Genomic DNA, 72,089 nt, shown 5'->3' with positions numbered 1-72,089 from the left:
TAATGGTCTTCGCCCCAACCGTCCTCCATAGACTGTATTGCTTCTTCCGACGGTCACGTTCCTTGAAGTCGTTGTTTTGTTTTGTTTTGTTTTCATCTGATCCCTTTATTTTCATTTCCCGCCACTCATAAATAATAGCCTCTAAGCTGTAAAAGCTGTTGGCTATTCTTCCACAAACATTATAAAGACGCTCACTGTAATTTACGTAAAAATAGACTCAATGACTTAGAGTTGACGGGTTATTGCTCCACTTCCCTAGTTAATTTCAATGCTGTTTATTCGTTCTAAAATGTGTAAAAACTGGCTTGAACACCACGAAGAGTCTTTTACGTAATAATCTTTTGAGCTTTGCTACCCCGGATCCAAGAGCGAAACGTGTGCGATTCAAACGTGAATTTCGTTTATTGTAACATTACTATTGTGTGCTCAAATGGGGACACGTGTCATCGTAATATTACGTAACAAAGCATTGTTGTTTGATAGCTAACAAGTTGTTTGGCCAGCTCCCTGGTTTTAGCTGTTTTATTATTCTTTTGCTACTCCGAACACACGGTCGTCGACACGACACATTTTTCATCTTTGTCATATCACGTGTAACAGGCCAGTTTTCGTTTGGGGCTTTATGTACGTAACATCCTGGATTCGATAGAAAAGCTCAAATCAATGACTCTCGCCATTTACAAATCTATTCGAAAAGTGAGAGTCAACGTGCCCAACATATTTCATACGGTATATATTTTGGCAACGAAGTCTTACGTAAAACACATCATTGTTATTCATTTATGGTTGGCTGGTCGTTGCCTTACTATTCAAAGCTGCTCAGTTCAATCTTTTGCACATGGGGCTGCAAAGTTTCACCCTTTCAGAGGGTGCTCACCTCTTATGAGGTGTTCGACTGGTATTTATCCCTAGGTTAATTTTAATATACCAAGTCGCGTCTCAGTTAGCTGTATCTTAGTTTGTCTCTTTGCTCTTGTTTTCCATGAGGGAAATTACAAAGCAGAGATTGTTGTACTTTCCGAAACGTATGAAATGACTATGGGCTACTGCCGCCCCCCCCCCCCCCCTTGGGATTTCTGTGACGTAGGAGACCGGAGGTGTCTAGTGATTATTGATTCCGAGATAATTATATATGCATATACATGTAAATGTTTGATATGTTTGAAGAATAATTCAGTGATATGGATGATTTCTTTTCCTGCCAAGCAAATGTATATCGGTAAATAGCTGATTGTTTACATTTTTTTCTTGTCAGTGGGAGCTCTGTCCACTTCCACTCTCCACTGCCTAGTACGTGTAGCACACGTCCTTGCTTGTTAAATAAGTTCATGTTAGGCATTGTACACGAGGCCATGGCCTTGTGTACCATCCGCAACGATGTTGATTCTGTGTCGTCTGTGTTCGTGTTCATGTTCGTTTCCCTGTTCTGTGTGTGTTTCATGTTTCTCTGTACGAATTTCGGTTTCCTTTCTTCTTTTAGGTCTGCATACCCCCACGTAGCTGCTGAGCTAGGACCAGACGGGAAGCCAGCTATTAATTCCCGAATGTTTTATATTTTAACCCATGGCTAACGCAACAAATTTTGCTTTTAATTCTTTGAATAGTGATGAATTCTATAACACAGTAAGGCACTCTGAATCTGATCATGTAAATATTATTTCCAGTGTATATGAAGATTACATATCCGATAAATACAATACCTCAACACAAGAATTTGAATATAACTTTGACTCAAATGATCCAGTCCAGAGTCCATCGTGTGTTTATTTGACCGAAAATCAGTATAAAAATCGGATCATGAATACAGTTGGTGAAAAATTTTTGTTAGCTCACTTTAACATACGCAGTATTAACAAAAATTTTGATAAGTTGCGCTTACTCTTAGAAAACCCAGATCATAAATCTTGCTCCATCATAGGGTTAACAGAAACATGGCTGAACTCTAATATCAGTCATTTATTTTCTTTACCCGGATTCGAATTTGTATTTAGAAATAGAAGCGAGAGAGTTGGTGGTGGAGTTGGTTTATACATCTCAAAAAAATTTAAATATATTATACATGAGGAGATTAGTGTTATGAGCGATGTACTTGAATCCCTTTTTATTGAATTGATAAATCCACATGGAAAAAACATTATGATTGGCGTAATTTACAGGCCCCCTCGTTCGAATTTAAATGATTTTTTGACTGTTTTGCAGGATTTAGTACAAAATCCCATGATACTTAATAAAGATACATTTTTGATGGGCGATTTTAATATCGATCTCATGAAATGTAACTCCCAAAACAGTTCAAAAGAATATATAGAAACATTAATGTCTGCTTCGTTTTTACCATTAATCTCCAAGCCTACCCGTGTCGCCAGCCAATCGGCTACCCTCATAGACAACATTTTTTGTAATGTTTTTCCACTTCCTGAGTCTGGTATCGTCCTCTCAGACATCACTGACCATTTTCCTATATTTACTCAGGTACCAATTAAACTGATTAAACAAAATAATTATTATAAGCGTCGTAAGATTACTGCAGATAATCTTATAAGTCTTCAAAACAGTTTAAAAGAAATCGACTGGTCTTCTGTATACAACACTACCGATGTCAACTTGTCTTATGACTATTTCATATCTACTCTTACCTCCGAAATCGATAACCATATTCCCCTGCGTAACATAAAAAATAGATATAAGCAAATTCCAAGACTCCCGTGGATAACCCAGTCTATATTACGATCTATAAACAGGAAAAACAATTTGTTTTATAAATATAGATGTAATCCCACTGAAAAAAATAAGAAAAAATATGTTACATACAAAAACACACTCACCAAATTATTACGTACGCAGAAGAAAATGTTTTATGTGAATCAGATAAGCAAATACAAAAATGATATTAAAAACACTGAAAACATTAAAGAATGCTATGAATACATCTAACAATTCATCTAATATTTCTGAAATTCGGTGGGGCAATGCCTCCAGCAACACTCCCGCTGGCATGGCGGAAATTTTCAATGACTTTTTCTCTTCAATTAGGAAAAATTTTTCTCAAAATATTCCTCTTTCTAGTAAATCTTTTAATGATTTTTTAGATACACCTAACTCCAAAACTATATTTTTTGACCCAACATATAAAGAAGAAATAATAAAGATTGTTGCTAATTTGAAAGAAGGAAAAAGTCCTGGCCATGACGGAATTGACAACTATTTGATAAAAAACATAATTCCTCAAATAGTGGATCCCTTAGTACACATTATCAATTCATCGCTTACAACTGGCCATGTGCCAAATAGCATGAAAATTGCGAAAGTAATTCCTATTTACAAGAAAGGGGAGAAGGATGATGTCAATAACTATAGACCCATATCTCTATTATCTTCTACTTCTAAGATTCTTGAAAGAATAGTTTATATCAGGACAGTACGTTTTCTTAAAACCTGCGACATATTCTCAAACTTTCAATTTGGATTCAGGGAAAATCACAGCACAACACACGCACTACTTGCCCTCATCGACAAAGTCACACACGCACTCGACACACTTTCACACACAATAGGTATCTTCTTGGACTTCTCCAAGGCCTTTGACACGATTAACAACGGAATACTTCTCGCCAAACTGTCTCATTATGGAATACGTGGAAAGGTCTTGGAGTGGTTCACGAGTTACCTATCAGAAAGATCCCAATTTGTACATGTCAACGGCTTTGACTCTCAAAGTAAAACAATTGCATCTGGTGTTCCACAAGGGAGTTTATTAGGCCCATTGTTATTCATTATTTATATTAATGATTTTCATAGATCCTCGGAGAAACTATCATTCATATTATTCGCGGATGACTCTAACCTTTTTTTTTCTCACCCTGACCCAAACATTTTAATAAGAACAGTCAATGAAGAACTGAAAAAGGTTATACAATGGATATACGCAAATAAATTGTCATTAAATATTAAAAAAACAAAAGTTATGCTTTTTAGTAATTCTTTAAATAGCCTCCCAGGCAATATAACATTTGATATTACTCCTTTAGAAGAAGTTTCTTCCTTTAAATTTCTTGGTGTTTGTGTTGATAACAAGCTTTCATGGAGGAATCATATTGATAACATATGTAAAATTATATCACGTAACATTGGTGTAATGAATAGATTAAAATATTATCTTCCTTCATCTGCATTATTAACTCTTTATTCTAGTTTGATACTACCTTATTTAAACTACGGGATTCTTGCTTGGGGTAATACATGTCAGATGTTACTTGATAAACTTCTTTTACTGCAAAAGAAAGCGCTTAGAATTGTTTTTCATTTACATACCCGAGAACATACAGATGCTTTGTTTTCTGACCATAGAATATTAAAAGTAAATGATTTGTATGTGTTTCAACTTGGCCAGTTTATGTTTAATTACAACAGTAACTTTTTACCTAAAATATTCCATGATTCATTTCATCGAAATAGTCATGTTCATAACTATCCCACGCGACGATCCGACGAATTTCATCTTCCATTAATGAGAACCGCACATGCCCAAAATACATTTCTTTATACCGGACCCAGACTTTGGAATAATTTAGATAATAGTTTAAAAGATTCCCCCAAATTTGTTACATTTAAATACAAACTCAGAAAATATTTACTTTCTACTTATAATCTTAGATAATTTAAATTGTTTTGATTTATGCTTGAGCCTTCACTTGTCCTGATGTCGCAGCACTTGGCGTGTTCTGTGTGCAGACTTCTCTTCTTTCTTCTCTCCTCTTTCTTTCCTGTCTCTTGTTCTTCGTAGACTTGTATTGTTACCGTCTTCTCTCCTCTCGGTACTGTCTCACGTCTTACAGTGTATACGTGTGGGTAATTGAATGTGTGTACGAACGTGTTGTCCTTGTCATATTTTCCCGGTACACGTGGTTCAGTGAGCAGTGTCCGGGCACTAGCATTGGTATTCTATATTTTTTCCCAACCGGTGTATCTCAAAATAATTACATGTATATTTAGAATAGAATATAATTTACTCATTATTTGTCTAGCGATCCACGTCCGACAAGCTATGCTTTTTAGTGGATCACTATTTTCCATAATCGAATTTATTTTCCGCTCGCCCACGAAGTATTTATACAGTGTTTTCCTAAATATTGTACATGTTATATGTTGTTCTATAATATGTCTCGTATATATATATTACATGAATCTTATGCAAACGTTTGAACAATATTTCATCACATGTATACTTTGTACTATGTTTTTTGATTTTCGATGATTGGAAATAAACTATGATTGAATTGAATTGAATTGAATTGAATTGAATTTCCAAAATGAAACACCGTGAGTAGTCGTGGCTCTTGATGCATATCAAATTTTATGCTTAACTCATATGAATGACGTTTGATGTTTGGTAAGAATGGGAAATATGAAAAAAAGAAATGAAGCAAATCCCGCTGTATGCAAGATTAAATGTTAACGTAGTAAATAGTTGTTAACTACTTTTTATCAAGTCTTCACATCGCTACATTTACTTTTCCAATATATAATTGATATCTATTATTTATGATATCGGTATTGAAACATTCAATCTGGAGTTACTGGAAATAATTATGTGTAACAACGGTAGCTGCCGCCACGTACAAGAATACAATTTAGTTGTTGACTAAGAAATAGATTTTGTTGTTTACCAGTATGTGTAATTCCGTGTTTACATATATACGTGCTAGTAAAACTAAGCGAACAAAATGGTATACAACCATGAAGTTTCATCAATATTGGGAATTATTTTTTGCAAAGTCATGGAATTTAAAGTTCAAATGTGTTCGCCCGATTGGAAGGTTGGTCTCAACGAGTGACTTAAATATTAGAAAAGGCGATGTTTTCACCTCAAACTGTTCAACTGTTTGGTTTGTGTTTTATTTACACAAATATGTTCTAGCGTTTCCATGTTTGATTTCCCACAAATCAATTACTGCGAACCCTTCTGGCCTTGAAGTCATTGTGGCAAGGTAATTACAAGATTATGATAATTTGATACGAATTTTACATCCAAAGAGAAAATTCAATGAAGATCAATGTATGGATGAATGACAGATTTGTGAGGTAATTAATCATCATTTCTTCCATTATGGTTGATGCTTAGATTATATAGTTTTAGGATTAGGAGTCTGAAGTGAGCTATAATACTTTATATAATCCTGTTTATGATTCGATTTTAATCATTCCTTCTTAGTCTTGTAAATCTGATTTGAGTCAAAATATCAAAGTCAACTAGAAAATGGTAAGGATATATGTTCAAGTTCATTAATCCATGACAATAGTGCAGCTTGATGGGTTCATCTGCTCAAGGACTACAGGTGACGCATTGATACCAAATAGCAAAGTGTGAAAACTGCACATTTTCTAAATGCCTGTTAAAGCGATAAATCATTCAGATATCATTGCTTACATTTGGACAGCAAATGCTTGACTAATGCTTGATGAAGATATCAATTCACATTACCTGTTCCACAGTACGCTCCTGTCCATCCTGCAGTGCAGTTGCATGAAAATCCGTTTACTTGGTCATAACAGGTACCACCATTCAGACACGGGTTCGAGAGACATTCGTTCAGGTCTTAGGAGAGAGGAGAAAATAAAACATACGGATTTAAATTCTACTTGTACATGACTATAGAATCCGTTAATAAAATCTATAAGCGATATTTGAAATGCCAGAATTCTTAATTTCGTACTGATCTCTTTTTACCACTTGACAGTAAAATAGAGTATAATAGAGTAAAACAAGTTGATGTGTGATGATTTGTATGACTGAAGTTAGAAATCTCGTCACTGAAATAAAGCTTAGATAGAGCAATGCAACACAGACAACGATGAAGACAATTCACATTACCTATTTTACAGTACTCCCCTGTCCACCCTGCTGAGCAGTTGCATGAAAATCCGTTAATTAGATCATAACAGGTACCACCATTCAGACACGGGTTCGAGGCACATTCGTTCAGGTCTGAGGGCAGAGAGAGAGAGAACCAAAGCATAAGGATTTAGATTTTGATCCGATGTTTTCTCATTTTGAATGGTTATAGAATGCGCTAATGAAATCTCTGCAATATTCACATCTGAAATGTAAGAATTCGTGCAGATCTGTTTCGAGTACTTGATAGTCATCGGTATTCCCGCACACATTAGAGTAAAATCAGTTGATGTCTGATGAATATTTGTATGACTGAAGTTAGACATCTAGTCAACGAAATACAGCTTAGATAGAACAATTCAACATAGATAACGATACTCAATGAAGACATCGATTCACATTACCTATTTCACAGTTCTCCCCTGTCCACCCTGCTGAGCAGTTGCATGAAAATCCGTTTATTAGATCATTACAGGTACCACCATTCAGACACGGGTTCGAGGCACATTCGTCAATTTCTGCGGTAAGAGTTTGGAGTATCGAGCTTGCATCACAGAGTATTGTCGCAGGATGATTATGCAATTAACTACGATTTCTGATGTCCAATTGTGATGTTTCGTGAACTTCAGATTGAAAAGTACAATCTCTGACATAAGCTGCGATGGCCTGGACTTTTACTTGGTATAATAACAGGAACGCTGGTTGATGTGTAGTTAAAACAAGTATACTGACAAGAGAATTTCCAAAATGAAACACCGTGAGTAGTCGTGGCTCTTGATGCATATCAAATTTTATGCTTAACTCATATGAATGACGTTTGATGTTTGGTAAGAATGGGAGATATGAAAAAAAGAAATGAAGCAAATCCCGCTGTATGCAAGATTAAATGTTAACGTAGTAAATAGTTGTTAACTACTTATTATCAAGTCTTCACATCGCTACATTTACTTTTCCAATATATAATTGATATCTATTATTTATGATATCGGTATTGAAACATTCAATCTGGAGTTACTGGAAATAATTATGTGTAACAACGGTAGCTGCCGCCACGTACAAGAATACAATTTAGTTGTTCAGTAAGAAATAGATTTTGTTGTTTACCAGTATGTGTAATTCTGTGTTTACATATATACGTGCTAGTAAAACTAAGCGAACAAAATGGTATACCACCATGAAGTTTCATCAATATTGGGAATTATTTTTTGCAAAGTCATGGAATTTAAAGTTCAAATGTGTTCGCCCGATTGGAAGGTTGGTCTCAACGAGTGACTTAAATATTAGAAAAGGCGATGTTTTCACCTCAAACTGTTCAACTGTTTGGTTTGTGTTTTATTTACACAAATATGTTCTAGCGTTTCCATGTTTGATTTCCCACAAATCAATTACTGCGAACCCTTCTGGCCTTGAAGTCATTGTGGCAAGGTAATTACAAGATTATGATAATTTGATACGAATTTTACATCCAAAGAGAAAATTCAATGAAGATCAATGTATGGATGAATGACAGATTTGTGAGGTAATTAATCATCATTTCTTCCATTATGGTTGATGCTTAGATTATATAGTTTTAGGATTAGGATTCCGAAGTGAGCTATGATACTGTATAACTTTCTGTTAATGGTTCCATTTTGATCATCCCTTCTTAGTCTTGAAAATCTGATTGAGTCAAAATATCAAAGTCAACTAGAAAATGGTAAGGAAATATGTTCAAGTTCATTTATCCATGACAATATCGTGCAGCTTGATGGGCTCATCTGCTCAAGGACTACAGGTGACGCATTGATACCAAAGAGCAAAGCGTGAAAACTGCACATTTTCCAAATGCCTGTTAAAGTGAGAAATCATTCAGATATCATTGGTTACATTTGGACAGCAAATGCTTGACTAATACTTGATGAAGATATCAATTCACATTACCTGTTCCACAGTACGCTCCTGTCCATCCTCCAGTGCAGTTGCATGAAAATCCGTTTACTTGGTCATAACAGGTACCACCATTCAGACACGGGTTCGAGAGACATTCGTTCAGGTCTTAGGAGAGAGGGAAAAAAGTAAAACATACGGATTTAGATTCTACTTGTACATGACTATAGCATCCGTTAATAAAATCTATACGCGATATTTGAAATGTCAGAATTCTTGATTTCGTACTGATCTCTTATTACCATTTGACAGTAAAATAGAGTATAATAGAGTAAAAATAGTTGATGTGTGATGATTTGTATGACTGAAGTTAGAAATCTCGTCACTGAAATAAAGGTTAGATAGAGCAATGCAACACAGATAACGATGAAGACATTAATTCAAATTACCTATTTCACAGTACTCCCCGGTCCACCCTGCTGAGCAGTTGCATGAAAATCCGTCAATCAGATCATAACAGGTACCATCATTCAGACACGGGTTCGAGGCACATTCGTTCAGGTCTGAGGGCAGAGAGAGAGAGAACCAAAGCATAAGGATTTAGATTTTGATCCGATGTTTTCTCATTTTGAATGGTTATAGAATGCGCTAATGAAATCTCTGCAATATTCACATCTGAAATGTAAGAATTCGTGCAGATCTGTTTCGAGTACTTGATAGTCATCGGTATTCCCGCACACATTAGAGTAAAATCAGTTGATGTCTGATGAATATTTGTATGACTGAAGTTAGACATCTAGTCAACGAAATACAGCTTAGATAGAACAATTCAACATAGATAACGATACTCAATGAAGACATCGATTCACATTACCTATTTCACAGTTCTCCCCTGTCCACCCTGCTGAGCAGTTGCATGAAAATCCGTTTATTAGATCATTACAGGTACCACCATTCAGACACGGGTTCGAGGCACATTCGTCAATTTCTGCGGTAAGAGTTTGGAGTATCGAGCTTGCATCACAGAGTATTGTCGCAGGATGATTATGCAATTAACTACGATTTCTGATGTCCAATTGTGATGTTTCGTGAACTTCAGATTGAAAAGTACAATCTCTGACATAAGCTGCGATGGCCTGGACTTTTACTTGGTATAATAACAGGAACGCTGGTTGATGTGTAGTTAAAACAAGTATACTGACAAGAGAATTTCCAAAATGAAACACCGTGAGTAGTCGTGGCTCTTGATGCATATCAAATTTTATGCTTAACTCATATGAATGACGTTTGATGTTTGGTAAGAATGGGAGATATGAAAAAAAGAAATGAAGCAAATCCCGCTGTATGCAAGATTAAATGTTAACGTAGTAAATAGTTGTTAACTACTTATTATCAAGTCTTCACATCGCTACATTTACTTTTCCAATATATAATTGATATCTATTATTTATGATATCGGTATTGAAACATTCAATCTGGAGTTACTGGAAATAATTATGTGTAACAACGGTAGCTGCCGCCACGTACAAGAATACAATTTAGTTGTTCAGTAAGAAATAGATTTTGTTGTTTACCAGTATGTGTAATTCTGTGTTTACATATATACGTGCTAGTAAAACTAAGCGAACAAAATGGTATACCACCATGAAGTTTCATCAATATTGGGAATTATTTTTTGCAAAGTCATGGAATTTAAAGTTCAAATGTTTTCGCCCGATTGGAAGGTTGGTCTCAACGAGTGACTTAAATATTAGAAAAGGCGATGTTTTCACCTCAAACTGTTCAACTGTTTGGTTTGTGTTTTATTTACACAAATATGTTCTAGCGTTTCCATGTTTGATTTCCCACAAATCAATTACTGCGAACCCTTCTGGCCTTGAAGTCATTGTGGCAAGGTAATTACAAGATTATGATAATTTGATACGAATTTTACATCCAAAGAGAAAATTCAATGAAGATCAATGTATGGATGAATGACAGATTTGTGAGGTAATTAATCATCATTTCTTCCATTATGGTTGATGCTTAGATTATATAGTTTTAGGATTAGGATTCCGAAGTGAGCTATAATACTGTATAACTTTCTGTTAATGGTTCCATTTTGATCATCCCTTCTTAGTCTTGAAAATCTGATTGAGTCAAAATATCAAAGTCAACTAGAAAATGGTAAGGAAATATGTTCAAGTTCATTTATCCATGACAATATCGTGCAGCTTGATGGGCTCATCTGCTCAAGGACTACAGGTGACGCATTGATACCAAAGAGCAAAGCGTGAAAACTGCACATTTTCCAAATGCCTGTTAAAGTGAGAAATCATTCAGATATCATTGGTTACATTTGGACAGCAAATGCTTGACTAATACTTGATGAAGATATCAATTCACATTACCTGTTCCACAGTACGCTCCTGTCCATCCTCCAGTGCAGTTGCATGAAAATCCGTTTACTAGGTCATAACAGGTACCACCATTCAGACACGGGTTCGAGAGACATTCGTTCAGGTCTTAGGAGAGAGGGAAAAAAGTAAAACATACGGATTTAGATTCTACTTGTACATGACTATAGAATCCGTTAATAAAATCTATACGCGATATTTGAAATGTCAGAATTCTTGATTTCGTACTGATCTCTTATTACCATTTGACAGTAAAATAGAGTATAATAGAGTAAAAATAGTTGATGTGTGATGATTTGTATGACTGAAGTTAGAAATCTCGTCACTGAAATAAAGGTTAGATAGAGCAATGCAACACAGATAACGATGAAGACATTAATTCAAATTACCTATTTCACAGTACTCCCCGGTCCACCCTGCTGAGCAGTTGCATGAAAATCCGTCAATCAGATCATAACAGGTACCACCATTTAGACACGGGTTCGAGGCACATTCGTTCAGGTCTGAGGGCAGAGAGAGAGAGAGAGAGAACCAAAGCATAAGGATTTAGACTTTGATCTGATGTTTTCTCATTTTGAATGGTTATAGAATGCGCTAATGAAATCTCTGGAATATTCACATCTGAAATGTAAGAATTCGTGCAGATCTGTTTCGAGTACTTGATAGTCATCCGTATTCCCGCACACATTAGAGTAAAATCAGTTGATGTCTGATGAATATTTGTATGACTGAAGTTAGAAATCTAGTCAACGAAATACAGCTTAGATAGAACAATTCAACATAGATAACGATACTCAATGAAGACATCGATTCACATTACCTATTTCACAGTTCTCCCCTGTCCACCCTGCTGAGCAGTTGCATGAAAATCCGTTTATTAGATCATTACAGGTACCACCATTCAGACACGGGTTCGAGGCACATTCGTCAATTTCTGCGGTAAGAGTTTGGAGTATCGAGCTTGCATCACAGAGTATTGTCGCAGGATGATTATGCAATTAACTACGATTTCTGATGTCCAATTGTGATGTTTCGTGAACTTCAGATTGAAAAGTACAATCTCTGACATAAGCTGCGATGGCCTGGACTTTTACTTGGTATAATAACAGGAACGCTGGTTGATGTGTAGTTAAAACAAGTATACTGACAAGAGAATTTCCAAAATAAAACACCGTGAGTAGTCGTGGCTCTTGATGCATATCAAATTTTATGCTTAACTCATATGAATGACGTTTGATGTTTGGTAAGAATGGGAGATATGAAAAAAAGAAATGAAGCAAATCCCGCTGTATGCAAGATTAAATGTTAACGTAGTAAATAGTTGTTAACTACTTATTATCAAGTCTTCACATCGCTACATTTACTTTTCCAATATATAATTGATATCTATTATTTATGATATCGGTATTGAAACATTCAATCTGGAGTTACTGGAAATAATTATGTGTAACAACGGTAGCTGCCGCCACGTACAAGAATACAATTTAGTTGTTCAGTAAGAAATAGATTTTGTTGTTTACCAGTATGTGTAATTCTGTGTTTACATATATACGTGCTAGTAAAACTAAGCGAACAAAATGGTATACCACCATGAAGTTTCATCAATATTGGGAATTATTTTTTGCAAAGTCATGGAATTTAAAGTTCAAATGTGTTCGCCCGATTGGAAGGTTGGTCTCAACGAGTGACTTAAATATTAGAAAAGGCGATGTTTTCACCTCAAACTGTTCAACTGTTTGGTTTGTGTTTTATTTACACAAATATGTTCTAGCGTTTCCATGTTTGATTTCCCACAAATCAATTACTGCGAACCCTTCTGGCCTTGAAGTCATTGTGGCAAGGTAATTACAAGATTATGATTCTAATAAACGATAAAAAAAAATTCAATGAAGATCAATGTATGGATGAATGACAGATTTGTGAGGTAATTAATCATCATTTCTTCCATTATGGTTGATGCTTGGATTATATAGTTTTAGGATTAGGATTCCGAAGTGAGCTATAATACTGTATAACTTTCTATTAATGGTTCCATTTTGATCATCCCTTCTTAGTCTTGAAAATCTAATTTGAGTCAAAATATCAAAGTCAACTAGAAAATGGTAAGGAAATATGTTCAAGTTCATTTATCCATGACAATATCGTGCAGCTTGATGGGCTCATCTGCTCAAGGACTACAGGTGACGCATTGATACCAAAGAGCAAAGCGTGAAAACTGCACATTTTCCAAATGCCTGTTAAAGTGAGAAATCATTCAGATATCATTGGTTACATTTGGACAGCAAATGCTTGACTAATGCTTGATGAAGATATCAATTCACATTACCTGTTCCACAGTACGCTCCTGTCCATCCTGCAGTGCAGTTGCATGAAAATCCGTTTACTAGGTCATAACAGGTACCACCATTCAGACACGGGTTCGAGAGACATTCGTTCAGGTCTTAGGAGAGAGGGGAAAAAATAAAACATACGGATTTAGATTCTACTTGTACATGACTATAGAATCCGTTAATAAAATCTATACGCGGTATTTGAAATGTCAGAATTCTTGATTTCGTACTGATCTCTTATTACCATTTGACAGTAAAATAGAGTATAATAGAGTAAAAATAGTTGATGTGTGATGATTTGTATGACTGAAGTTAGAAATCTCGTCACTGAAATAAAGCTTAGATAGAGCAATGCAACACAGATAACGATGAAGACATTAATTCAAATTACCTATTTCACAGTACTCCCCGGTCCACCCTGCTGAGCAGTTGCATGAAAATCCGTCAATCAGATCATAACAGGTACCACCATTCAGACACGGGTTCGAGGCACATTCGTTCAGGTCTGAGGGCAGAGAGAGAGAGAGAGAACCAAAGCATACAGATTTAGATTTTGATCTGATGTTTTCTCATTTTGAATGGTTATAGAATGCGCTAATGAAATCTCTGCAATATTCACATCTGAAATGTAAGAATTCGTGCAGATCTGTTTCGAGTACTTGATAGTCATCGGTATTCCCGCACACATTAGAGTAAAATCAGTTGATGTCTGATGAATATTTGTACGACTGAAGTTAGAAATCTAGTCAACGAAATAAAGCTTAGATAGAACAATTCAACATAGATAACGATACTCAAAGAAGACATCGATTCACATTACCTATTTCGCAGTTCTCCCCTGTCCACCCTGCTGAGCAGTTGCATGAAAATCCGTTTATTAGATCATTACAGGTACCACCATTCAGACACGGGTTCGAGGCACATTCGTCAATTTCTGCGATAAGAGTTTGGAGTATCGGGCTTGCATCACAGAGTATTGTCGCAGGATGATTATGCAATTAACTACGATTTCTGATGTCCAATTGTGATGTTTCGTGAACTTCAGATTGAAAAGTACAAACTCTGACATAAGCTGCGATGGCCTGGACTTTTACTTGGTATAATAACAGGAACGCTGGTTGATGTGTAGTTAAAACAAGTCTACTGACAAGAGAATTTCCAAAATGAAACACCGTGAGTAGTCGTGGCTCTTGATGCATATCAAATTTTATGCTTAACTCATATGAATGACGTTTGATGTTTGGTAAGAATGGGAGATATGAAAAAAAGAAATGAAGCAAATCCCGGCCGTATGCAAGATTAAATGTTAACGTAGTAAATAGGTGTTAACTACTTATTATCAAGTCTTTACATCGCTACATTTACTTTTCCAATATATAATTGATATCTATTCTTTATGATATCGGTATTGAAACATTCAATCTGGAGTTACTGATGGAAATAATTATGTGTAACAACGGTAGCTGCCGCCACGTACAAGAATACAATTTAGTTGTTCACTAAGAAATAGATTTTTTTGTTTACCAGTATGTGTAATTCTGTGTTTACATATATACGTGCTAGTAAAACCAAGCGAACAAAATGGTATACCACCATGAAGTTTCATCAAAATTGGGAATTATTTTTTGCAAAGTCATGGAATTTAAAGTTCAAATGTGTTCGCCCGATTGGAAGGTTGGTCTCAACGAGTGACTTAAATATTAGAAAAGGCGATGTTTTCACCTCAAACTGTTCAACTGTTTGGTTTGTGTTTTATTTACACAAATATGTTCTAGCGTTTCCATGTTTGATTTCCCACAAATCAATTACTGCGAACCCTTCTGGCCTTGAAGTCATTGTGTCAAGGTAGTTACAAGATTATGATAATTTGATACGAATTTTACATCCAAAGTGAAGTTCCATGAAGATTAATGTATGGATGAATGACAGATTTGTGAGGTAATTAATCATCATTTCTTCCATTATGGTTGATGCTTAGATTATATAGTTTTAGGATTAGGAGTCTGAAGTGAGCTATAATACTTTATAACTTCCTGTTAATGATTTGATTTTAATCATTCCTTCTTAGTCTTGTAAATCTGATTTGAGTCAAAATATCAAAGTCAACTAGAGAATGGTAAGGATATATGTTCAAGTTCATTAATCCATGACAATAGTGCAGCTTGATGGGTTCATCTGCTCAAGGACTACAGATGACGCATTGATACCAAATAGCAAAGTGTGAAAACTGCACATTTTCTAAATGCCTGTTAAAGCGAGAAATCATTCAGATATCATTGGTTACATTTGGACAGCAAATGGTTGACTAATGCTTGATGAACATATCAATTCACATTACCTGTTCCACAGTACGCTCCTGTCCATCCTGCAGTGCAGTTGCATGAAAATCCGTTAACTAGGTCATAACAGGTACCACCATTCAGACACGGGTTCGAGAGACATTCGTTCAGGTCTTAGGAGAGAGGGGAAAAATAAAACATACGGATTTAGATTCTACTTGTACATGACTATAGAATCCGTTAATAAAATCTGTACGCGATATTTGAAATGCCACAATCCTTAATTTCGTACTGATCTCTTTTTTCAACTTGACAGTAAAATAGAGTATAATAAAGTAAAACTAGTTGATGTGTGATGATTTGTATGACTGAAGTTAGAAATCTCGTCACTGAAATAAAGCTTAGATAGAGCGATGCAACACAGATAACGATGAAGACAATTCACATTACCTATTTCACAGTACTCCCCTGTCCACCCTGCTGAGCAGTTGCATGAAAATCCGTTAATTAGATCATAACAGGTACCACCATTCAGACACGGGTTCGAGACACATTCGTTCAGGTCTGAGGGCAGAGAGAGAGAGAGAGAGAGAGAGAGAGAACCAAAGCATAAGGATTTAGATATTGATCTGATGTTTTCTCATTTTGAATGGTTATAGAATGCGCTAATGAAATCTCTGCAATATTCACATCTGAAATGTAAGAATTCTTGCAGATCTGTTTCGAGTACTTGATAGTCGTCGGTATTCCCGCACACATTAGAGTAAAATCAGTTGATGTCTGACGAATATTTGTATGACTGAAGTTAGAAATCTAGTCAAAGAAATAAAGTTTAGATAGAACAATTCAACATAGATAACGATACTCAATGAAGACATCGATTCACATTACCTATTTCACAGTTCTCCCCTGTCCACCCTGCTGAGCAGTTGCATGAAAATCCGTTTATTAGATCATTACAGGTACCACCATTTAGACACGGGTTCGAGGCACATTCGTCAATTTCTGCGATAAGAGTTTGGAGTACCGAGCTCGTATCACAGAGTATTGTCGCAGGATAATTATGCAATTAACTATGATTTTCTGATGTCCAATTGTGATGTTTCGTGAACTTCAGATTGAAAAGTACAAACTCTGACATAAGCTGCGATGGTCTGGACTTTTACTTGGCATAATAACAGGAACGCTGGTTGATGTGTAGTTAGAACAAGTATACTGACAAGAGAATTTCCACAATGAAACACCGTGAGTAGTCGTGGCTCTTGATGCATATCAAATTTTATGCTTAACTCATATGAATGACGTTAGATGTTTGGTAAGAATGGGAGATATGAAAAAAAGAAATGAAGCAAATCCCGGCTGTATGCACGATTAAATGTTAACGTAGTAAATAGGTGTTTACTACTTATTATCAAGTCTTTACATCGCTACATTTACTTTTCCAATATATAATTGATATCTGCTCTTTATGATATCGGTACAGAAACATTCAATCTGGAGTTACTGGAAATAATTATGTGTAACAACGGTAGCTGCCGCCACGTACAAGAATACAATTTAGTTGTTCACTAAGAAATAGATTTTTTTTCGTTTACCAGTATGTGTAATTCTGTGTTTACATATATACGTGCTAGTAAAACCAAGCGAACAAAATGGTATACCACCATGACGTTTCATCAAAATTGGGAATTATTTTTTGCAAAGTCATGGAATTTAAAGTTCAAATGTGTTCGCCCGATTGTAAGGTTGGTCTCAACGAGTGACTTAAATATTAGAAAAGGCGATGTTTTCACCTCAAACTGTTCAACTGTTTGGTTTGTGTTTTATTTACACAAATATGTTCTAGCGTTTCCATGTTTGATTTCCCACAAATCAATTACTGCGAACCCTTCTGGCCTTGAAGTCATTGTCGCAAGGTAGTTACAAGATTATGATAATTTGATACGAATTTTTACATCCAAAGAGAAAATTCAATGAAGATTAATGTATGGATGAATGACAGATTTGTGAGATAATTAATCATCATTTCTTCCATTATGGTTGATGCTTGGATTATATAGTTTTAGGATTAGGAGTCTGAAGTGAGCTATAATACTTTATAACTTCCTGTTAATGATTCCGTTTTAATCATTCCTTCTTAGTCTTGTAAATCTGATTTGAGTCAAAATATCAAAGTCAACTAGAAAATGGTAAGGAAATATGATCAAGTTCATTTATCCATGACAATAGTACAGCTTGATGGGTTCATCTGCTCAAGGACTACAGGTGACGCATTGATACCAAATAGCAAAGTGTGAAAACTGCACATTTTCTAAATGCCTGTTAAAGTGAGAAATCATTCAGATATCATTGGTTACATTTGGACAGCAAATGGTTGACTAATGCTTGATGAACATATCAATTCACATTACCTGTTCCACAGTACGCTCCTGTCCATCCTGCAGTGCAGTTGCATGAAAATCCGTTTACTAGGTCATAACAGGTACCACCATTCAGACACGGGTTCGAGAGACATTCGTTCAGGTCTTAGGAGAGAGGGAAAAAATAAAACATACGGATTTAAATTCTACTTGTACATGACTATAGAATCCGTTAATAAAATCTATACGCGATATTTGAAATGTCAGAATTCTTAATTTCGTACTGATCTCTTTTTTCCACTTGACAGTAAAATAGAGTATAATAAAGTAAAACTAGTTGATGTGTGATGATTTGTATGACTGAAGTTAGAAATCTCGTCACTGAAATAAAGCTTAGATAGAGCGATGCAACACAGATAACGATGAAGACAATTCACATTACCTATTTCACAGTACTCCCCTGTCCACCCTGCTGAGCAGTTGCATGAAAATCCGTTAATTAGATCATAACAGGTACCACCATTCAGACACGGGTTCGAGGCACATTCGTTCAGGTCTGAGGGCAGAGAGAGAGAGAGAGAACCAAAGCATAAGGATTTAGATTTTGATCTGATGTTTTCTCATTTTGAATGGTTATAGAATGCGCTAATGAAATCTCTGCAATATTCACATCTGAAATGTAAGAATTCGTGCAGATCTGTTTCGAGTACTTGATAGTCATCGGTATTCCCGCACACATTAGAGTAAAATCAGTTGATGTCTGATGAATATTTGTATGACTGAAGTTAGAAATCTAGTCAACGAAATAAAGCTTAGATAGAACAATTCAACATAGATAACGATACTCAATGAAGACATCGATTCACATTACCTATTTCGCAGTTCTCCCCTGTCCACCCTGCTGAGCAGTTGCATGAAAATCCGTTTATTAGATCATTACAGGTACCACCATTCAGACACGGGTTCGAGGCACATTCGTCAATTTCTGCGGTAAGAGTTTGGAGTATCGAGCTTGCATCACAGAGTATTGTCGCAGGATGATTATGCAATTAACTACGATTTCTGATGTCCAATTGTGATGTTTCGTGAACTTCAGATTGAAAAGTACAAACTCTGACATAAGCTGCGATGGCCTGGACTTTTACTTGGTATAATAACAGGAACGCTGGTTGATGTGTAGTTAAAACAAGTCTACTGACAAGAGAATTTCCAAAATGAAACACCGTGAGTAGTCGTGGCTCTTGATGCATATCAAATTTTATGCTTAACTCATATGAATGACGTTTGATGTTTGGTAAGAATGGGAGATATGAAAAAAAGAAATGAAGCAAATCCCGGCCGTATGCAAGATTAAATGTTAACGTAGTAAATAGGTGTTAACTACTTATTATCAAGTCTTTACATCGCTACATTTACTTTTCCAATATATAATTGATATCTATTCTTTATGATATCGGTATTGAAACATTCAATTTGGAGTTACTGATGGAAACAATGATGTGTAACAACGGTAGCTGCCGCCACGTACAAGAATACAATTTAGTTGTTCACTAAGAAATAGATTTTTTTGTTTACCAGTATGTGTAATTCTGTGTTTACATATATACGTGCTAGTAAAACCAAGCGAACAAAATGGTATACCACCATGAAGTTTCATCAAAATTGGGAATTATTTTTTGCAAAGTCATGGAATTTAAAGTTCAAATGTGTTCGCCCGATTGGAAGGTTGGTCTCAACGAGTGACTTAAATATTAGAAAAGGCGATGTTTTCACCTCAAACTGTTCAACTGTTTGGTTTGTGTTTTATTTACACAAATATGTTCTAGCGTTTCCATGTTTGATTTCCCACAAATCAATTACTGCGAACCCTTCTGGCCTTGAAGTCATTGTGTCAAGGTAGTTACAAGATTATGATAATTTGATACGAATTTTACATCCAAAGTGAAGTTCCATGAAGATTAATGTATGAATGAATGACAGATTTGTGAGGTAATTAATCATCATTTCTTCCATTATGGTTGATGCTTAGATTATATAGTTTTAGGATTAGGAGTCTGAAGTGAGCTATAATACTTTATAACTTCCTGTTGATGATTTGATTTTAATAATTCCTTCTTAGTCTTGTAAATCTGATTTGAGTCAAAATATCAAAGTCAACTAGAGAATGGTAAGGATATATGTTCAAGTTCATTAATCCATGACAATAGTGCAGCTTGATGGGTTCATCTGCTCAAGGACTACAGGTGACGCATTGATACCAAATAGCAAAGTGTGAAAACTGCACATTTTCTAAATGCCTGTTAAAGCGAGAAATCATTCAGATATCATTGGTTACATTTGGACAGCAAATGGTTGACTAATGCTTGATGAACATATCAATTCACATTACCTGTTCCACAGTACGCTCCTGTCCATCCTGCAGTGCAGTTGCATGAAAATCCGTTTACTAGGTCATAACAGCTACCACCATTCAGACACGGGTTCGAGAGACATTCGTTCAGGTCTTAGGAGAGAGGGAAAAAATAAAACATACGGATTTAGATTCTACTTGTACATGACTATAGAATCCGTTAATAAAATCTGTACGCGATATTTGAAATGCCACAATCCTTAATTTCGTACTGATCTCTTTTTACAACTTGACAGTAAAATAGAGTATAATAAAGTAAAACTAGTTGATGTGTGATGATTTGTATGACTGAAGTTAGAAATCTCGTCACTGAAATAAAGCTTAGATAGAGCGATGCAACACAGATAACGATGAAGACAATTCACATTACCTATTTCACAATACTCCCCTGTCCACCCTCCTGAGCAGTTGCATGAAAATCCGTTAATTAGATCATAACAGGTACCACCATTCAGACACGGGTTCGAGGCACATTCGTTCAGGTCTGAGGGCAGAGAGAGAGAGAGAGAACCAAAGCATAAGGATTTAGATTTTGATCTGATGTTTTCTCATTTTGAATGGTTATAGAATGCGCTAATGAAATCTCTGCAATATTCACATCTGAAATGTAAGAATTCTTGCAGATCTGTTTCGAGTACTTGATAGTCGTCGGTATTCCCGCACACATTAGAGTAAAATCAGTTGATGTCTGACGAATATTTGTATGACTGAAGTTAGAAATCTAGTCAAAGAAATAAAGTTTAGATAGAACAATTCAACATAGATAACGATACTCAATAAAGACATCGATTCACATTACCTATTTCACAGTTCTCCCCTGTCCACCCTGCTGAGCAGTTGCATGAAAATCCGTTTATTAGATCATTACAGGTACCACCATTCAGACACGGGTTCGAGGCACATTCGTCAATTTCTGCGGTAAGAGTTTGGAGTACCGAGCTCGTATCACAGAGTATTGTCGCAGGATAATTATGCAATTAACTATGATTTTCTGATGTCCAATTGTGATGTTTCGTGAACTTCAGATTGAAAAGTACAAACTCTGACATAAGCTGCGATGGTCTGGACTTTTACTTGGCATGATAACAGGAACGCTGGTTGATGTGTAGTTAGAACAAGTATACTGACAAGAGAATTTCCAAAATGAAACACCGTGAGTAGTCGTGGCTCTTGATGCATATCAAATTTTATGCTTAACTCAAATGAATGACGTTAGATGTTTGGTAAGAATGGGAGATATGAAAAAAAGAAATGAAGCAAATCCCGGCTGTATGCACGATTAAATGTTAACGTAGTAAATAGGTGTTTACTACTTATTATCAAGTCTTTACATCGCTACATGTACTTTTCCAATATATAATTGATATCTGCTCTTTATGATATCGGTACAGAAACATTCAATCTGGAGTTACTGGAAATAATTATGTGTAACAACGGTAGCTGCCGCCACGTACAAGAATACAATTTAGTTGTTCACTAAGAAATAGATTTTTTTTCGTTTACCAGTATGTGTAATTCTGTGTTTACATATATACGTGCTAGTAAAACCAAGCGAACAAAATGGTATACCACCATGACGTTTCATCAAAATTGGGAATTATTTTTTGCAAAGTCATGGAATTTAAAGTTCAAATGTGTTCGCCCGATTGTAAGGTTGGTCTCAACGAGTGACTTAAATATTAGAAAAGGCGATGTTTTCACCTCAAACTGTTCAACTGTTTGGTTTGTGTTTTATTTACACAAATATGTTCTAGCGTTTCCATGTTTGATTTCCCACAAATCAATTACTGCGAACCCCTCTGGCCTTGAAGTCATTGTCGCAAGGTAGTTACAAGATTATGATAATTTGATACGAATTTTTACATCCAAAGAGAAAATTCAATGAAGATTAATGTATGGATGAATGACAGATTTGTGAGATAATTAATCATCATTTCTTCCATTATGGTTGATGCTTAGATTATATAGTTTTAGGATTAGGAGTCTGAAGTGAGCTATAATACTTTATAACTTCCTGTTAATGATTCCGTTTTAATCATTCCTTCTTAGTCTTGTAAATCTGATTTGAGTCAAAATATCAAAGTCAACTAGAAAATGGTAAGGAAATATGATCAAGTTCATTTATCCATGACAATAGTACAGCTTGATGGGTTCATCTGCTCAAGGACTACAGGTGACGCATTGATACCAAATAGCAAAGTGTGAAAACTGCACATTTTCTAAATGCCTGTTAAAGTGAGAAATCATTCAGATATCATTGGTTACATTTGGACAGCAAATGGTTGACTAATGCTTGATGAACATATCAATTCACATTACCTGTTCCACAGTACGCTCCTGTCCATCCTGCAGTGCAGTTGCATGAAAATCCGTTTACTAGGTCATAACAGGTACCACCATTCAGACACGGGTTCGAGAGACATTCGTTCAGGTCTTAGGAGAGAGGGAAAAAATAAAAGATACGGATTTAAATTCTACTTGTACATGACTATAGAATCCGTTAATAAAATCTATACGCGATATTTGAAATGTCAGAATTCTTAATTTCGTACTGATCTCTTTTTTCCACTTGACAGTAAAATAGAGTATAATAAAGTAAAACTAGTTGATGTGTGATGATTTGTATGACTGAAGTTAGAAATCTCGTCACTGAAATAAAGCTTAGATAGAGCGATGCAACACAGATAACGATGAAGACAATTCACATTACCTATTTCACAGTACTCCCTGTCCACCCTGCTGAGCAGTTGCATGAAAATCCGTTAATTAGATCATAACAGGTACCACCATTCAGACACGGGTTCGAGGCACATTCGTTCAGGTCTGAGGGCAGAGAGAGAGAGAGAGAACCAAAGCATAAGGATTTAGATTTTGATCTGATGTTTTCTCATTTTGAATGGTTATAGAATGCGCTAATGAAATCTCTGGAATATTCACATCTGAAATGTAAGAATTCGTGCAGATCTGTTTCGAGTACTTGATAGTCATCGGTATTCCCGCACACATTAGAGTAAAATCAGTTGATGTCTGATGAATATTTGTATGACTGAAGTTAGAAATCTAGTCAACGAAATAAAGCTTAGATAGAACAATTCAACATAGATAACGATACTCAATGAAGACATCGATTCACATTACCTATTTCGCAGTTCTCCCCTGTCCACCCTGCTGAGCAGTTGCATGAAAATCCGTTTATTAGATCATTACAGGTACCACCATTCAGACACGGGTTCGAGGCACATTCGTCAATTTCTGCGGTAAGAGTTTGGAGTATCGAGCTTGCATCACAGAGTATTGTCGCAGGATGATTATGCAATTAACTACGATTTTCTGATGTCCAATTGTGATGTTTCGTGAACTTCAGATTGAAAAGTACAAACTCTGACATAAGCTGCGATGGCCTGGACTTTTACTTGGTATAATAACAGGAACGCTGGTTGATGTGTAGTTAGAACAAGTCTACTGACAAGAGAATTTCCAAAATGAAACACCGTGAGTAGTCGTGGCTCTTGATGCATATCAAATTTTATGCTTAACTCATATGAATGACGTTAGATGTTTGGTAAGAATGGGAGATATGAAAAAAAGAAATGAAGCAAATCCCGGCTGTATGCACGATTAAATGTTAACGTAGTAAATAGGTGTTTACTACTTATTATCAAGTCTTTACATCGCTACATGTACTTTCCAATATATAATTGATATCTGCTCTTTATGATATCGGTACAGAAACATTCAATCTGAGTTACTGGAAATAATTATGTGTAACAACGGTAGCTGCCGCCACGTACAAGAATACAATTTAGTTGTTCACTAAGAAATAGATTTTTTTTCGTTTACCAGTATGTGTAATTCTGTGTTTACATATATACGTGCTAGTAAAACCAAGCGAACAAAATGGTATACCACCATGACGTTTCATCAAAATTGGGAATTATTTTTTGCAAAGTCATGGAATTTAAAGTTCAAATGTGTTCGCCCGATTGTAAGGTTGGTCTCAACGAGTGACTTAAATATTAGAAAAGGCGATGTTTTCACCTCAAACTGTTCAACTGTTTGGTTTGTGTTTTATTTACACAAATATGTTCTAGCGTTTCCATGTTTGATTTCCCACAAATCAATTACTGCGAACCCCTCTGGCCTTGAAGTCATTGTCGCAAGGTAGTTACAAGATTATGATAATTTGATACGAATTTTTACATCCAAAGAGAAAATTCAATGAAGATTAATGTATGGATGAATGACAGATTTGTGAGATAATTAATCATCATTTCTTCCATTATGGTTGATTCTTGGATTATATAGTTTTAGGATTAGGAGTCTGAAGTGAGCTATAATACTTTATAACTTCCTGTTAATGATTCCGTTTTAATCATTCCTTCTTAGTCTTGTAAATCTGATTTGAGTCAAAATATCAAAGTCAACTAGAAAATGGTAAGGAAATATGATCAAGTTCATTTATCCATGACAATAGTACAGCTTGATGGGTTCATCTGCTCAAGGACTACAGGTGACGCATTGATACCAAATAGCAAAGTGTGAAAACTGCACATTTTCTAAATGCCTGTTAAAGCGAGAAATCATTCAGATATCATTGGTTACATTTGGACAGCAAATGGTTGACTAATGCTTGATGAACATATCAATTCACATTACCTGTTCCACAGTACGCTCCTGTCCATCCTGCAGTGCAGTTGCATGAAAATCCGTTTACTAGGTCATAACAGGTACCACCATTCAGACACGGGTTCGAGAGACATTCGTTCAGGTCTTAGGAGAGAGGGAAAAAATAAAACATACGGATTTAAATTCTACTTGTACATGACTATAGAATCCGTTAATAAAATCTATACGCGATATTTGAAATGTCAGAATTCTTAATTTCGTACTGATCTCTTTTTTCCACTTGACAGTAAAATAGAGTATAATAAAGTAAAACTAGTTGATGTGTGATGATTTGTATGACTGAAGTTAGAAATCTCGTCACTGAAATAAAGCTTAGATAGAGCGATGCAACACAGATAACGATGAAGACAATTCACATTACCTATTTCACAGTACTCCCCTGTCCACCCTGCTGAGCAGTTGCATGAAAATCCGTTAATTAGATCATAACAGGTACCACCATTCAGACACGGGTTCGAGGCACATTCGTTCAGGTCTGAGGGCAGAGAGAGAGAGAGAGAACCAAAGCATAAGGATTTAGATTTTGATCTGATGTTTTCTCATTTTGAATGGTTATAGAATGCGCTAATGAAATCTCTGCAATATTCACATCTGAAATGTAAGAATTCGTGCAGATCTGTTTCGAGTACTTGATAGTCATCGGTATTCCCGCACACATTAGAGTAAAATCAGTTGATGTCTGATGAATATTTGTATGACTGAAGTTAGAAATCTAGTCAACGAAATACAGCTTAGATAGAACAATTCAACATAGATAACGATACTCAATGAAGACATCGATTCACATTACCTATTTCGCAGTTCTCCCCTGTCCACCCTGCTGAGCAGTTGCATGAAAATCCGTTTATTAGATCATTACAGGTACCACCATTCAGACACGGGTTCGAGGCACATTCGTCAATTTCTGCGGTAAGAGTTTGGAGTATCGAGCTTGCATCACAGAGTATTGTCGCAGGATGATTATGCAATTAACTACGATTTCTGATGTCCAATTGTGATGTTTCGTGAACTTCAGATTGAAAAGTACAAACTCTGACATAAGCTGCGATGGTCTGGACTTTTACTTGGCATAATAACAGGAACGCTGGTTGATGTGTAGTTAGAACAAGTATACTGACAAGAGAATTTCCAAAATGAAACACCGTGAGTAGTCGTGGCTCTTGATGCATATCAAATTTTATGCTTAACTCATATGAATGACGTTTGATGTTTGGTAAGAATGAGAGATATGAAAAAAAACTGAAGCAAATCCCGGCTGTATGTACGATTAAATGTTAACGTAGTAAATAGGTGTTTACTACTTATTATCAAGTCTTTACATCGCTACATTTACTTTTCCAATATATAATTGATATCTATTCTTTATGATATCGGTACAGAAACATTCAATCTGGAGTTACTGGAAATAATTATGTGTAACAACGGTAGCTGCCGCCACGTACAAGAATACAATTTAGTTGTTCACTAAGAAATAGATTTTGTTGTTTACCAATATGTGTAATTCTGTGTTTACATATATACGTGCTAGTAAAACCAAGCGAACAAAATGGTATACCACCATGACGTTTCATCAAAATTGGGAATTATTTTTTGCAAAGTCATGGAATTTAAAGTTCAAATGTGTTCGCCCGATTGGAAGGTTGGTCTCAACGAGTGACTTAAATATTAGAAAAGGCGATGTTTTCACCTCAAACTGTTCAACTGTTTGGTTTGTGTTTTATTTACACAATTGTGTTCTAGCGTTTCCATGTTTGATTTCCCACAAATCAATTACTGCGAACCCTTCTGGCCTTGAAGTCATTGTCGCAAGGTAGTTACAAGATTATGATAATTTGATACAAATTTTACATCCAAAGAGAAAATTCAATGAAGATTAATGTATGGATGAATGACAGATTTGTGAGGTAATTAATCATCATTTCTTCCATTATGGTTGATGCTTGGATTATTTACTTTTAGGATTAGGAGTCTGAAGTGAGCTATAATACTGTATAACTTTCTGTTAATGGTTCGATTCCGATCATTCCTTGTTAGTCCTGTAAATCTGATTTGAGTCAAATTATCAAAGTCAACTAGAAAATGGTAAGGAAATATGTTCAAGTTCATTTATCCATGACAATATCGTGCAGCTTGATGGGCTCATCTGCTGAAGGACTAAAGATGACGCATTGATACCAAAGAGCAAAGCTTGAAAACTGCACATTTTCTCTCACAAATCTCTCACTGAAATAAAGCTTAGATAGAGCAATGGAACACAGATAACGATGAAGACATTGATTCACATTACCTATTTCACAGTACTCCCCTGTCCACCCTGCTGAGCAGTTGCATGAAAATCCGTTAATTATATCATTACAGGTACCACCATTCAAACACGGGTTCGGGGCACATTCGTCAATTTTTGCGGTGAGAGTTTGGAGTACCGAGTTTGTATCACAGACTACTGTCGCAGGATGATGCATTTAACTACCATTTTCCAATGTCCAGTTGTGATATGTCGTGAAATTCAGATTGAAAATGACAAAATCTGACATATAAGCTGCGATGGCCTGGACTTTTACTTGGTATAATAACAGGAACGCTGGTTGATGTGTAGTTAAAACAAGTACTGACAAGAGAATTTCCAAAATGAAACAAAGTGAGTAGTCGTGGATCTTTAATGCAAACCAAACTTTGTGCTTAATTTAAATCATATGAATGACGTTTGATGTTTGGTAAGAATGAGTGATGTCCTTAAATGAAGCAAAACCCGGCCGTTACAATCAGACGGTGATCCGGATCACTCTCGAAATTTTATTGTCTGTTCTTATTAGGCCCTATAAGTTTTTCATGAAAATTTCGTTTAAATCCGTTCGTATTTTTAAAAGTTATTTTACAAACAGACGTACAATATAGGTCATAAACAAACAAAAAACGCCTGAAAATCATAACAGCCTTGCCTGACATGGCACGTCTAGTTCGGGCAGCGCTATCTCATGAATACAAAGATGTAGATGGAAAGGAAACTTGAGTGTTTTATGAACCCATCTGTAGAAGATACCTCTTCCATACCTATGTCCTGTTAAACCTATTGGGCAGTCACATGAGATCTCTAATCTTATCAGTGCATTTCCCGTCGTTTAGACATGGCCCTGATAGACATTCGTCACTGTCTAAAATAAAGCAAAATAAAGAATAAGTTACAGCATATTTCAAAATCCTAATCGTTTCCACTAGCAATGTGGTAGACACTAAAAATGTAACTTATTATCACTAAACTCTCATCGCAAACACAGAAACTAGGAATATTTGGTCGTTAGCGCAGGTTGCAAAACCTGTAAATGGAAAATATGATATTCAAATAGAAAGACGATTACATATGATACGCATATACATATATGTAAATGTATACTGTTTTTATGCATGCATAATATACGTCTTGTGTGTGTGTGTGTGTGTGTGTGTGTGTGTGTGTGTGTGTGCGTGTGTATTAAAGCAAAATAACAAAATAAAAGAGTGTCCTACATAGTGAAACTTCAGTTTGAACATTAAAAAATCGCATCACGCATTTAACTCTGGCTTCACAGCTGTATAATTATATATTTTTTCCAATTCAATTCAAATGAATTTATTAGGAATTTTCTGCATTGGATATATATTACAAATGATATACAGTCATTCTTTTTATTTTCAAGACAATAAATCATACAGTGTGTACATCCAAACATAACTGAGATATACGTGTACAGATTGAAGTAAAGAGTAAGAAAACACGTCAATTGGGCACCACTCGGGATATAGTGAATCAAATGATCAGACTGAATTATGGCACATGTAAAGTATTGAGAGTTTAAATGCAGAAGACTGTGGTCAAATAAGCATATAGCTTGAAGATACAAAAGCCTTATAAGAGAGGGGGAAATGGGCAAAACACACATCATGATTTCTTATCGAAAACAGAAGAAAAGAAAAAAACAGAGTCATTCTGGCATCACTATATGTACAAAGAATGAGGTGAGTGAGGTGAGTGCTGGTGCAAGTGAATGAGCCCAGCAGTCGCGCGGTACGAGGTATGTTTATTGAATGATTTGGTGTAAAGAGACTGGGGGAGGTACCAAAACATTAAGATTGAACTTTTTTTTTTTTGGTTACAATAGTCAGATATCAGCTAATCCCCATAATTCGATATAATGTGCTTTTTCATGTTTACTTTAATAAAAAGAAAGTGATGTACATGCTTTCATTCGTTCGGGCAGGGAATTCCATATGTCCGGTCCATGGTGTCGAATAGAACTACGGGCGACAAGTAGCATCGGGTTATTTACTAGTAAATGAATGTCAGTGTAATGACGAGTGGGATAGGAGCGTATTTTACTTTTTGAGATGAACGTACTATGGAAGAACGGTAGTAAATTGTTGAATGTATTTGAGTATAAAAATAGCGGTCTGATAAACATGAAAATTATTTGCTTCTAATTTTTTCAGTTGCTTAGATAGAGGATTGGTACGGGGTAAATAAGGTGAATGTGTACAAATTTGGACGGCTTTTTTCTGCAAATGAAATAACAAATCAATTTTGTATTCATCACAGTTGCCCCATACAATATCACAATAATTGATATGCAGTAAAATAGAAGAATTTTACAAAATTTAAAGAACGTTCTTTGTCAAAATTGGTTTCAACTTATAAAGTATACCAATCGCTTTTGAAATCGAAGTACATATTTTCTTGAATATGTTGATTCCAAGTCAAAATTGAATCCAGAGTAACGCCTAGGAACTTGGTGGATTTGTTTTCATAAATAAGTACACTATCAATAAAAATATCTACTTTGTGATTGGTACGGGATTTAGGGCTCTTAAAATGCATATAACAGGTCTTATCAACATTCAATGACAACTTATTGCACTTAAACCACAATATAGGTCTACATATGTGTATTATATATACTAGGTGTTTCAAAAAACATTTCCCACTTTTGATTCTTAATAATTCAAACACTATATATCAGATAACACTGTCATTGATATGAGTGATAGCTGAATAGTGTACAATTTGGTTGAAGGTGGTTTAAATATGAAAGCATAAATAAGTTTCATGAAATCCATGATTAATTTTACAGTTAGGTTCTAGACTTTGCTCTATTTTCAACCCTCTGTACAAAATTTCACTTTGCACAGGGGTCAATGGGTGTGTATGGGAGTGTGTGGTTAACACCCTGACAATGGTCCTGAACAATGGCCAGGGTTTGAATGCTTCATTATTCATTCATGAGAAATTCCACTATCACAGCTAGTCTTTATTCAGCCTCTGGCAGTATCTGTGTAAAGTCAAACGCCTGTTGATACTGTCGTTGAGTCGCGTCAGTGCTCTCCCTACTTCTGAAAAACAAAATTACAATGAATACCTTCTGTTCTGTCGTAAACGTGGTGACAGGAAGTAAAGAAAATCAATTAGAGTATACACTTGTGTATATGGAGCCTTAAACAAATCTACTCTGAAACAAATCGCCCCAATGATAAATGCTGCTGAACTCTTGACCAAAAATGGATCTCTTTTTATCGAAAAAGCGAAAAATTTGTCAGACTATTTAATTAGTAGACAGTTGTATTAAAATGAGGAACTTTAGATCATTTATGCTTATTTATATCCCAAATTTAGTGATATGTCAGAAGAAAAATTTGAAAATGATTGCCAGCTGGAATGAAATGTGGTGTTTGCAAGCACTTTACCGTGAATGAATTCAGACTAGCAGTGCCCAGGGCAATCCACATGAATTATTGATTAAGCATTCATGTGCCAGGAAGCGCCAGACTGATGCCTAGTCAACAGGTGGTTCAGGCATGTCCATTGTTCAGGGCCATTGTCAGCACACACTCACATACACATCATTGGTTCCTGTGCGAAGTTCAATTTTTGTACAGAGGGTTAAGATTTGACCAAAATCTGAAACCTTACTTCAAAATCAATCTTAGATTTAATGAAACTGATTTATGCTTTCACGTGCAAATCACCTTCAACCAAATTGTACACTATCCAGCTATTACTCATATCAATGACAGTTTTATCGAATGAAAAGTTTTTGAAATATTTATGATCAAAAGTGGGAAATGTTTTTTAAAACACCTAGTATATATACTTATACATATATAAAATGTTTCAAATGTCTATATGTATATAAAAAGTAACAGTTGTCACTTGGAAGGAAATGGGAGTTATTCAACAGTATCAGTATACAGCCAGCTGTCTCGTAGAATCCCGCATTGCATACATACCGGAGGACTCCGCTTCTGGTTGCACAAGCGCACACTGAATTTGGGCTACATGTCGAGGGGCAAGCATCATCATTAACTTGCCAGTAGTCGTCATCTCTCCCATCTGATGGGAGTACAGAGGAGGCGAGTGTATTCCAATCAATTCAGGTATTTACTAGTCATTGAAGATTATATTCAAGCTATAATGGTCTGGGTAAGAGTTTGCATACTACAAAGAATTGTAAATCCCGTTATAACGAGCTCGCCTACAACGAGGTACAACTTTTAACAAGGTGAATTCGGCGGGCCCGTTCTCCATTTTTATTTTAGCTGGTCTCCCTTAAACTTCGTTAACAATGTGGTAAAAGAGGTAGTCCCATCCCCCTCGTTTTATCGGGGGTTTCCTGTAATATAGTCGGGACACAAGTTACTCTGAACGTTTAGACTTGATGTGAACCTCTATGGTAACCTGTAACATGAAAATAGAAACAAAGGAAAATTATAGGATTCGCTCCATAATGGAAGTAAGTAAAACAAGCATGATAAATTACAGTGAATGCGAGTTGCAACATTTTGCTTTCTCCACTCCCCCCCCCCTCCCTCCCAAAAAAAAAAGGGGTGGAAACGGGCACAGAAACAAACCAGACATACCTAAGAAATCATTTAATACCTTTCTCTACCCGTTTTCTCTCATTTTATTTCAGGGACATCAACGTTGTCATGGCAGTGTATCTCTTTCTTTCAATTTCTCTTTTTTTTTTTCTCCAGAAAGATTTGGATTCAAATAGTTTTTAGGCAAAAATTTAGTTCCCTCCATTACAAAGAGAGGGACACACTGCTTCGATGGACTTAAAGAGAAATTCTGGACCAATCAGTTTGTTAGTCTGAAAAAGAAAGAGTTACGTGTTACATGCACAGCATTGGAAATTTAATCGAAATTGGATTAAATGTATTGAAGTAACGAAATTTAAAAGATTCACTAATTTTTGCGAGACACTTCCCGAACAGTTGATATGAATATGTAAACGAATGAGGTGATGTCATAAACTCACAAAATTTTCAATTTTCCATGCACTAACAAAAGAAATGAATTTGATTCTGTAATAAAAATGTAAAAAGAAAAACACAGAAAAACAATCGTGTGAATCTTTAATGAAAACTTGTGCTAGACTGCGGCATAATTGCGCTTGAAAAAAAAAGGATACTGGAAATTTTGCAATTGCATATATTACTACTACATATGGTAAGTGTGAGGTGATGGCACAAGTCACTATATGCATAATTGCTATCAACTGTTCAAGAACTACTTTGTGAAAATTAGCGAAACTTCATAATTTCGTAACTCCTCTAATTCTAAACCAAGTTTCATGTAACTTTCATTGTTATGGTTGAACAATGTTACTTTTTCATTTCAGACTAACTTTTATCTGGTTTAGCATGCCCCTTTAACTTCATTTCAATCAAGTAATCACTCTTTTGCTCGGGATAAACACAAAAAGGAGTTGATTCATTTTGCCGTTGTGCAGTCTCTCCCAGGTCTCTGCATTAAAAAAAAATCTAGACAAAAGAGCTGAAAGATGCTAAATAAACTTTCTTCTCCACATGTCATTGATTTTGAGCTTAAATGATATGTCTTAGGCTATGATGGGGGTCATAATGATATAAAAAGCGTTTTGTAATGTTCCTTAATTCATCGACGTTTCTATGATTTTATCCAAGTAATTTGCCCTGCTGTGAATATTGACATGACACGATTCTGAAACAATTTGCAGTTATCATGGTTATTTGGCTTAGGACAAGGTCGGACGAGCTTTCTTGTCATAGAAGAAAAATTATGTCTGGTTTTCTAAGGTTGGCCACAACATTACAGAATACAAAACCTATCTATTATGTCCGTGGGAAGGTGTAATTACCTGACTTGATCACATCAGCGAAGCTCGACACATTTCCGAACTGGTCTAAATAAAAGATGTGTTCGATAGAGGACCCGATGCCCTCCAATTCTGTCACGTCTACGCCTGATCCTAGCCCAATGGAAAATATGATTACACCTCTGTTCCTCAATTCACAGGCCGTGTATAATGGAGATCCACCACGGAATGAAGATTCGGCAGTCAACAAGATAATAATCCTGAGAGTTTTAGAACAAGGGGGGGGGATAAAAGACAATTCAAATGGTCGAAATGTTCTCATACGAGGCAGTTCACTGAATACCTTAGATATAGATGAGGGACAAATCCAAAATTAGATTGAAAATCTGAATGTGGTAGATTTAGAAGTCAAATCTAACTTTCGAGTTTAATTTTGAATTTGTCCCTAACCACAATCTCATAGATTGATTTCCAATCTAAGGAGTTTAGAGAGAGGGAGGTGTATGTATACAGATCCAGCATCGTTGAGAGGAATTGCTTCTTTATCTCAAAAGCGTTCCTGAAAAGTTATGCAAACTAATCTGCAGTCATTAAGTCTGACCATTGATTTAAATTAGGCCTATCATGCCTCACAGAATAGTTACCTGAAAGTTAAATCACAAAAAAAAATTGTATATTTCAAAACTGTGATCAAATTAAAGAAAATAAACACTGTCTTCTTCCAAGAAATTAATTAAGGCAAATTGAAGTAACATAGGGAATTTTCATCTCCTCTTTGGAAAAAGAAAGGCACAAAAATTCCAGTCAAACTTGAATAATGACGCTGAAGATGGGTCGTCGTTTATCGTCGTTTATCGTCTTTATCAGATTGTGCACCATTTCGATAATTGCTGTAGGTTTAAGTTATGATGGGTTTATCGCTAGAAAGCATAGAAAATAGCCAATCATAGAACTTCTTACAAGCTGGACACAAACACTAAAAGCGAAAAACACACCAAAATTAGACCCAAACAAACACACTCCGAAACACAGACAGACAGAGTCTTCATCAGGAATTCATCAGACAAGGACCGCAGTCTACAGGAATGTTGTTTTCCTTTCTCCCTATAAAAAGTTTTTAATGTATGTCACAATTACAAATGCAACAACACCGCTTTCAACTTTGCTTTCGACATATTTTGTACAAATGCCGTCCTGTGATGAATGTAATGAAGATATTGTAGTGGAACATTTTCATTCTTTGGACTACCAGGGAAAAGCAGTTGTGAAGTGTACATTAACTTTCAGTTCATTCGCCGATGAACATAAATAAGCCTTTTCCCACCCGTGAGCACACAATACATTAATTAACACATGGAAAACACCTGATATGAACTTTGAACGCCGTAAGTTACATCTAAACTTTCATGACATTTCGTTCGTGTGTTCGTCATTTCATGGACCTAATACACATGGACACTCATTGTATCGTTAATTAATTCATGCACCTGCCTGTACATCTCAAAAGCGCCGCAAAGACATTTTTAGCGTGCTTCACTGCTTTGTTCCCATGATCGTCACCGCCAGCAAGCCGGGAGAAGAACAAGACGGTTTTTTGAGAAATGGGAAGAGGGTTCTATTGGTGCTTTTATCAACTCTTTTTCTAGGCAGAAACAGGTTTTACAAACAGCTTTCAAGGAATTTTTACGAGTTGATAAACGCAAAACTGTTTTGAAAACTCTTTCGGAAAGCCTTTTCGAAAGCCGCAAATTTGTGGCTTTCCAAACAGGTTTCCTAAACAGGTTTTCAGAAACCTGTTTGTAAAAGCCTTTTGAAGTTGATAAACGCAAAGCTTTGTAGTATTGTACTGCAGTTACGAACAATGCACGCCTTATATGACCTCTTCTCCTCGGGTCGAATTGCGCAATGCAGCTGTGCAGTGACAGGCCAGTTATCGTGTTAGCGAAGAGTTGATAAACGCAACTATTTTGGAAGCCGTTTCTAAAGGGCTTTGGAAACGGCTTTCGAAAGCCGTTTCAAACAGGAGAAAGTTGATAAACGCAGCCTATGAGAAACAACTAATCACACTATTCCACCAAAAGTGTTCGAAAAAAAAACTGCTGAAAACACAAGTTCCTGTTTGTTTTATGATTCCAAACTTTAATATAATATAGAAAAATACTTGCTCTTTCAGGAAATATGAAAAACTCAAGATTGATTAGGTTAACCCATTTCACCTATTTCCAGTCCTCACACAAAATCACTGTGTGCAACTTTTTGTTCGTTTTGTGGTGCACGGTCACATACAGAAGACAGTGCTCTTCTTTGTATAGCGGTTAGTCTCGATTCAGAAGTATAGGGATATAAAAACGAGACCAAATTCGTTAAAATTCATTTATTATGACTAAGCTACTCATTAGGAAATGCTATCATAGCTTGATAAGCATATCTATGCCCGACAAACAAAATGACACCAAAAGGTTTTGCCACCTCAGGTGGTACCAATATCTGGCCTGGCCCATGGACTAATACTCTAGTTTCTTCTTCTCTAACACCTCCCTGGTTTCAGTATGTTCATGCTAATCAGTAAGCCATTGCTTTATCACCTGGTAATTACAGAGAGTTAATCTCAAAGTTGAGTTTGTCGTACTAGGAGTAATTTTCGTATGCATTTATTGTTTATACAAGCCAATATTGGAATCGCCTTTCACCAAAATCAGCGAGTTCCCGAGTTTGGTAGGGATAACTGGCGGAAGAGCGTCTATCTTGCTGCACTCATGCGACGAAAGCGGGAGCTGGAGGAGGCTTAGACCCCGTTTACAGTGCGAGCCCAGCCTCAATTATTATTATTATTATTATTATTATTATTATTATTATTATTATTATTATCATTATTACTATTATTATTATTATTATTTATTCGGCTTTCATTCACAAAATTAATATCATAATACATATTTCGAAATCAGAACATACACTGGAGTGGTAAGGGTGCACCAGGTTGGGCAGCCCGGGTCTGGAATGAGCCAACTAAATGACTTGGGCCCTCAGGCCATCCTCCCCAGCCCACCTGGTGCATCCAAAACAGTCTGTTTACAATATACAAAAAAATACAAATTTCATTAAAAGGTATATATAAAAAGAAATTAAAAAAACACAACTGTTTCTTTATAAGTGTCGATTTAAGATATGTGTAACTACCAATCTTCCTTATTCACAAATATCAAATCATTTTCTACTTTAAAAAAATAAAAAGAAATTATACATTGCATATATGTATGTCAGCTCTTAAATGGCTGCCGACATCAGAACCTCACTGTATATAAAAATGCATACAGTTAATGAACTATGTATGAATTTTAAATGTCCATGTTAACCATATTCCCTTACAACATTTCATTTTAACTTCATTATATTTAGACAATTGACAAAAGATAACTGCGAGAGAGAGAGGGAGAGAGAAAGAAACAGAGAAAGACAGAGAGAAGAAAATGAATTCATAAATAACTAAAACTATCACTCAATGAGAGTAACACCCCTACCCAACACCCATGGAGCCAGCTCAACCAGTAATAATCATCTGCATGCTTTCTCAACATGCTTTCTCATGCGGCTCAACATTGAACAAATGTACACTCTGCTCACTGATAATCACGTGTGCAATATCACAAATCAAATGCTCATAACCCGAGTAAGGTATTGGAATAAACAATGATTTTTGTTAAAGAATGTTGTTGCCATGGCAACACAATGTTTGACATGAAGAAAAAAATATGAGAAAAAAGATGAAGATGAAGTTTGCACAACTACATAACATATAACATAGCTGTCACATGTGCCAAAATTTAAATCAAATTACTCAAAACCTGAGGGAGTTAAATGAATTCACAATAATATGATTTTCATTCAAAATATGCTGTTAACATGGCAACACATTTTGCAACAATGACAAAAGATCAATTTTGTACAGGTAAATAATATAGTGGTAGCATGTGCCATATTTGAAATCAATTACTAAAAAATCATAAATATTAACTAATTTCATTTTTAATGATTTGTATTCAAAACATACCACTCAAAATACCCTTTCGAAAAAAAAAATACATACTTTAGATATATAATGTAGAACTATTATAGTCTAATCATAGGAAGAGACATGCGCTTTCAATCTTTGTTGCCAGTTTGGAAAGTTCACAAGCACAAAATCTGTGCGCAAGTCCGTGGGCAGCTGATCCCATAAAGTGGGAAAAAGGTGCATGGCTGTCTTTGAAAGTCTTTGTGTGCGAGCTTTCAGATGCTGGAAACGAACATCATATGGGCGTCGAGTAACAACTTTAATAGTAGACACGATGTCATCACACGATATGAGACGATACAAGGTTTTGGCGATGAAGCTTAATGGGAGGTATGTGCGGCGGGACTCCAATGTGGACCAGTTCAAGGTGCGTAAACGCTCAGGGTAAGGCATTTGTTGTCTACGCTGCTTCAGAATCATTCGGGTTGCACGGCGCTGGACGCCCTCAAGTCGGTCACACAAGTTACGATTGTAGGGAATCCATGCAGGTAAGCCATACTCCAAGATCGGCAGAACGAGCGATTTGTACAGGGCAAAACTGGCTGATGATGTAAGGCCGGAAGACATGGAATTAATCAAGCCCAGCAATCTATTGGCGCGAGAAATTATGTAATTAACATGACTTTCCCACGACAACCTATGATTGATCACCACACCAAGATATTTAACTTCAGAGGCAACATCGATTGGAACTCCCTGTATGAAATACGAAGGTAAGGCAACATTCATTTTCCTTGCTCCAGCGATTCGCATAACTTTTGTTTTCTTGACATTCATTTCCATACGGTTGCGGGTACACCAGCACGACACGTTATTCAGGTCAAGTTGCAGACCCTCGACATCCCTGGCAGATTGAATTGGTCGGTATAACACCGTATCATCGGCGAAGAGGGCAACTTTTGATGAAGCAATGGCAGGAAGATCATTGATGAACATGTTGAAAAAAAGAAATTGCGGGGCCGAGCCCCGTAATTTTATCCGTTTACACTGCCGGTCTCGGCCGCGCTTTTAATTCAAACCTTTCAATATCTTGTCGTGGTAGCGCTCTGCTTGTAAACAAACGCAATTTGGTATAGTCTGGTTTTCAGACAATTTGCCAACTGGATTCCGTTGGGGCAAAGTCCTTTGCCGAAGGAAAAATCCTTTGCAGGACAAAACTACCTGAAACTAAACTAGTTTTCGACGTTGAGGGGGTTAATATCCTGAGTAACGAAATAGTACGGGACGAGGGTTTGGAAGCCAGACTAAAATTGGCCGCGCATTTGGCCCAGTTTGCGTTTACACCGAGAAAAGGCCGTGCTCGGCCGCGGCTCGGCCGCGGCCGAGACCACCTCCCAAGCGAGGCCAAATGCGAGGCCAATTTTGGCCCCGCATTTGGCCTTTTGCGCGTTTACACTGAAGCGGGGTTGGGCCGAGCCGCGGCCGAGCCTCGCACTGTAAACGGGGTCTTACTGCATCAGTGACCGCCAACGGGCAGTGATGTCCATAGCAAAGCAGAGAGAGCGAGAGAGATAGAAAAGTCCTTATACAATCCCATGTATGGAAAATCAAGTAATGGCATTGAGTCTAATCAACTCCTTTTCTCGGCAGAAACAGGTTATCCAAACAGCTTTCAAGGAATTTTTACGAGTTGATAAACGCAAAGCTGTTTTAAAAGCCCTTTAGGAAAGTCTTTTACGAAAGGGTGCGTTTATCAACTCTCCTTTCTCGGCAGAAACAGGTTATCCAAACAGCTTTCAAGGAATTTTCACGAGTTGATAAACGCAAAGCCCTTTCGATAGCCCTTTCGATAGCCCTTTCCATAGCCCTTTCGAAAGCCCTTTCCATAGCCCTTTCAAAAGCCCTGTCCACTCCCTGTACTATTAATGTGCCGCTTGTTTTCGTCGGCTGCGTTTATCAACTTTCCACTGTTTAAACGGCTTTCGATAGCCCTTTCGATAGCCCTTACGAAAGCCCTTTCCATAGCCCTTTCGAGAGCCCTTTCCAAAGCCCTGACTGCCTGTACTATTAATGTGCCGCTTGTTTTCTAAGAAGGGACGGCGAAAAGCAATTACCATCATAAAGACATATCTTCCTTTGAGAGTGACGAGTCATGACACAATGGCACATGAATCAATTGTCTTCCTATCTGTGAGGCAGCTCCAGTTTAGCACATACCGGTACTTCAAATATTTCTGAGTGGCGGCATGAGACATGGGATCAAAGGGAATGAGACTGTTGTTACTCTATTTCTCAAACCTTGTTGGTGAAAGAAACACCTCCTTGTTCCAAGCATATGCGTGCATTACACACAGCTGTATGTATACACCTGTGTACACGTACTCGCGTGCACTTTACGTGTCACGCGTCTTTTCAGAAACCGGAAACGCATGGTTGCGTAACCGCAGTAGGGCGACCTAAAGGGCTTTCAAAACAACTTTGCGTTTACCAACTTCGAAAGGCTTTTACAAACAGGTTTCTGATAACCTGTTAAGGAAACCTGTTTGGATCGTCACAAATTTGGGGCTTTCGAAAAGGCTTTCCTAAAGGGCTTTCAAAACAGCTTTGCGTTTATCAACTCGTGAAAATTCCTTGAAAGCTGTTTGGATAACCTGTTTCTGCCGAGAAAGGAGAGTTGATAAACGCACCCTTTTGTAAAAGACTTTCCTAAAGGGCTTTCAAAACAGCTTTGCGTTTATCAGCTCGTAAAAATTCCTTGAAAGCTGTTTGGATAACCTGTTTCTGCCGAGAAAAGGAGTTGATAAACGCAGCCTTTGATGTAGTGATCGTCACCGACACCTTATTATGTGTATCTTAATGAGTACATTCAGGTGTCTTGACGATATCGATTGTGTGATCATGTATCGTCACTAACAAAAGAATCGTTTCCCTCATTTCAGTCTTGTTTCGCTGACGTGCCTTTCTTTTTTCAGACGGAAATGTCTTTGAATAAATGCAGATGATGAGGAGCAGCAAACCTGAGATCATTACAAATTTTGTGTCAAAAGATGGGTAATTGGTGATTCGCACATTTCGCACACGCATAAGACCTTGCCTAATGGCAAGATATATCTGTTCTCTACCATTACCGTCCCTTTTTGCTCTGGAATAAGCTGGAGAAAAGTGAAATATTGAGATCACAAATGACAATCATTCTGCCATAATGTTAGCTTTCTTTTAAAAACTGCCTGCTTCTCCAAAGCAAAATTGTTTGAGGTATGATTTCCTAACATACACCATAACTGCACATTACTTTACTTGATTTTTGTGAATTGTTTTCTTCTGCGCATATAGTTTTAGATTTCTCGAATCTCCTGTCCATACACTTCACTTTCAACTCCAATAACTTTGGAGAGAATAAATCTACTGCATTGAAAGTTGGTATTAATCATGTACAGAATGTGCTTATAAAGCATGGTCAATATCAGCTTAATCTGATAATCCCTTCATTGTTGTTGCTCCCGTGGTCAACATCCTGTTTTTTGTTCAATTCATCCCACAGCTATATAGCATAGATTGGTAAAGATTAAGCGCTTGAATACACCCTGTTCCCTGTACAGAGCCTTTTTTTCTCAGTTCACACTTTTCAGAGTGTGTCCATTCTTTCCAATATTTAGATAGGTTAGAAGTGTCCATTTGAATTGAGTTATCATTAATAAAGCTTAGAGTCTGCTCTTTCAGAATATAGTCTTTCCTAAAAGTCCATGTATGGCGACTTTTTGTTTGTTTTGTGATGCAGGGTCACGTATGTCCACAGGTGTTCTGTTGTAAACGCGGTGAGCTTAGTCTTTATTCAAAGCAGCGAAGGGAATATCCAAAGGTTATGGTGTCCACAGCGCTTAGTCTTTATTCAAGACGGTCGAGGGAATATCCAAAGCTTATGATACAGTGTATATCCCTTTATCTAAAAACAATAAAAAAGCAATTCCGGAGTTTGAGGTATTTTTCAATTATTCATCATTTTCCGATGAAAACGATACGGTGAAAACGCTAATGCCACGCCAATGTCGCTTTATTTCCATCCAACAATGAGAGATAATGCGAAAACAATGTACCGGTACACTACAATGATCTTCGGGACGACTTCCATTCGTACTTCCAGCTGGTGATGGAGTTGCGTGGCATCAGATCTCTTTCTTTCTTCTCTCCCCCTTCTTTTGTCTCTTTGACCTTCATTGTCCTGTCAATGTGTTCTTAATGTCTGCTACAATACTGCGTCTTTACATTATGTGACAATTGTTTCCGTGTCTGTGTGTGTGTGTGTGTTTTTTTTTTTTGTGGTTTTTGGGTGTTTTTTTTTTTGTTGCTTAACAACAATATTCTGGTAAACACTGCTAAAAAGAAAAACAAACCAATGTACCGTTATTATATCTAAAGTTCCTAATAAAAGGGATTATTTATACTGTATTTCTACTACCCTCTCAACAAATACATCAGTTTTAAACAAAAATCACTCTGTTCATTTACAATATTATTTATTATAATGTATTGTAGTGTACCGGTACATTTTTTTTTTTTGCATTATCTTTCATTGTTGGACGGGAATAAAGCGACATTGACGTGGTATTAGCGTTTTCGCCGTAGCGTTTTCACCGGAAAATGATAAATAATTGAAAAATACGGCAAAATCCACGAGGAATTGCTTTTTTGGGTTGTTGTTTTTAGATAAAGGGATATACATTGTATCATAAGGTTTGGCTATTCCCTTCGCCGTCTTGAATAAAGACTAAGCGCACCGCGTGACAGCTGTGGACATCATAACCCTTTGGATATTCCCTTCGCTGTCTTGAATAAAGACTAAGCGCACTGCGTTTACAACAGAACACCTGTGGACATACAGAAGACAGAGCTCTTCTTTGCATAGCGGTTAGTTTCGATTCAGAAGTATAGGGATATAAGAACGAGACCAAATTGGTTAAAAATTCATTTATTATGACTACGCTACTCATTTGGAAATGCTATCATAGCTTGCCGCTAAGGCGGGTTGGCCTTGTAATCACATGAATGTTTGAAATATTTATGATTATTTGATTTTGCGATTTCTACGGCACTACACACACACACACACGGTGTGAGACGCCTCAAAACAAATTAAGAACAAGTCAATATTTCTGAACTCATTGCGCAGTTAGCTCCAATCCATCGGTGACAGAGATACCCGTTTAGGAGATCAATACGGGTAGGAGATCAGTACGGGTAGTATTATTTGTAAGCACGGGTTTGACTAACATTCGTACATTTCTCTAAGATACAAAGAGGAAAAGCAACAGAAAATTGCATAACGCGGTCGAATGTATGCATTCATGAGACAGACACTGGGCCTATTGTGTTGTGTGTCAAAAGAAAGAAGGGAAGGAATATTTCAGTAATTGCGCCATTAGTGTATGACGCATACACACGCACCCAATTAATTATATATGCAAAATTCAAAGTTCACCTGTCAAAATAAATCAAGCAATTGAAAATCTAGTTAAATGTTTATCTGTCGGTTTCCACAATGTTCCTTGGAGACATTATACGAACGAAAATGCAAGTACTCAACCTAAAAGCATATCCATAGTTTTTACAGCAGTGAATTTGGCGTAAACCTGTAAATTGAAATAGAAATATTTCTCAAACGAGTGCTCAATTTAATTCATTGACTTTACACAAGCATGAAAGAAAGCCTACTATGACTGCAACTTTTTTCTCTTGCTCACTATCATTCCAACAGTGATGATTGTGAATCATTTATGACGCAATGAGTGTTTGGAAAAAGGAACATGGATACCACAACTCATTGTGCATCAACAGTCTCGGGACGCCACTATGGTATAGACGAACAGCAGTATCCTTGTCGACATACCCGAATGGGCAATCTCTCCGTATTGATGGCTATTTGTATTTGTTCTCTTTTTAATGTAGGCTTTACTGTCTCTACATGCATTATATCTGAAGATTTTTTGGCTTTTTGTTTTGTTTTGCTTTTGCTTTTTTTAGTCTGCTGTATGTACAACTCTGCTTTTTAATGCTTGAATACGGAAATAAATGAATACAAAATGAATACAAATACAAACATAAGGCCTAAATGGTATTTTGTGAGGGCTTTGAGTTCTGGAATATTAAATACGACGAATGTTTAGTGACCTGTTTGTTTAATTAAGATATTCACGAATGTCCATCGGGTCTTATGTCTACCTCAATTTGCCATTTATAAGACACTTTGTTTGCATCACCATATTTCTAGTCAATCTATATATCATAATTTACACGATGTTACGAATTTGCCCATGTAATCACTTCAGAATGCGGTTTTACGTGTCATGATCATGTGGATGCGATCACACGTGCGCGATCGCGGATGTTTGTAAACACCGCCGGTTATGTAATCTTCATGTTGAGTTATTCGTTCTAACCGAAACCCCACACATTTCGCCCAGGTTGAGTTTAATGTCGTGAATATATTAAGCTAGGCGTGCCTGATGGGATTTTCCATGTATGTGAGAATACTCGTATTAACAAATCCATTGCTCGCGTCAATCGACAATCGAACTCCGGTTAGAGAGGACCGTTATCACTTTCTCGGCGTTCCCGTCCACAATCTTGGGAGGAGTTGCTTTCCCTTAGACAAGTACCCTGCTAACTGAGTTTAAGTGCTAAGAGGCGAGATAAACCAGGACATGCCTACCTGCCTCTAGCCCGTTTTCTTTCGACGACAACGGCAACAATAAGTTTTCGTCGATTTGGCCAGGCGAACCACCAGGCGGTCTGGAGCCAACGCCCACCTGTGATTGCTACACGGCAACTAGTTGGAGCCACGACGAGATCGATCCAGGGCGCCGAGACGCTGTGAATGGCGACGCGCACCCAGCGGCCAACGCCCTTCTGTCTGGCATAGCCATAGTCGCAGAGCTGCAAACTGTCCTGAGATAGCGTCGCCCGCTGATCCGACGACGTCCCCGTGTATCGACGCGTTCTCCACATGATAGCGCCTGACGTCGCCTCCCTGTCACGTCGCAGATGAGTTGGGCCCCGTCGCCAGGTATTACACAATCTGAACTTATGTTTTCTTAGTTGAAACGATCCCGTCTACCTTTCATTGTTATGGTCAATTTCGCTGTAATGTTTTAAACAAGAATTTTGTTATTCCGGTCGGAAACCGATTGTTAAGCAGTTTCTTAATAAAGATCCGGAAGATTTGTTCATTTCAATTCACTGAGACCGCCTTGCATTCATTTGTGTGAACTTGACCGTAACAACGAAAGTAACAAAACCTTAAATCTCAATCCAGTTATCACCATCAAGGCTAGCTGCATTTATCACAATGTTAATGACAAGTCAAAAAGAAGACGAATACGGATTTCAGTGACCCTTGATTAAGAGTTTGTTGTCCCCGCCGAACGAGTTCGAGCAGGGGACTATGAAACGGGCTCCGTACGTGTGTGTGTCCGTGCGTGTGTCCGTGTGTCCGTGTGTGTGTGCGTCCGTGTGTGATCAAAATGCTACAAAATGCTACTCCTTCGCCATTTCTAACCCGATTTGGATTCCGTTTGCTTTATGTGATGGCACTAGGTGAGGGCTTCAAAACTTCTACACAGAATTTTGACCTTTGACTTCTTTGACCTTTGACCTTGATTTTTGACCTATATTGTACATTTTGCTACAAAATGCTGCTCCTTCGCCATTTCTAACCCGATTTTGATTCCGTTTGCTTTATGTGATGGCACTAGATGAGGGCTTCAAAACTTCTACACAGAATTTTGACCTTTGACTTCTTTGACCTTTGACCTTGATTTTTGACCTATATTGTACATTGGCTACAAAATGCTACTCCTTCGCCATTTCTAACCCGATTTCGATTCCGTTTGCTTTATGTGATGGCACTAGGTGAGGGCTTCAAAACTTCTACACAGAATTTTGACCTTTGACTTCTTTGACCTTTGATCTTGATTTTTGACCTGTATTCTACATTTTGCTACAAAATGCTACTTCTGGCGGGGACATATATTACGCACCGCGTAATTTCTACTTTTCCTTGTTTGTATTACCTTCTCCACAGTTCTGCCCTGTCCATCCTGCCGAGCAGTTGCAGGAGAATCCAGTCAGCTGGTCATTACACGTTGCGCCGTTCAGACACGGATTCGAGGCGCATTCATTAATTTCTGCAGAGAAACGAGACAAAGCATTACTTCATGTAACATTGCTCTTGTGTCGATAACGAGTACATTTTGTATCATGAAAAGAGTCGTTTTTGGAAAATCATTTTTCCCTGCATTGTACGGAGGAAGAGCTAGGTTAACATTATTCTTCTTCACGGATGTAAATATCGAATTGTCTTCTCGGCCAGGATTTTTATTTTACTAGTTAGAGTCTAATCCGCGGAAAGTATGACTTTATTCATAAGACATAGCAGGACCCATTGGCAGTAAAGCCAGTGTGTAATACCTTGCCCAGAACTCTGATACTAGCCTTGAACCACTAACCGCTTTCATCCTCGCAGTTTCATTTATTATAGGTTCCGACAATGAGTTTTCATGTTTGTGTGTGTGTGTGTGTGTAAATCAATGTGTTACTAAAATTCAAAGCATAACATAAATTATTCTAATAAGGGCAAAATAAGATACTAATCGATGTGAGAACCGGCAAGTTCTTGATAGATATTCTGCAGTGCTGAAAAACCCATTTCCAATTAGATTTAGCATCTGCTTGGATGTTATGTGATCAAAATGTTTTTGTCTTTAAAATAATTGATGATTCTTTCAAGATTTCTACATTTTGATTCATTTGCAAGCATTGAACCGAATTGACTCGACTTGACTTAACTTTCTATATGAACTGTCTACTTTTATTCCCCCTCTCGATCCACCAGGTTATAGAGTAAATGGTATAATAATCCAATTATAAACTTTGAATTATGACCACTTCTAGAAAAAAAAGGAGTTATGTTACTGTAGACCTAATGTTGTAATTATTCAGGATTCTTTCCACAATTGCGCAAATTTTGTAATGTTCGTCTCCCTTTCTCTGACACGACACGTCAATATCGAGAAGCACATGGACACATACTTGATATCTTACGCAACTAACGGATATCATGGTATCAGAACATAGAACGTTGAGCATAAGAAACTCCTTTCCGAAAAAAAAGTTCATAATAATATTCTCAAGACAAATTAAAAATAAGGTATTCTAAATACCTTCACAGGTCTCTCCGTCGGGATCAAGCGAGAAGCCATCTTGAAAAGAGCAATCGTACCTCCCGGGCGAGTTGCTGCAAATTTGCGAGCATTTATTGGCTGAACTCGAACATTCATCTATATCTGAGAAGAAATGTTCACACTCTGGCTGTATGTGTGATGGATGTTATGGCTGCTAACCCCAGACCATTTGCATTCAATCATCACATGAGAATCAAGAATTATCGTTAATCAGGCGTTTGCAGAGTTAAACGTACTTTACACTGGTCAGACCAAGTTTGGGGTTGTTGTTGTTGTTGCCGCCGCCACTGCTGCTGCATGTTGCCGCTTGTTGCTGTTGTTTTCTGTTTTTATCTTGGCAGCTAAAGTGATAGATTTTGACCTTGATACATGCAGATCTATGGTCATTTCATGTCAATGCGTGCTAGTTCCTTTAAAAAAAAGCACACACACGCACACTCACACATATTTTCGTTCATTCAATTCAATTCAAATTCAATTCATAATGATTTTATTTCTATAGATGATATAACGCTTACATGAGTACATAATATTTTAAGGAACTTTGAATCACTTTTGATTGATTGCGTGCTATCTCTGTACATGTGGCGTTGGGCATTTTCTATGCTTTTGCACTACCACCTTCCCCACTCTATGTACGAACACACGCATATCGCCGGAGAAACCAAACAGTATCCCTGACATCGATCGGTAATATGGAATATATTTCAGTGAAATAAGTGCGTAAAATGTATTTGCAAAGTGAAACTAGTGTAACAGAGTGGCACAGGTCCCTTACCATAGCGACATTTATAAAGTAGCTCCACATTTCCAACTCAATCCGGGTTTTCGCCATTCAGAACAATAACAAAATAGGTCTTGCAATTTTTCGTGCCAGTTATGGACACTGACATTTTCCAGTCTAATGGAGTGCAGGGGAAATCCCCCAACCCCCGCTACATAAATGGAAATGCGTTCACCCATATTTTCCCCATTACAAAAATGCCATGTTTGTTCACAATTTGCCATGTATTATTCACGTGTTTTAGCCGTTTACATGTAATTTTTATGTCATGAAGGGGAAATTCATTAAAGTACATTCCGATTTGATGTGGGGAAACTTTGGAGGCATGATGTGTCCCTGTTTCAGTAGAGAGATTGTGTGAGTCTGTCTCTATGTAGTTACCAGATGCTGTTACCTTCAACTAAACTAAGCCTGTATCATTACTCTTGCATCGTTAAATGTTATATGCCATTAAATAAGCATTGCACGCACAGGAACACAGACATACGCGTGATCTATTTATGATGAAGTTAGAGAAGATAAGATATAGGCGATAGGATTGCTGCCGTTAATTCACTGAGAGAATGTCTCAACGACATCAAAGCCTGGTCCACTGCCAACAGACTCCGTCTGAACGAAGACAAGTCTGAACTCATCCATTTCTCATCACAGTTTAGGAGCACAGTTCCTCTACCAGATCTAACTACTCGGGATGGGATTATTAAGGTCTCTGACTGTGTTAGAGACCTTGGCTTTACTTTGGACAAACACTTAACTCTTAAACACCATATCACAAACATTTGTAAGTCTGCATCATGGGGTATTTTCAAAATAGGGAAGATCAGGCGTCTGCTTGATCAATCATCAGCTGAGCGGCTCGTCCATGCCTTCGTCTCCTCCTATCTGGACTACTGCAACTCCCTCCTTGCCGGCCTCCCTCTTTCTCACATATCCCCTCTCCAACGTATCCAAAATTCAGCCGCTAGATTAGTCTCCCTTAGTAGGAGACATGACCATATATCTCCTGTTCTCCGCTCACTACATTGGCTTCCAGTCCATTCCCGTATTACTTTCAAAATCCTACTTCTGACGTACAAAATCACACGTAATCTTGCACCCATATATCTTCAAAACCTAGTCTCTCTCCGCTCCTCCTCTTCTGCCAGACCCCTCCGTTCATCTTCCTCTCTCCAATTACTTCATGGCCCACGTACAAAAACCCGTTATGGTGACCGAGCCTTCTCTTCCATTGCTCCCACTCTTTGGAATAAACTCCCTCTGTATATTCAGAATGCCTCATCTGTCGAATCATTTAAAATTCTTCTTAAAACTCACCTGTTTAATCAGTTGTAATTTTTTTTTCTCCTGGAGGCGCACACAGTTATCAATTATTGTACCATTGTATCACATGTATTTTTCTTTTCTTTTCTTTTCTTTTTTCTTCTTCTTTTGTTACTGTTAATGCTGATTTTGTTAATGTTATTGTGTTTTCTAATCTATTTGTATGAGTAGCAAAGTGCGCTTAGAAACGTCAGTATGAAGCGCCATATAAATGCAATTATTATTATTATATACCTACGAAGATTACTGATGGAATCAAACATTCTTTCACTGAAAATAAAAGCTTGGGGACTAGCCGCTTTGCACGTTATTTCGAAGAAACTAACGGCGTTTCCGCTGTGCCAATCGAAGACGACCAAACAAACAATGCATTCAAAAATTAAAGATGTAAGGTAGGACTATAAAAGAAGGAATGGGACTTGAACTTATGTAGTTATGACTACTTCATGTAGATAAAGTATAGGTAACATTATGTACTTGCAAGATACTCCTCCAAAGTTGTAGTTTAAGCAATATATATAAATATAATTATATATATATATATATATATGTATATTCACAACAGTGGTTCAATATGAAAACTCCGTGAGAGACGTAGTTTTGACGAATTTTCGCCAATAGGGCTTTGTCAAGTCAATGACAGATTTTATTTTGAAGCAGATATAAATCAAAATAAAACGACGCATCTTTTATTTTGATTTATATCTGCTTCAAAATAAAATCTGTCATTGACTTGACAAAGCCCTATGGGCGAAAATTCGTCAAAACTACGTCTCTCACGGAGTTTTCATATTGAACTACTGTTGTGAATCTATACTTTCTTAGGACTCCGAGCAGAAACTAATTTCTGTTATATATATATATGTATCATGTATATAAAGACGATGAAGACAAACAAGTTGACATAATGCATTAGAATCCAACTTCATTTATTTGTCTTCATCGTCTTCATGCTCATATTCCAACACGCGGATAATAATACCATCATATATATATGTATATATATATATATATATATATATATATATATATACCGTCGCTGGGTTGCACCGAGACCTTGTATCTGCAATTTTGGTGAAAATGACTTTTTTGAATTAATGGTCAATTAATCAGTGAAGTGATGTCCTGTCCCAATCCTAGATGTCTTACTCCAAAAATGAAGCCACCACAGCATGTCAAAGGAATGTCTATCCCATTGGATACAGTGCTTTGGCTGCCTTGTTTTTTGTTTTGTTTTGTTTTGTTTTGTTTTGCTCTCCTGAGCATTTGACATTTTGTAGATATGAGGTCTTGTCGCCCCAGCGACGATATATATATATATATATATATATACACACACACACACACACACACACACATCAGCTTATAATACCTATTCCACAGTTCTTCCCTGTCCAGCCCGCAGAGCAGTTGCACAAGAATCCGTTAGTCTGGTCAATACAGGTCCCATTGTGTAGACATGGGCTCGAAGCACATTCATCAATGTCTGTTCGTAACAAAGAAAAAAAATGTGTAGAGTTAGATAGATAGGTAGATAGATAGATAGATAGATAGATAGATATAAGATCTTTATGAATTGATGTAAAGTATATATATATATATATATATATATATATATGAATATGATATGAATAAATATATGCACGTATTTTTACGTAAGTGATGTACATTCCACTCATTTCATTGGCGTTAGCTGTAACATACGCTCCACAAACATTAACATACAAACGAGTAGGCAGCAAGCTGTGTTAAAAGTTAAATGATCCCAACAAAAATAAAAGATTGAAGGAAGCAGCGCTGGACGAAATATGAATTCGTGGACAGTGCTTGTGCAATGATATACGTTAAGATTTGTGCATTTATGTATCTTTGTGCGGGCACACGTATGCGCTTTTGCGTAGGCAAACGTTTCATGATGTGTCAACTATTACCTTCACAAGGAGAGCCGTCAAAACCAGGGCAGCATACACGCATGACGGCATATGTCTGTCGATATATGGTCCTAAGTAGTTAAAAAGAGAAATAATGATTAACATATCGTATAGAGCAATAACTAGCAGATTTTGTATTTCCTTTGTGACCGTCTTACCTTTTCAAGCCAATTGTGAAGTTGTAATAAGTTGCATTTTCTTTTAAAAAGAGTCAGCGACAAATGCGATACTCGATTTAAATGATTATCTTCCTCGTTTTTCAGTCATTCAGTTTACTTGTACTTTTTTAATTGCTTCATTTCATTTATTTCGTTTCATTTATTCATTTTCATGGTGAAGGCTTGCTGGTCGAAAGACAGGTTGGACATAATGAGGTTGTTTTTTTCTTTTTTACCTCCTTACACGTGCATGTATTTAGGTGGTACGTATACATATACACTCAACCAAAAGTAAGTCCCTCCCCCCTAGCATTTTTGGATGTATCTTAAAAAGTATTTTACCGATTTTCCTAATTCAAGCGGGAATGGATAGGGAATTGTATTACTCATAATATGAATGGCATATCATTGCCACCAGATATCATTATTGGTGTGTAAAAATGCATTTTTTGTCAAAATGCATGGAAAAAAAAGTTGCACTTAAGGTTATATGACGCATATTGTGTACATTTCCTATGCAAGTTACCAAATGACCTTTTTAAATTGTTAAGTAATTCTCAAGAATTTCTTCAGGTACAATGTACTTTTCTATCGAACAGATGTTATGCATATTTTTTAAACAATAAGCCTTTTCAATATGAAAATGTTGGTCGAAGCCATGTGCTTTTTAATTCCAATTTGGGTTGATCACGTTAATGTGCTTATGGCCATTTTGCATCAAGTTTTTGAAAGAGGGAGAGCTACAGCTGCTGCTTTCCTTGAAGCTAGGGAGGTGGCCAGGAGACTAGGGGTTTCGCCCAATGCCATAAGGAAACTTAGAGCAAAGTTTCAGGAAACTGGAGAGGCCAAAGATTTGATTGTTTGATCATTTGTATAAAAGTCAATGCAAATCACTAAAGTGCAACTTTTTTTCTATGCATTTTGACATAAAATGCATTTTCTCACAGCAATAATGATATCTTTTCATCATTACAGTTTTGTACTTTGTGCTGATTTGTATAGCATAGGAATGTAACAATACCTTGTGTTAACGTTGTTTTGATTTGTAAGTCATGTGTTTTTTATCCTTGTGGAATGATGGAAATTTGTAATTCTCTGTTGACACTAATTGAGCAAAACAGCAGTGTAAATGTAAGTGTGCACTAAAGTTGCCCTGGTTGTGGTGAATTCATGCACAGTTACACAGCTTTACTAGACATCGGGTCTTCTGTTCTAAAATTTGGCACATGAAAGCACATTTTCCATGGTAATTTCAAAACATATCTGTATTACGATTCTCGTTTAATATGCTTTGATTTACTTGGAAACGGAAAAAAATATTGAATAAATGTTTTCTTTCCACAGACATTGGTGATTGTATAAGGGTTGAACGTTTTCTTAATAAACATTCTGCATTCAATTTCTGCGACTACTGAGTAAAATAGGCGCTGAAAGAGGAGTAAATTAAAATTTTTAGCTTTTATCATCTGTTCATGTTATAGCAGTGAGTTAACAGCTAATTCTGTTCTTGCAAATTATTCAGTTTATTAATTTTTGTACATGGTGATAATATAGAAATCATTCAATCAAATCAAATACAATCAAACCTTCTAGAAACTACACATCAAATTGACCTCAGTGCTTGTAATGACAAACACTGTTCATTGAATTTCCATCATACCTTGTTTTATTACATACTGTTCTGAAAAATCCAGTGAAACACGAGCCCCTGTATATCTGCATAGCACTTGTCCTGCGTGTTCTGTTCGCGCTATAATACCTGCAATAATATGGACAAATAAAGAAATGAATGAAATAAATGAAATAAATGAATGAAAACTTAGAGTGATAAATTGTTGAAATTAGCAAGTATTTTTGAGTGAAACGAATTCCTTGAATTACAGACTTATGTTTTCTTTGAATTTTGAAATGATTTCACTTTTAAAGGGCGAGATCGAGCTAGCAGTATTCATTTTTCTTTCTTTCTTTCTTTTTTTTTTTTTTTTTTTGCTGCAGAAATTAAACGGAATTAATTCACTTTGTAAAGATGTACGGATTATCATAGCCCATAATTGCGACTTTGACAAATCTTGAATATGGACATCAAGTCTACCACTCACTAAAAAGGAAGCGTTTCTGTGACTCTACTTTTCTTTCGGGGTTTTTTTCTTTCTCTCTTCTTGGTAGCGACATCGGTTGAATTCTATGCACAATTCTTCATTTTCTACCGCAGTAGCACGAAAGATTTTCTCTGACAAGGAGGACCCACACACTACAAGCATTGACCCCATTTTCACAGTTCGTTCTTTGCTTCGCTTCACAGTGAGAAACACGTGTGATTCATGTCTATATTGTGTTACTTTTTTTTTCAAATTTTGGTGTATTACAAATAATTTGTTGTGAATCATACTCTTTTCAGTTTCCTGTTGCAAACTATGAGCAAACTTTCAAGTGAATACAGACTGCCAGAAATTGAATGAATGATGAATTTACAGTTGTACTTAATATAGGCGTGCAAAGAAAATTATTTTTTTCACATCTGTCCTGTTGTCCATGTACTAAGTGATTTGTTGACATAAATATTATCAAGTAGTAAAGGAAAGAAGAGAAACGTCAAAGGTCGTTCATCTATTTAGGTCCGATAGAATCAGTGGAAAAGGTATAATTATTATTTACTACCATTCAATAAGCGAGCTGACAGTTTTTCGAAAATACATTGATTCATTAAGATTGGATTTATGGATATTTTCCTTGACTGAAAATGATCTTATATTAACCGGCCTTTCAGTTCACCTGCAAGTACAAAATGTATGTCAACACTCGGGACACATTTTGGGATGCTCCAGCTCCAATTGAAGGGAGTTTTATCAGGGCAAGAGTTTTCTTTGAAAGACATTGATATAGCATTTGCATGTATTGCTAGACGGGTACATTCTGAAAATGAAAGTGCTTTCGATTACTCACAGTGCACCTTGGGTGCAGTTCTCTGGAACTGGAGTGGACTGCGCGGTCGTCACAGAGAAAATTGTCGCGAGGATGACGGCTCCGACTGCCAGCCCGAGTGCCAGGGTCGAATGCGTCATGATGTGACGATTGGGTGGCCCAATCAATGGTCTCTATGACAGAACTAGCAAAATAAGCGATAGTTTGGATGGTGGTGGTGGTGCAGGTAGACGTCGGGGCATTGGTAGCGGTAATAGGTATACACAGGTGATGGTTGAAGTTATTTTCAGGATGAGGAGGATGTTTCGCTATGTTTTGTCGAAGAAGGGAAATAAAATTCGAACTGAATTGAATTGAGGATGAGGAGGACGAGGATTGGAAACAGAAGGGGAAGCCCAGGAGCTGTTTATATGAACGATGCCGTGAGGTGTAGAATCAAAATATCAAATTTACTGAAACTGAAACTGAAACTGAAAAGTGCATGGTTGTAAAAAGTAGGAGATTGTGAAAAAGTGAAAGGATCATTATATGAGAAATTTGCCAACCCAGACCAGAAAATGATAGAGGTGGTCGTGGTGTGCCTAGGCAGCAGTATTAACAGTGGTGAAGCTGTAGTGTTATCAGAAGGAGTTGAAGCAGCAGCAGCAGCAGAATTGATTGTGGCTCTACTTCTCGAATTCCTCTTCATTGATCAGCAAAATAGCATTTTGGCTAGACCTCGGGGCTGAGCATAATTATTATCACAAAGAAACGACTGCAGCACAAGGACTATCATAAGCGGAAGGGCGCCGACAGTTTCGAAATAGATAATACTAATACTAATAATAATAATAATAATAATGATAATAATGATAATAATGAACTATAAGAACAAGAATAAGAAGAAAGAATAAGGCTATATAAGCGGAGGTCAGTGGCCGATACTGTTAGCATCAGCTGATTTTTTAATTTTTTGTTTTGTTTTTGTGGGTTTTTTTTTTCAAGTCGTCTATTCAAAAAGACCCAAGCGGAAACCAAGTTATGTCAATTTCCTAAGTATGAGGGACATACGACGTGACCCATTTCTTGTTTGTAAACATCTCGTTTTCCTCTTTCGGTGGCCTATGACAGAACAAGAAGTCCCTTCCTATCACCTCAAACGGGAAAGAGGGTATATTTTGTGCTATTAAGATGCCTATATTTTTTCAGCATTTGATCTTTTTCTTGAAAGCACTGATGCTAAAGAAAGACACCATATCAAATCCTAGATTAAAAGAGACAGCACAAAACGCATTAGATAGGGGTCGGGGTATTGTTTCTGACTGTTTTTTGTTTGTTTGTTTGTTTTTTATATAGGAGTATGGTGCTGACCGGTACAAGAGGTAGGTCTGTGTGCCCTTCCTACTACTCGTGGGTGGGGCCCATGTTATGGACAACTCCTGGCTGTGAGATGAGGCAAGTCTATGTGAGGAACCATTGCAAAAACCTGGATTGTAGCGGTTTTCGTAATTATGTTCCATTCTAGATGTATTCTGTAGAGCTATTTTTCTTTCAGTTTGCCAATGTGTGCGTTGAGGAAGAGATGAGATAGGAGGATGCCCCCTCTAATCGGAGTCTAATGTTTTGTAGCCCATGTTGGACAACAACCTCCCCTATGGACACAAAATCCCATGAAGGGTCAGATTATCCATTACTGTTTTGTTTTACAACGTATGTGAAAAAAAAAAATGTATGTTTACGTTTGGATTACAAATACATTGTACTCTCTATGAGGGGATGAATACGACATCAATGTTGTCATTGGCAAATACAGGGACTTACATAGGGTTGAAATTACCGATATGCAATGCTCGACGAACCAGCGTCAATGAACAAATATTTTATTCAAATGATTTCCATTACTGTTTTAATTCCAGTGGGGAAAATGTTAATGTATACCCACGTTTGGACTACGAACACATTCCATATAAGGATGAACACGAAGTGAAATGATGTCACGGGCAGTTTTATGGGAGGATCTAAGCTGGACTCTTAGACTCAGTGGGAGAATTTAATGATGGGGGCATGATTACTTCTTCTTGAAGTCAGAATGCAAGTCCCTCTTTATTTGTTGTTCTCCACTATACTACAATCATGTACACGGTACATCAAGTGTTTACAAAACACTTTCCAGTTACTTTCCAGTGGTTGTTTACACTTGTACACAGTTTTACATTTTGAGATGTGATGAAGACTGAATGGCGGGGGAGCGGAAAGGAAGTGGGAATAGATTGTGGCTTGTCATCACATCGGAAGATTAGTTGATCTCGACCAGAGAAAGAAACCAGAGAACTGATAGGAGCTTGACTGTGGAAGGGTGGCTGTGAGAAGGATGACTACATATGAAATGAATGACACACATTGCTCACAGCTACATCACATAGACACAATACTTTTTGTACAGACACAATAGGCAGATAACAGGAACTTTCACAGGGTTGAAAGATATTAGCGGTAAGAAGGTCGACGGAACCGTATCGCTAATTATAGCGCTCAACAAACATCGAAACGTTGGTCACATGTTAGTCGAGCGCGGGTTTTCCCCCAACCGCAACCACCACATAGTCAACTTTCACAATGCTGTCGTGCTACGCAAGGCCTTTACCCAAAAAGTTAACGATCCAATCAATGCTAACATCCATTGTCTAAATATATTGTCAGTGGTAGACTGGCAGATATTACAGTGTGCTGACTTCGGTCAATGTCGGTTTTATTTTCTGTGTTAAATACTCAAGATTTATGACAGTAATGATATTGAATGCAATACCGATAAAAATAACAATGTTTTCTTATTTCAGCATAGCCCAGTCGTTGTTAGTTTTTGCAAAGTAATCTATACCTATCTTTTTGTCCACCTGGCGTCGAGAGGATCAGGATTGTTAAAACCATCTCTATCTACGGACCCATATCACTCTGCAGGACTCGAACCCTCGACATCTGTTTTGAAGGTCCAAAGTGTCCTCACCAACGTATTTTAAGAGTGGTTGTTCAAAGACAAAGTATGTTACACATTACTACGTGGCACTGACAGGAGCCAAACACCGAGACAGTGTGGGAAATGTTAACCAAAGTTGCTGCTAGATTCCTTCTAGACAATGCAATGGATGTATGTAAATTCAGGAAATCACAATTTCAATCCAATAAAACGATGATTGGTATGGAATTTTCCAGGTTGCTGGGTAAAAGTCGTAGTTACGACGGGATCTGATCCAGTTTTCTAGAAATCAGAGAAGTTGGGAAATGGAGAAAGTGAGAGAGAGAGAGAGGGAGAGAGGGGGGGGGGGAGAGAGAGAACAATGAGTTTGTGATTAAGCACTTCCGAGCACTGTCACTATAATAGCCTCCAGGTAGAAACTTCTATATCATATTATTAAATCTGAACTTTACACTGTTACGGCACAACCATATGGACATGATATGAAGAAAAACAAACACTTTGTAACCAACATAATAGGTGGCGAAAGAAAGAACAATATTTAGAGTGATCATCAGCGTAAGGCCGCTATATTCCACAATGTGAGGTGTATGTCGAGGATCGAACATTAAGACGCCTACTCTTGTAACACACCTTCGTTGATCAATCTGCCGTAGAGCAGAATAGAATTATGTATGACTATACCTGTATATTACTTGGTGGGTTTGTGTGTGTGTGTGTTGTTGTTGTTGTTTTTTTTGCAATGATGATAGTAGCCTATGTTATAGCAATTGCCTCCTACTCTTTGCATCATGTTTGTACAAGTAAAATTGCCTTGAACAATTACAATCATATTTGGTAGACCGTAAAAAGGGAGTTATTATATCGAGTGACTAGAGTAGGCGTATCATATTCCAAATTTAGACATACACCTAGCTGTATATAGGTGGTTTGTAAACACGCCCCAAAACCTCCACGGTGCCAGGTAAAAATTTCAGAGGTAAATTGTTAGAGGTGAAAATGTCAGCAGTAAAAATGTCAGAGGTAAAAATGTCAGAGGCAAAAATGTGAGAGTAAAAATGACAGAGGTAAAAATGTCAGAGTAAAAATGACGGAGGTAAAAATGTCAGAAGTAAAAGTGTCAGGGTAAAAATGACAGAGGTAGAAATGTCAGAAGTCGAAATGTCAGAGGTAAAAATCTCAGAGGTAAAGTTGTCAGTGGTCAAAATGCCAGAGATAAGAATGTCATTGGTAAAAATTTAGAATGCATGCATTATAAATCAAAATCTGGAAGACAATCACAAGCCCCAAATGTTTTGTACACTCCTGTGCTATATATTAGTTTACTACCCCCCCCCCCAAAAAAAAAAAAATATATATATATATATATATATATATATATATATATATATATTGTTACGGTAAAGTTCACACAAATGAATGTAAGGCGGTCGCAGTGAATTGAAATGAACAAATCTTCCGGAGCTTTATTAGGAATTTACTTAACAATCAATTTCCAACCGGAATAATGATAATTGTTCAAAACGTTACAGCGAAATTAACCATAACAATTGAATGTTAGATAGGATCGTTTCAACACTTGATAACTTAAAGACAGATTATGTAATACCTGGCCAGGGTTTTACCCAAACAGAACCAACGTCGGGGCCCAACTCATCTACGACGTGACGGGGAGGCGACGCAAGACGCTATCATACCACGTGGAGAAAGCGTCGATGCACGGGGACGTCGTCGGATCAGCAGGCGACGCTGTCTCACTCAGGTCAGCTTGCAGCTCCGCGACTACGCCGGGCAGAAGGGCGTTGGCCGCCAGGTGCGCGTTGCCACTCACACAGTCTCGGCGCCCTGGATCGACCTCGGAGTGGCGCTCCCACTAGTTGCCGTGTAGCAGTCACAGGTGGGCGTTGGCTCCAGACCGCCTGGTGGTTCGCCTGGCCAAGTCAACGAAAACTTATCGACGCTGTCGTCGTCGAAGGGAAACGGGCTAGAAGTAGGTTGACATCTCCTGGATTACCCTGCTGTTTAGCACTTTAACTCAGTCCGCAGGATACTTGTCTCAGGGAGAGCAATTTCTCCCAAGATCATGGACGGGACGTTGAGAAAGTTATAACGGTCCTCTCTAACCGGAGTCCGATTGTCGACTGACGCGAGCGATGGATTTTTAACATGAGCATTATTACATACATGGAAAATTCCGTCAGGCACGCCCAGCTTGATATATTCACAACATTAAACTCAACCTGGGCGAAGTGTGTAAGGCTGCGTTCACATAGAAGTATTCGGTATTCGGTATTCGGTATTCGAGCACCGAATACACCATCACCCGCACCGTCAACTCACCATCCCATGCAGTGAGGATTTCTTCCTCCTACATCCCAGCAAATCTTATTAACAATTTCTAAACTGCATCAGAATGTCAGTCTACATGCTTATTTTTGCTAAAGGGCAAATCCAGACCAAAAGTGTCATTATTTCATAAACGAGAGACGGTATACGCTGCAAGAAAATCGAACTAGCTCGATTCCCACTTTGCTATACTTTTCGCAGCTATTCGTACTTTCGAATAGTGCCCTCCTATGTGAACCGGTGTGAGGAAATCCTATCGTTCGATTCAAGCTATTCGCGTGCCCTCGAAAAACGAGCCCGAATACCGGAAAAGTATACTTCTATGTGAACGCAGCCTAAGGCTGCGGTTCGAAACGAATGACTCGAAAGGAGATTACGTAACCGGCGGTGTTTACAAACATTCGCGATCATGCACGTGTGATCGCATACACATGATCATAAAACATGAAACCACATTCTAAAGTGATTACATGGGCAAATTCGTAACAATATATATATATGTTTGTGAATCAAATGAAATGTTGTTAATGATGTAAAATCTTGGTTTAACACCTGGGCATATCCATACTTTTGCTTTAAAAAATTAACGAATTTTGATCCTGTATAATATTTCACTCCCCTTTTGTAATTTCGACTGAGAGATTCTTATTACTTTTTAGTGAAATGTTCTTACTGTTGTTGTATAACGACGGAACAACGTCATTTTCGGCGGCTGATTCAAGCAGTCTTTAGCAACACACCAGTATGATAAACTTACTACGTTAAACATAATGGAATCTGACTTTGGAACGACAGCTTAGTTTGAAAGGCATCGAACATTCACATATTTCTCTTGCTTGCGGATCCATTCAACAATAACTGCGTTACAACACAAGAGAAATCCCATGGCAAACTATCGGTTTTTACTCTCACTAGAACAGTCTATTGCTAAAGTTCGTCTCCAGTTTTAATAGGCATAAGTTTGTAAACTGAGATATTTGTTTTTGCGCTATTTGATACTTGAACCTTGTGAGAAAATATTTTGCAACAGCTTTCTTATGTCTGCCGGCACATCTACTGTAGTTAGTTTGTTTGCGTTTTGTATTTTTTTAATTGTACATTTATGTCGTGATCGGGCCTTGCGAGATAAATACGAAGCCTGAATTTGAGAAATTAACATAGAACAGGTGGAAATTTAGCGGTTTGCTTAGACTATGCCTCATTAACTTCTTCACACTAAACAGTTAAAAGATGAATAATAAGGACTATATCTAGCCTGAACGTAAAGCAGAATTCGTTTGCGTAAGAGTGTGTATGTAAGAGCGGTATCTGTGTAGAAGTATACGTTAATACCAAAAGTGGATTCGTGTGTGTGTGTGTGTGTGTGTGTGTGTGTGTGTGTGTGATAACTTCATTGGGCATAACAACGTAAACTGTTTAAGGGGTTTGTGGCATTGTTGGAACCCCCTTGTTATAATAATAATAATAATAATAACAACAACAACAACAACAATAATAACGTAATGATAATGATAATAATTTCCCATAGGCCTATGCTCTTAGCTGGTTAATATTCCTCTCAATGGACAGATTACACCACTGCACTGGAAACAAACTCAGAATATTGAGAGTGTTCTAATTTTTTTTAAACATAATTTCCTAAATATTCTTCAAATCCGCAGTTTGGATTTAATAATTCGATAAATACAGTTTGCTCAGGCTAAGTTATTATTTTTATTATTATTCACATTTTTACCTCTGACATAATCAACTCCGACATTTTTACCTCTGACATAATCTCTGTCATTACTTCTGACATTTTTACCTTTGACAATTTTACCTCTGACATTTTTATCTCTGACATCTTTGCTTCTGACATTTTTACTTCTGATATTTTTACCTCTGACATTTTTACCTCTGACATCATTACTTCTGATATTTTTATCTCTGACATTTTTATCTTTGACATTTCTACCTCTGACATTTTTACCTCTGACATTTTTACCTCTGACATTATTACACCGACCCTGATGCAGTATCAAAATGTAATGAAAACTTTAGTTACCTGTTCAATTGCAATCTAAAATCTAGTCATCCTGGGTCATGGGAATGCTTGAAATGGCCGTTATCATGGTAACATTTGAGCTTCCAGAAACTGACATGTCATTTATGATGAAACAATGCAAAAACATATACCATTTGTGCCTGAGTATGTTTATTTCAAGTGAAAAAAACAACAACTTTGTTTGCCCTCACAATCTTGGTCACCCAAAGTCATATTTTCTCTATGACATGGTGGTTGCTATGGCAATGACTTTGTAGAAATGGTTGTTAAAGGGATGTACAGTATTGGCGGAGTGAGAATTGGGCTTTTAACTTTTTGCGAGATACCAAGGAAACACTTATGAAATAGTACAGAGCATACCATTTTAAGAAGAATTCAAAGTTTATTTGATGAAAATCTGGTTTGGAATGACTGAAACATCCAAAAACAAAGTAAAACAAAGCGATCGTAATAAAAGGTGGGTCCCACACTTTATTAGAATCGCTCTGTTTTGGATATCTCAGCCATTTCAAAACCAATTTTCATCAAATAAACGTTGAATTCCTCATGGAATATCATGTTCTTTCATATTTCATAAGATGATTTCATTATCCCACCAAAAAATGTGAGAAACCTGAAATTAGGTCTCAACCAAAACTATTAGATCCCTTTAAAGGAAACAAATAGAGTACATAAATATTATATCTGTGTCAAAACATAACACAAATTACTTAGACAACAAAGTTCCAAAATTACTGTTAAATGTAGATTTATGTTTGTCAGTTTACGGTGGTGCCTGACAGTTGCTATGGCAACATCACGATGGAATAATGATGAAAGTCTGCTGACGGTGATTTCGGCATGACTTCTGCAATAATCATATCCACTATGACTAGGACTCGTAAGAGTTTTTTTTTTCTCCAACAGTTGTCCAATGTAAGTTATGTTTGTGAATGTTACAACAAACAATAACTGCTGTAGAAATGACTGCATAACCAGGAAGTAGGAACCGAAGTCGCATTAGTGAAGGGGGGGGGGGGGTTGGGGGTGAGCCGTGAGACCGCTTCACGAACCACTTATGTCATTCAGGGATGTGTCCGCGTCAGCGAAACATCACCCGAAAAAAAAACAAAAAAACATGTGAACTCTTTCGGCCTAAGTATGAACTTGTCGTGTTCAAGCTGCTTGAACGTACACACTCTAGTTCTTATTAGCATATAATCTACCCTCTCACAGAAATGCAAAGCACATACACAAGAGATAACTCTAGAATACTTACTATTGAACGATAGATTGTCGTAGTCAAAGCAATGAGATTTCATTAAACCTCGATGGTGGACCTTTCAGCGCTATGATTTCTTTGTCACAAATGGAACGCTCTCATTGCACGTATGGATTGCACGCAATCTCGGAATTATATGCAACAATCCATATTGTCTATAATACTTTATCTCTTGAACAATGCCTTCGGTGATGAGTTCGAAGCGTGCCGTATCCTCCAAAGTCGAAGTAATTTCTTACATGAATGAATGATCCGCTACGAATGGAAGCGGACAGTGTTCATCAAACAATCAGCAACCCGATCTATGAATATTCGATGATCAAATTCTCAAATTCTGCGTAAACTTCAGCATGAATACTAATATGAAACGAACCCCAGTTGTTGGACATTCCAATTCACGAAACCGAAAAACAATCCGACGACCTGTTCTCATTCGAAGGTATGGTGTAAACGTAAACTATGTATCCCTAGTCGCAGTACAGGAACGCATCTCGTAATTGCACGTTCGGAGTTGACATAGGGCCTACTGCTTTGATTTGCTTTGAACATTGTGATAGACATGCTTACCCCGAGGTTCAGGTCAACCTGAGCAACATGAGTAGTTGGGGCGTTGCTATGTTTGGTGGCGTGCGGTTGGCCTGTTTGGAGAAAACTTTCCTGGCGGAAGTGATTTCTTCCGAGGTCACGACGAAACTATGAATATTAAAAATGCAAAATGGCCTAGAATGATGAATATCGCAACAGTCGGAAGTGTGTGTGTGCGTGTGTGTGTGTGTGTCTCACTCTCTCTACGTTTGGATCTATGTAAGCTTACTGTAAGTGTGTGCTTGCGTATTGTTGGTTTTTTTTTGTGTGTGTGAGTGTGTGTGAGAGAGAGAGAGAGAGAGAGAGAGAGAGATAGAGAGAGATAGGGAGATCTTGTGCGCGCAAGTTGGGCAAGAACTATTATAAATAAAGTGTTTGGGAGAGGTTAGTGGTAATACACGTGTACCAATACTAGGGTTTTTGGTAATCGTCAAGTACGTACGTTAATAATACCACAAAATGCAAAAAAGGTACAAAGTAAACACAATATACCAACACCCCCTCCCCCCCCCCCCCCCAAAAAAAAAAAAATAGAAGCAATGCATGCATTACTCCAATTATGCTATTTACCGGGAAATCTTTGATCTGCAGAAATTACAGTCCTCGCATATATCTTCGAATGGGGCCTGCTTTTAGCTCAAAAAACATTCCTTGCAATATTTTTTCCCTACAGTTTCTGAAAGGTCGTGAGGATGTACGTGCCAAATTTCTCATCGAGTAACAGTTTTAACCAAAGTTCGCAAAACCCTTTTCATGGGCTCATGTACTCCGCTTTAATGCTAAAGACGAGTTAAGTCTGAAAGAAGAAAAAACTGTGTCTGTATAAGAGAGAATGTAGACAATAGTTCTGACTGACAGCTGGGCTTCCATGGATACGTTATGCTATCAATATTACGATCCAATGCTGTATGCCATCGTGCCATACGAAGTCTTCAAAGAAAAGTGATGAAGGTATAAAAACTCCTATTATATGCACGGACTTGAATAATTCTTTGACACTTCTCACTTCCATTTTTATCAGGGAGAACAGAAAGCAACTTTGATGTGAGGCTTTGTCAAATGATATACATCCAGTCCATGCAGAATCCATTTAAACGACTCTCTTCTTCCTCTTTGAAACAATGCCCGGTACTTGGTCATTATGTGCTGGATAAGGTTTCAAGCGGCACATCCTGCATGGAACATCTATTTCACACCGTACAGGAAGTCGACAACATTTTGTACAATCCATTAAAAATAGCCTGGGTACTTTACACAATGAATCCCCTGAATCATTGATAATAATATCATATGTGAGAAGTGAAACTTGTTTCATTCATGTAGCGCAGTTTTGGGCATAGAAAACCGAAAGACGAGAAATGCTGAGTCACAAGCCACAACCCGCTATACGGGATGCCACTGCTTATACAGTTTTGTCAATGTTCTGCTTCTTCAGGCTCATTCCGCATGTATAGGATGGAATATAATACAGTCATTATAAATGAGACCGAAAGGAAAAAGTCACTATAAGAGAGTATTTGTCTCAGTAACAAATTCCAAGGTGATTTCATCTTAACTTGAATACCTAGTGTTAAGGTTATCCAATATAGTACCGATTTCAATGTATAAATTATTAAGGTACCTGCATCATTCCATACCATACATTTGATATCTTTCGATATTTGATATCTCCCTATAATCAGTCCTCCACCTCCATTGACATTTTCAAAAAGAAACTCAAAGCTCATTTATTTCTAGAACAGAACTGATGATTATGAATAGTTGATTATTTGTATTCGAAGCTGATTTATATGTTTGTTTGTTTGTTTGCTTTGACAGAATTGTAAAGCGCTTCGAAACATGTTGTATAAAGCGCTATATAAATATTTCATATCATTGTTATTCTTTTTTACTGCAAAACAGAATTTATTTGACCTCTAGAGGTATGTTTGCTCTGATTTGCCAATAGCGTCAGAGTCTTACACAATAATTATATGGAGTCATAGGGGAGCTATTGTCAATACCTCTTGAGTACATAACACCGCCCATCATGTAACATACACCCCACTAGAGCAGACCCCTCAATCATGTTAATCTCGTGGTTGCCAGGCGACGCACAGTGGGCCAGAGAGATACCAAAGTGCGCCAAAAGTCACTTTGGGCACTTGGGATTTTTTAATTTCTGACATGCGCTTTTGAGAGGCAATACTTTGAAGAATATATCATTAAAATATTTAAATCAGGTATGTACATTAAAGGGGTATATTTCCTAGCTGAAGTAGCAAAATACAATATTTTAAGAGTTTCAAAGCAAATTGTAACCTCTTTAATAAATAAGTAATTTCAACATGTAATTTTTGAGATATCAACCTGTAATTTCTCCCACATATTTCTCAGAGTTCATTTTACGTTATGAATGCCGTAAAAATGCAAAGAACGTTAATGTTCATGAATATTTTACGCTAAATATCCTGGAAAAGAGGCTAATTATTTGTCTTTTTAATATACCCTAATGAAAAGTTTAGATTGCCACGGATTTCCAACTAACTTCTATTCCCAGCACATTCCCTGATGTCTCAGCTTTAAGCTGATACCAGATTTGGCTGCCACCTTTTGCCACTTTTTGTGTTAGAGCCGATTTTCCGCGACACATTACGTCTATTTTGGACCTTGCAGCCGCTTAGGAATGCTGTTATATCATACGGTGCCGCATGAGGGCGGCATTTTTTTTCTCGCACGTTAAAGGCACAGAAACATGGATAACACTGAATAAGAGGCAAACATAGTTATAAAATACATGTATAGGGCTAGTCCGGCACCTAAAAGACCCCTCCTCCGAAGATAAAAGAGTACATAATTGCACATAGCCAAGGCCATATAGCCATATTGTCCATAATTGTCATAGCCACTACTGTAAACATAGATATTCCCACTGCGATACATATTGTATGGACACCTAAATACTTCGATCCTACTCTTGACATATGCAGATAGAACGTTATACACCAAAAGACAGAGATTTTATTCTCATCGGTTACTCGTTGGAAGCAAAATCTGTTGCTTTCCGGCCGCTCAGCAAAGTGTATAGGATCGCAGTTTGTGAATGCGATTGCAGGTCAATGTCAGACATTGCTCGCGTGATCCTCATCGGACGATCTTGCCTCATCGGATCATGCCTGACATGTCTGACATTGACCTGATAGGCGACCAATACAAGTCGGATTCATCAGACTGTGATCCCATACACTTTGTGGGTTGTCGGAAGCTTAAAAAAACTTTGCTTCCGACGACTGATGAGAAAAAAAAAATCATTGTGGAACGTGGATGAATTTATAATTTCATATAATAGTGATTCCGAAAAAAATTTCATTCAAAAAAAAAAAAACTTTTTATTTTAGCTTTTCCAAGTAAACTTTCATACACGCAGACTCATTCTTAGCTGCTAATTCATAACCTTTCATTTTCCTGATTACTGACTTCACAATTTGTTATCTTTCCTTTAAAATTAGACAAAATGGTTTTTTTTTTTGCTTGTATGAATTGATATGGCATAGGCCTGAGGTTATATATGAAGTAAAGAGATAAGAACTACACATATCGGAGATTGATTTTATATCGCACATTTATGTCCTGCTAGAATAAAGTGAATAAGTTCACCCAAACGTACAGCGTACATCATAAACTTACATTCTAACTAGTTTACACGGACAACAGTATCATTTTGCAGTACCTGTGACATGGAAATTTCAGCATAAATTCGATTCTTTTAACGAAACCCGAATGTTTATACACTTTCTATGACATGTAAGCATCGTGTATTCAATGGTAGTATATAAGCAGTGTCAGTGAATGTGAAAAGATAAATTAATCTTTAAAGAAAAAGAATAACAGCCGAAGATTTGCATTGCTTTATTCGTCATTAACAGACAGATTTTTGATAGCCAATGAAAGAACAGCATCACAGTGACATCATATGAGTTTGAAATTATGTTCAATCAATTCTACGCCCCCAATTACCCTTAGATACCAAATTTGGGTAAAAAGAAACCACGGAATATAATTTTGGCGCACTTTGAGCTCATTCTGGCCCACTGTGCGACGTCTTGAGTTAATGGCGTCGTATGAAAGTCGAGAATTTCAACTTTCCCTACTCTCGTCGTCATCTTACAACCGGCGGTTGAAACTTTCATTTTCAAACCATATTCTGTTATCTAATGTTATCTTCATATATTTTGATTAGAGTCTGGACAAATTACAAGAAATGTCTTTTTCGCTGCCTCCGGGAAAAGAAAGGTGATGGGAGCTTTGGAGGTTACGGTTTCGAATGTAACATGGTCCAGTGATTTGCTAACGTGATGTCTTCTCGAGTCCTTTCAACGATATACGTTATTTTTTAAAACTGATATAAGACTTACAGAATGGCTGTATATTATAGTATAGTATACAAGAATCTTCCTTAGATTTTCTTTCTTTTTGACATGAAAGCAAACAAGATTACGTTGTATCCTTCGCATCATAATATTGCAGCCGTGAAATAACCTAGCAACAATGACTTTTACGGGGAAAAGGGGTTGCACCAACATTATTTTTGTAACATAAGAATACTAGGTTTGCGGTTCACCATGTGCGAGTCCTGAAAAGGACTGTTGGAATGAAAGGGGAAATGAGATGATAGGAGAGGAAGAAGCGAGAAAGTGAGCGAGAGTATATGTTATGTAAACCACCATGCAAACTTCTTCCTTCAAAGATCATATGATTTTTGTAATAATAATGTGTATAAACCAATGGGAGAGTTGTGAAGTGATGACGTCAACGCCTCTTCTAAGTCACCTTGAACACTTCACAATGGATAATACTGACTTTAAGCATGTTAAGCCCGACTCACCTATCCCCTTACCTTCCTCTTGGCAAGCATCGATTAAAAAAGAAGAAAAAACACACACACACACTCACAAAGGCCTCGTTGCCGGCCAGCAGCTGTAATTGGATGTGCACGCTTTCAAGTTTACAAAAACTAGGTCCATGCAGGTCCATGCGTTTCGAAATCTAAGTTCGGGTATAGGGCATGTCCAACCTGCGTCAGTGGCGTAACTACGGGGGGGGGGGGGGGCATGGGGGGCACTTGCCCCCCCCCCCCCCCCCCCCATCCGCTGGTTAAAAAAAAAAGAAAAAAACTACCAAAACGGTAATTCAATGGTTAGTAAACTGCTTTTGAAATCGACATGAAAGGATAATCAAGAAAAAAGATATTTTTCTAAGATTTCTTTTAACCATTTAATTAAAGAGGTATTATAGTGAAACATTGTTCAAAAAGCCCGGAGACGACAAAAGATTGTGATTCAGCGTGATTCCTGGTTAGCATTTTGAATATAAGCAGGATGTGCGCAGTGTACTCAGAACATCGGAATGGCAAAAAGAGTCGCTGCAATGTTACGCAATGTGATGTTTGATAGGTTGTACATGTAATGATATGACATATTTTGTATTTGTCACGTAATAATTTGTCTCATTGTACTACTGTTTATTATATAGCTCATGTAAGAAATTGATGTTATCGCAATGGTTACAAAAGAAGAGCAGCTTTAAAGACAAAAACGTGCATCAAAATAACCATATAAGGAGATGTTGCGATGCACAATCAAAGCAAAAGACAGAGATTTGAAGTTATATGTTTTTAGGATGAGTAAACCCTACATGACGTCAAAATAGAGGAGAGGGTTTCCTGATAGTATGCCTCATACTGTTTGGAATGTGGACGTCATTCACGACGTCAAACACAAGTTTCTAGCTAGGTCAAAACAGGACCACTTCAAAGAATTTTGGTTTCCGTGGACAGGAAGTGATGACGTCAAGCAGAGGCTTGACCAATGCAAAATGAGATACTCGGGAAAGTTTTGACAGACAGAAAACGCCAACCAATAAGAAAAGGGGGCAGGACTTCTATGAAAACTTTCTAGGAAGTCACTTCATTTAATCAATTTTACATGGAGATCTATGGTCCAACAAATGTATAAATGTGCAGTGTTTGGGCACAAAATTCAGATGCCACATAATTTGCGGAACACTCAGGACCAGGCTAGACGGTACTTCGAGATTGCGAAGTTAGAGAGTAGCAGAGTGTTATTTGGAATCAGTGTGATTCAGGGATTGTTGCATTTCGGCTTGGACAGCCTGACCGTCCAGAAGAGAATCTAGGAGGATCCGAGTTTAAACACCAACAACTGTTGTAAGTACACGATCATTTAATTGAAATTGTTTGTGCCTTGCAAGTTCCTATGTATTTCCCGATATTGCATTGTATGTGTGATGTTTGTATGTCGAACCGAATTTTAATTGCATCGTGAAAGAAATAGAGAATTAGAACAACGCTTAGATTTTAATGGGCTGATTAATCACCCCTATTCAACATTGAAAGAATGATCCATGGTGAAACATTATTATGGAAATTATGTGTGGCTAATCAGTAGTAATATGATGGAATATAAATGTGTTTTGTTGAAGTTATATGAATAGAACCAGGAATAACCAAAGACCACAAATTATAAGGGAGGTATCATGTTATCAAATTAACAGGGTGTTTAGGGTTCCAGGGAGAGAGCCACCGTTAAGGGTTCCAGCGAGGACCAAGTTTAGGGTTCCAGAGAGAGCCACAGTTTGGGGTTCCAGAGAGGACCAGAAGTTGGGAAGCCAACGACCAGAAAGGGGAGACGACCCGCTACTTCAGGCAGGGCATCGTCGACAACCTAGAACAACCAAGCACGGGAGCTTCTAGAATAAACCAACGAGCAGAGCAACCAAGCTCAAGATCAAGTGGAATTGGATATCTGTATTCAAGTTTGTACTATGTAAACTATCACAACTTCGAACCAGTATAATAAATCTTATTGATTGTTATATTGTAAGAACACTGTGTGATTGGCTACTTATTTCGAGACACATTAGTTGCACAAGTCGAAAAATATTGATTGAATGAATGGTCTGCTAACAATCTGCTGCATTTTGAGAGAGTCAACCTTTGACTATAGGAAAAGATCCCAGTCGCAGGGAGGACTTTCGTTCCCCACATTCAGAGGAAAGTCCCCTGTGACAGTACACATTTGCTATCAAAGCTTGATCATTGATTTTGCAGTGTTGCTTTACATACTAGTCTATATCAAAATGCCTTGCATTGCCCATAATAAGACTTGACCTTGGCTATTTAATAACTTTTCCATCTATATGAAACACACCATAGGCGTACCCAAGATTTTTGTAGAGGGGGGTGTTTAAGATAAGATCTATTCTTCATTTTAACTGAAAATAATTGATTAACAGGAGAAGCGGGAACGCTTTGGAAGTGTGGTGGAGGGAGGGGATGGGAAGCGGGAAGAAGCTCAAAGGAGTTTTGCCGATGAGCCTGAAAAATGGTAATAATAACGGTAATAATAATGACAATAACAATATGATAATAATATGAATTCAATCAATTCATCGTTTATTGTCCATATGCGAATTTGTTCTCTTTACATGTAACTCAATGGAAATTACATATTCAGAAGATACAGAGACATGTAGACATAAAAATAAAACATGCAAATATATGAAAGTGACATTAACAGGAAACAAGGAAAAGGAAATGTCAGATTTAATTATTTCATATCTATCTTAACTATTTCTTTCATTCTGTTTAGTATTATTATTATCATTATAATCATTATTATTATCATCATTATTATTATTATCATCATCATCATTATTTTTATTCTAACTATTATTATTATAATCAATCACTATCATTATTATCATTATTGTATTTTATTGTGTTCGTAGTGATCTCATCTGAAATTTCATTGTTGACTTTACTTCTCTTTTTTCACGGTATAAAAGTGTGATTTCGTCACCAAAATTCACTATATGCTTATAAAATAATTCCATCACCTAGGCTATCAGTCGAATATGACTCTGTTTGGGCACTTCGCTTGCCGTCCGTAACCATTCTGCGAGCGAGCGAGCGACCGACAAGAAACTTTATTTTCTTTAAAACGTAGATTCGTCATCAAAATACAATGATTGATCTTTATTAAGTACATCTTCATGCCGCATTCGAGGATAGTTACCCAAATGTTATGATATTCAGGCATCACGCTACTGGAAACCATCTTGTTCCTAGATTTTACGAGCGATAAAAAAAAATGGAATTTTGTATACTGAGAACAGGTTCTAGTGTATTGTTTCTCCATTCTCATGATGGTGTATATTTTATCGGCATCTTCCGTTCTCATAGTGGGTATGATAGGAATAGACTATTGGTCACGGGCCATTATTCACTGAAATTCATCTATTTTAGGTCAACCTCCGCCCAATTCCTTGCAGTTATATTATATACTAAAATTCTTTAAGTAAAACAATAATATGACATTAGATAGAGACACAAGATACAAACCAATTCCCTTTCATAAGAATAGTAATTATTAATATAACCTGCATTGCTTAAGATACTTAAAATGCGAGTGAGCGAAGGGAGCGAACGCTTCCGGGTATTTCTCTTCCACTTTCTTTTTGTTTGCTCTTCTTTCCTTTCTCTTTCCTTTTCTTTTCCTTTCTTTTCCTTTCCTACTTTCGTAAATGCTTTGTTGGGTTTTTTTTACCAGCCAATTTGAAGGGACGTGTGCCCCCCCCCATGCCCCTTCCCGTAGTTATGCCAATGCGACTCATGGGCAATATGAACTAGAAGGGAAGTCGAATTAAAGGCGGCAAACCCACGCCTCTACAGTGCTAGAGCCCCCTGTTGTTCTGAAGGAAATTTATCTTGATTCTTTTTCTTACGAGTTACATTGAATTTTGCTTTAACTTACAGATGTAATGTAGTATCCCAGGAAGTCACTGGGTTAAACATGTTTGGAGTGGTTGAAAGAGCCAAATTAAATGCAACTGATTGACAAATCGCCCTTCTCAACATTTGTATAAACACCGATTACTCAGTGTGTTTAGAGTAAATATTAAAAAAAAAAAAGCATCATGGGCTTTACATACTCGGATGGGAATCGAACAAACGACCTCCTGATTACTAGACAGGCGTCATATCCACTAGACTACCGAGCTTTCGCCCGATAGCCAGTGTTGGTCCGAATCCCTGATAGCAGCGAGTACTGCATATTTTTATTCAAATTAATAACTCCACGCAAGAATCATTAATTTAAAAAGAGCCAAATTAATTCAGACATAGTAGAAAAATAGGCAACAGCTTGCCCAGGTAACCCACAATGCGTGTTT

At 37.2% G+C, this 72,089-nt stretch overlaps 1 protein-coding gene across 1 annotated transcript; it reads right to left on the bottom strand.

Moving 5' to 3' along the window:
- Positions 1 to 25,983: 25,983 nt before the first annotated feature.
- LOC139716266 (uncharacterized) lies at positions 25,984 to 62,802 on the bottom strand. Its single transcript, XM_071627834.1, has 6 exons — positions 62,271 to 62,802; positions 53,691 to 53,853; positions 52,408 to 52,506; positions 50,590 to 50,660; positions 50,031 to 50,144; positions 25,984 to 26,123 (listed from the first exon to the last, which is right to left on the bottom strand). Exons 2-6 carry the CDS (start codon positions 53,807 to 53,809, stop codon positions 25,984 to 25,986), a joined length of 543 nt encoding a protein of 180 aa, XP_071483935.1. The 5' UTR covers positions 53,810 to 53,853; positions 62,271 to 62,802.
- Positions 62,803 to 72,089: the final 9,287 nt, after the last annotated feature.

This window comes from Diadema antillarum, unplaced genomic scaffold, assembly GCF_040938485.1.
Source record: "Diadema antillarum isolate AM-2024a unplaced genomic scaffold, OU_Dant_1.0 scf00000063, whole genome shotgun sequence".
NCBI classification, from domain to species: Eukaryota; Metazoa; Echinodermata; class Echinoidea; order Diadematoida; family Diadematidae; genus Diadema; species Diadema antillarum.
The sequence above is the reverse complement of the archived record's forward strand: the minus strand, read 5'-3'. Positions and strand labels throughout refer to the sequence as shown.

Coding starts and splice junctions, on each gene's coding strand:
- LOC139716266 (XM_071627834.1), bottom strand. CDS start 53,809: ATGACGCATTCGACCCTGGCACTCGGGCTGGCAGTCGGAGCCGTCATC. Junction 52,507..53,690: donor AACTGCACCCAAGGTGCACT/GTGAGTAATCGA, acceptor ATATTATTGCAG/GTATTATAGCGCGAACAGAA. Junction 26,124..50,030: donor AGGGAAGAACTGTGGAATAG/GTATTATAAGCT, acceptor CTCTTACCGCAG/AAATTGACGAATGTGCCTCG.